General features: G+C 36.9%; 1 protein-coding gene across 2 annotated transcripts; it reads left to right on the forward strand.

Moving 5' to 3' along the window:
• Window positions 1–22,746: 22,746 nt before the first annotated feature.
• Window positions 22,747–52,301, forward strand: LOC131166380 (DNA replication complex GINS protein PSF2). 2 transcript variants are annotated; one of them, XM_058124881.1, is made up of 8 exons: window positions 22,747–23,015; window positions 23,140–23,214; window positions 23,300–23,414; window positions 50,652–50,751; window positions 50,831–50,861; window positions 50,946–51,038; window positions 51,700–51,852; window positions 52,010–52,301. In XM_058124881.1, exons 1-8 carry the CDS (start codon window positions 22,968–22,970, stop codon window positions 52,028–52,030), a joined length of 636 nt encoding a protein of 211 aa, XP_057980864.1. In that variant the 5' UTR covers window positions 22,747–22,967; the 3' UTR covers window positions 52,031–52,301. The 2 variants fall into 2 exon arrangements, with proteins under 2 accessions (XP_057980864.1, XP_057980863.1); XM_058124880.1 differs by having other exon boundaries at window positions 51,700–52,301.
• The last annotated feature ends 6,567 nt before the right edge of the window (window positions 52,302–58,868 follow it).

Consider the following 58,868-nt stretch of genomic DNA (forward strand, 5'->3'; position numbering starts at 1 on the left):
CCTACAAACCCCTCTTCAATCTCTTTTTGATTTTGGCTCCATTAAGCCTCGTTACAACAATCAGAAACCACCACGAGGTTCCTAGGAAGATTTTTTGCAACCTAGGCGGAGCGGAATTTCAGTTTGGGGTTATGGGACATCATCCTAAAACTGAGGTAAGGGTGTTAAATATTAGCTTTTATGGTTTATTTGGAGTATATAGAGCCTATGAAATACTAAATGATAAATATTCTAGTGATTGAGTTGATTAATTGGGGAAAATTTTTTTTTAGGGATTTGAGTTTTGAACGCCACAGGGGCATAGATTTAGCACTTTAGCAGGTTTCTTAGTAAATAGGCAAGGGAATAGATTAAATCAGGTATTTTCATAAATTTATTTATGAATTAATGTAATTTTGGGTTGTTACTGTAACGACCTGCTTATCTTAATATAAAATGAAACATAATAAATAAAATGGTCAACCCGAACCCGTGGGTATTGGGGACACTTGTCATACACAGCGGAAACCTAAGCAGCAGTAAATTTAAATCATTTTTTCAAAATTATAAAATCCAAACACCAGAGTTAACTACATTGCCAAATGTCTGTGTTTATATACAATCTCCCAAAAATACCAAAATAAACCTAGGATCTCACAAAAAAAAATCTCCTTATCCTAGATCAGAACTTACCCTTCTAGCAGGGAAGCTCAACTTACTCAGCGGCGGCCCTAACCTGTCGGTCCCTCCAGGTTTCCTGAAAAATCATTTAATATGCTGGGTGAGACACCTCTCAGTAAGGGTAGATAAATTAAAATCAGTTGTGTGGCAACATGAATATTTAATGTTGTAATACATATACCATACATTTCACATACCATAAACATAAATCATAATATGATTAAATAAACATATAATTTCATACTTTCAAGTAATCATACTAATCGTGTGTTATCTAATATAATCTATAATACTGAAAACTGCCCATGATGTATAGCTAGCTGATGTCATGTATTACCCACCATGACGGGTTGTGCAGCCCGAAGGCGGGACCCGACAATGGCTGGCCGACCACTACCGAGTCAAAAATGTCTATAAGTACGATGGGCCCGCCACACCCTGGTCTGGAATGCCAGGTGGACGTCTACACTCTACATTGAAAGCCACATCGACTATCCATCTCCCACCCCCTCGTGGGGTGGTTAGCACCAATCTGATCATAGATATCTGATCTATAAGTTACGGTACCGTGCTCCTGAAATTAAACTAAACTAACATCTCGGTTCTGATAACATATAGTACATAAACATATATTGTTTATCACAAATCAACTAATAGCATTTTTATGAATCTTACATCAACATAATAATTACGGCCTCGTGCCGAAAACATGAATAAATACGGCCTCGCGCAAAATAACATAAGTAAATACGGCCTCGCGCCAATCATTAATTACGACCTTGCGCCGAACATATCATATATTCCAAAATCATAATTTATTGTGTTTATCATGTTATTCCTAAAAATATCTATCAACATGCTTTATATTGTAAATCTAACTTAACATGGTATAATATATACATAAAATAATATTCATGCCACACGAATTAAATGAAACCATAAATTCCGTTCTAAAAACACATTTCTTGTACAATTGTAGTATTTTTCCAAACTTACATTTTCTCAATTATATTCATATATAGTCGCATGCTTTATGAAAATTATTCTACGATTAAATAATAATAATTTCAACGAAAGATAATTTTTTTAATTTATCCCCTTACCTAGCAACTGAAAAACCCCTTTATAATACTGGTCTTACACCCATAGGAAACCCTAAGCAGTACCCTGAAAATGATAATTCCCATAACTAAACTTCAGTATTTATTCGAGTACATCATTTCCTTCAACTGTGGAAATACCATATTTCAAATAAAAAGTCTTACCTAAACTCAGGGATGAATTCCAACTTACTTCCACCAACGATTCGCTCAGGCAGATTTAGAGAGAACTTCCTTAGGAGCATCGTGGTGGCCTTAGATCGTCGATTAGGCGAACAACGCAACCGAAATTAAAGAGAAAGGAGAGAGAAACCATAGGGAGAGAGAGGGAGTGATTTTTCTAAATTTTTGCTTTAAAAATCCGAGTTTTGTTATTTATATGGCCAAATTTGTCGACAAGACACGTCACTCGTCGACGAGTCCTGTGGAAAGTTCGTCAACGAACTTACACCCTTGTCGATGAATTTCAGACTTCCAAAAGTCCTCTCTCGGTATATTCTCGTTGACGAAACTTGGCTTCGTCGACGAGACCCTCTTATACCCTCGTCAACGAATCCCCTGTGTTCGTCAACGAGGACTTGATGATTTCCCTCGGTTGATACTCCCAAAGTGCAATGTCGTCGACTGCCTCCTTCTGTTACTTTTTTCATTTCCCTCCTTCTTTATTATTTAAATACCATTATTATTCGGGTCGTCACAGTTACATTTTGGTATCAGAGTTTATGTTGTTAGGTTTTGTAGACTTTAGAGCACAGCGGAAATAATACTAGAGTATAGGAATAGATCATAAATTTAGTGAGTCAATGATGGGAAATTAATATGAGTATTTAGGGTTTTGTTTCGTAATCGGGCAGTAGGATTTTCGTAGTGGTTTCTGTGTCTTTCATAGGGTGACGATTTCAGGAAAGTCATGGTAAACTATTGTCGGATTAGGTTAATTTAGGGTATAAGATGTCAATTAGATAAATATGTTAGTTATGTTTTGTAGACAGGGTCCTCAGACTATATATATTTTCTTTTCAGGATGGACCCTGGAGGTAGTAGCGCTCACGCCAATGGTGATGATGGTGCAAGCCCATCTGGTGCAGGCGGTGGTGATTCAGACGCAGTTTTGTATAGTGTAGCTCAACTGGTTATAATTGAGATTGCACGAAGCTCGAGGGAGTAGGGAGGACCAGCAGCAAACTAGGGCTGCACTGTAGAGAAGTTCGCCAAAATGAATCATCCGGCATTTTCAAGAAGAGCTGATCCTGTAGTGGCCGAAAACTGGATGCAAGAGATTGAGAAAATACTGACGGTCCTACACTGCACTGATAAATAAAGGGTCCTATATACTACATATAAGTTGACAGCTAGGACTCGGTTCATCCTTTCCGCCATACCATTTTGTGTCTTGCCTACTATAAAATATCTCCTTATGCCATGCTGCTTAAACAACTCTGTAAAGCTTGTATTTGTGTACTTAGTGCCATTATCTAACTTGAGACACTACTCTTTCTCTCGGTTTAGTTTTCGACCTCAGCTTTCCACAATTTAAACTTGACAAGCGTCTTGGAGTTGTGTCGCATGAAGTATACCCAAACCTTTCATGAGTAGTCATTAATGAAACTCATGAAGTACATATGCCCTCCTCGTGATGCTACTCTCATTGACCCCCAAACATTTGAATGAATGTAATCAAGGATTCCCTCTGTATTGTGCGTTGCTACCATGAACTAAACCCTATTATGTTTCCCAAGCACACAGTATTTGTAGAATTATAGCTTGCATGATTTGACTCCCTTCAAAAGATTTCTCTTATGAAGCTTTTTCATTTCACGCTCACCTATATGCCCTAACCGTATATGCTACAAAACAATCCTGTCTGACTTAAACTCTGCAGTTACAGCTCTACCTACGACTATAGTACCCAGCAGTGTATAGATATTTCCAGGTACTTTCTGCACCTTCATCACAGTAAAAACTCTTTTACTTACCTTCATTACCTCACTTTCAAACTTATAACTAAACCCGTTACAGTCTAAAGTGCCTAATGAAATCAAATTATTTCTCAACTCTGGTATGGGCCTAACATCACATCATGTCCTCACCACACCATCATACATCTTGATTATAATGTTCCCCATTTTGACAACTTTGCATGAAGCGTCGTTTCTCATAATAATAGAACCAGAATTCACCAATTTGTAAGTGGTAAACCGGTCTTTGTTGGGTGTCAAATAATAAAAGCATGCCGAGTATAAGATCCAAGCATTTGAGAGACCATCTGAAAGGGATGAAATTGAGAACATATCACCTTTACTGCTCCAAAGTCTCCTTCTTTCACTACATTCGCCGTGTTTGATGAACCTTCTTTATTTCATCATTCCCATTCTTCCTCTGTGGACACTCTGATTTTACGTGCCATTTTTTTCGGCACTTGAAACACCATACATCTTTCCTATTTATGGAATTGGACCAAGCCTTATCATTTCTTGGTCCACCCCGAAACTTGCTTATCCCACAATCTTGATTACCTTTCACCACAAGCCCTCACCTTGAGAATTCCCATCTCTAACCTTCTTCCTCTGATGAAAATTCAACAGGGCACTTGTGATATCCTCTAACTCCAAATTTTTTTTTCCCTCATAACATAGTCATAACCATATTCTTGTACATAAAAGACGTAGGTAAGGAATTCAACAACATCAAAACATTGTCTTCGTCCTCAAACATCACACCGACCCACTTCAGATCGCTAATGATTTTATTGAATACGTTGATGTGTTGATTCAGATCCAAACCCCTTGCCATCCTAAGCCCATATAATATTTGCTTAAGATACAAATTGGTTGTTAATGACTTTGACTTGTATCGACTCTCCATTTTCAGCCAAAATGCCATCGACGATTACTCATCCATGACGTGATACATCACTTCATCGCCCAGACAAAGCTTGATAGTAGCCACAACTTTCGCTTCCAACTCCTGTCAACTCACGTCGTCCATGCCTTCCGGTTGGTTTTCGCATAGTGCTTCACCATGCCTTGCCGCACCAACAAGTCCTTAACCCTCATTTGCCAATGTCCGAAATTTTCCGTTCCATCAAACTTAATGACATCAAACTTCACTAAAGAAATCCCAGCCATTGCAACCAACAATTGTGACACCAATTTGTTGTGCAAAGAGTATACACCAGTGCGCAGCGGAACCACAAATTGAATCAAAATGTGCAATGTAGTAGTCAACGATGAACAATACGTAAACAAACAATCACAAAGAGAATAAAAGAAAGCAAATAATCAACGACATGAGAATTTATGTGATTTGGCAACGTGCCTATGTTCACGAGAGCGAGCAGTTGATTTTCACTATCATTCGTCAAAACTACAATTAAGGGTTACAAATACTGTTTATATATTAGGCCTATGCGTATAGAAGACTTAGAATGTATATAAAACACTTGTGTAGTAATTCCTAGGGGAAAATCCTCCAAAATCCTCAATTTACTTATCTTTTTGATTCAAATCTTGTAAAACAGCGCCGAACAATATCGTCAACAATTTCAGCAAACCGTCGATGATTTAACATAAAGGTTGAATCTTGCCAATTGAAACCATCGGTGGTTGTCTCCTGAGAGCAAACCGTCGACCCAATTGTCGATAGTTTCTTCCCGCAGCTTAGCTACCTTGTTTTTGATTCACCATGATTTCCCCTTAGCACGTATCTGCTTATTGTAAAAAGATATTTTGCCTTCCATAAAGCTAGCTCTATCTTCATTCTTTATAAAGTGAGAATTCTAATGCTTTTAGATCCACATTTGGCTCCCAAAGGAAGCCCGAAATACGAGGTTGGAAAAGAACCCATTCTATAGTTAGGAACCCTTGCACATACATATGAATTTGCCTCGGAACCAATTGGGTAAATGCAACTTTTTTTTTTTTCCAAGTTCACCGTAAGACTATAAAATGTCTCAAAACACAACTGTAAAACCTTGAACCATTTGAGCTTCAAATTAGAATCTCTACAAAACAAATGTCATTGACAAAGAATAAATGATAAATGAGTTAGGCCTCACTTTTATTCCTAAATTCAATGCCATTAATGAGCTTAAAAGTATAAGCCTTATTGATCATTTAGTTGACTCCGTCCATGAGAATTGTGAAAATAAAAAGAGAGAGTGAATCTCCTGGTCTCAACCTTCTTGAGCTATTGAAAAAAAGTCATAAATTTGCAATTAATAAGAATTGAAAATGATTTAGAAGATGTGCAATGATAAATCCACTGTCTTCATTTCACATAGACACTAAAACCCATGGTTTCAAAAACATTTATAAGATAGCCTAAATTAACATAATCAAAGAAAGTTTGTTTCAATTAAAATTCCATTCATTTTCCTATTTCTCCATGAACTATCTATTTATTTTCCATCAAAGCTGTATCAACAATTTATCTATCTGAGATGAAAACACTTTATTTGAATGCGATATATATATATATATATATATATATATATATATATATATATATATATATATATTTCTTTCTCTTGCGAAGGTGGTAGCAAATTTAATCTTGAGTGATAAAAAATGGCACATGAAGCAGATCTAGCTATTACCTCAATTCCTTTTTTTTAATTCGTGGCGTAAGCATATATAAAACGGGAAAAATAACAATGTTATTAGTAAAGGTTTTGGGTCTTACTCAAAATTTACTAATTTTGAGGGTTTGTTTTTGTGAAAAAAAAAAAAACATTTTACATAAAGTTAAAAAAAAAAAGAGGATATAAATATTTTTTAATAAGTTATTTATTGAACTATATATCTACTGGTTACTAGTAAAAGAAAAAACGGAGGGAACGAGAGCGTTAATTTGTTGTTTTTAATTCTCCAGAAAAATTCGAAGGGTACATAGTTCAAAATTTCAGGACTACAAAAACGTGGAGTTTTTTCCCGTTTTATAATTAGAAATAAATAAAATATAAAATAATACTCTGAACAGAAAATTTTTTCCCAAAATAATGTTCAAGTAATCTCGCAGCATGAAACTGTGAGATTTAAGCAAGCAGCGTGCGTGGAGGCGAAATCTCGCAGCTTCATGCTGCGAGATTTGAGTTAAATTTTATTTTTTAAATTGTAAATATATAAATTTAAACAAAAAAATTACATAAAAGAAATTATTGATTATGAATAAGTATTTTGTAATAAAAATTTGGATAAAATCCAAAAAAATATTTCAAAATATGATTCTAACCCCAGAATTTACAAAAAAGACTACAAAATTTCGTATAATTAAATTTTATTGACGAAATGAATATTTTGTTAGTTAAAGTCGGTCTGCATGTGGAATAATAAAATTTGTCTTTAATAAAATGATATTTTAAAACTCGTGGATTAGAGACCGAAAAAAAATTTCGAATTGAATGCTTTGATGCTTTGTACCAACTAATTCTTTAAGTATGACAAAAAAAAATTTAGAAGAAATAAATTTTCAATAAGTTATAAAAATGCCTACTAATTATAATGCTGCAAAATGTTTATTGGATGTAATATTTAAAATTAACAATTAAACATTTTGCAAGACAAAGTTAAATTTATTATTTAAATTTTAATTTTAATTTGTAAAAAGGGAATTAACAATTTAAATTTTTAAATTTATTATTTAAATTTAAACTTTGCAAGACAAAGTTAAACATTTTGAAAGATAATAGCAGCATCAATACCTCTTCGTACGTCTTAATTTTTTTGTTTTTACTCTTTTTTATTATAGTTTGACTATCCGCATACTAAACCAAATATTTTGACCCATCCTTTTGGTGTTTGAAAGTAGGATTTGGGTCAAATTGGATTATTGTTATAATGTTTTTTTGTCTTAGTCACCCATTCATATTTAATTAGAGAATGTAGAGAAAACCATACTAAAGTTTTTGTAATTATACAAATTTAAATTGAAATGCAAAATTAACGATTCTTACATGTTGTAACTACATGCTGTTTGAACTTTAAATTTGGATAGTTAATTAAAGTATAAGTTTAGAGAAATCATGAAATAAACTTTAATTAAGGATATACATACTCTAAAAATTAATATATCACTCAATTATATTTTTTTATTAAAGTTAATATACGTAATTAATTAATATACTTTAAGACAAATTGACTAGGAGTTTAATGGAGAGAACATATATTAAGTGCTCCCTAAGATTTTTGGTGCATGAAGTATATGGCGGTGAGGGGAAGTTAACGTGTAAATGTTTAGAGTGCTGAAACACGTTTGCATCTGACGACGCACGTAAATGCATGTAGACATACAAATTTTAGCAATACGAATTTTGTAGTAAAAGACAATTGAATTTAAGGAATTAACTTAACTAGATATGCAAATTTAGACGATATGAATTATGTGACGTTTTTTAGATTTGGCAGTATTGAATTCTTTAAAGATACGAATTATTAAATGATATATACAAAAGAAAGAAAAAAATAATCAATTATATACAAATGAAATCAAAACAATCAATGATATACATACAAATAAAATGCAATTAAAGTAATGCTAAACTACTCCGTGCCGCAGCGAGGTCGTCTCCGGGGTCTTGGTGGCTGCCGTCTGCATCTACCGTCTCCCTACTCGTCAACATCATCAGGTGTCCTGGCCCGTCGTGCTGGATGTGAATCCTCTCCCCCAAGAGGTGCTGCATCATCATCATCAGCCATGCGTAGTGTAATGACCTGCTCCTTTTTCACATATATATATATATATATATATTTTTATAAATAAATTATCATCACATTATACATCCCAGCTCAGCAGGTCACAATCCACCTGGGCCCGTGGGCACCAGGGATATAACAAAACATACAGCAGAAGCCTACGCAGCAGAAAGTATAAAATCATATACATCTCATCATATTGTGCATAACACATACCAGAGTCACTACAATTACTATCTCACAGTATATACATCTCAAAAATGAAATCTAGGGACAATCTCCCACAAAACCTAACTGTCCCTATCAAAAACTTACCCTTCCAAAGAGGGCAAACAACTGATCTAGATCAGCGGGGGTTTTCCCGCTCTCCTATTAGGGGCTCCAGAAAAATGTATAAGATTTAGGGGTGAGACACCTCTCAGTAAGGGAAATAGACTAATACCAGTGTGTGGCAACATGAGTATTCTATGTTCTACATATACCATACATAACATATTTAATACTGTTTATCAAATCTGGGAAAACATATGCATATCAAAACATGGCAGAACATACTGCATTTTCATAAACATTTCTCATCTCACATCATAATAATAATAACATAAAAACAATCCTGGTAGGTTAGCTGGCTGTTGTCATGTATTACCCCCACATGACTGGGTTGTGTGGCCCGAAGGCGGGACCTGACAATGGTTGGCCGACCACTGCCAAGTCAAACAGTAGTCTGTAGGTCCGATGGGTCTACCCGGACTGGTCCGTACACCAGGGGCGATAACAGCACACTTCTTGAAAATAACCACATCGACCATCCAATCTCACACCACTCCGTACAGCGGCGTTAACACGGATATCATGATCACGAGGACCATGGACACATAGCAACGGTACCGTGCAAGTGCTAGCCTAGACCAAGCCAACCAGGTTCTGATATCATATACATATACTAAAACCGTGATACATAAATATCTCATATCATTTATTTTCACATCAATCATATCATTTTACATATATACGTGTATCATGAAAATCATCGGCCCGTACGCCGGTATTACACATTTTATCATAGCTCGGCCCGTACGCTGGCAAATCACATAGCACAGCCCGTACGCTGGCAAACCACATAGCACGGCCCGTATGCCGGCAAATCACATAGCACAGCCCATACGCTGGCAAATCACATAGCACGGCCCGTACGCCGGCAAATCTCATCCATATAGCACAGCCCATACGCCGGCAAATCACATATACATATAAAAATATCTCGGCCCGTACGCCGGTTTTCCATCATAGAAATCCATATCGTCCCCATTCCAAAAAAAAACAGTATTTCACAACATTTTTATACTCATGCCACACTAAAGAAATTTTCTACGTATTCAACATATCATCATTTAAACAGTATTTTCCAAATATAAATCATATATATAAATATATTTATTTTTCCTGAAACCACATGCTACATATATATACATACATTTTCTCAAAACAAAACTAGCTTAGTTTATCCCCTTACCTGATTCTTGAAAAGCCCCTAAGAAAATCTTTCCCGTACCCACAAGGTTCTCAACTCAATACCCTGAAAATGAAAACTCGCAGAATTAAAGTTTAGTATTTTCGTACGTACAATATTTTCTATAACTACCACTAAATCAAATTCGACTTAAAAAGTCTTACCTTAACTTAGGGATGATTCCCAACGTTCCCAATCAATACCCTGGAACTGAAAATTTCCAGTATTAAAGTTCAGTATTTGTACGCGTATATTACTTTCTTCAACTGTCAAAAATCCAAATATTGAATATAAAGCCTTACCTTGGATTTGGGATGAAATCCAACTTCGTTTTCCTGACGATCCGTTCCGGCAGACTTGTAGAGAACTTCGCCAGGAGCGTCGTGGTGGCTTCGGTTTGTCGATCCGGCGTAAAACTAGCCCGAAATCGAAGAGCGAGAGAGTCGTAGGAGAGAGGGAGAAGAGAGAGAGAGAGAGAGAGAAAGCACTTCCAAAAAAAATATAAGCAAGCTTCTTGAAGAAGCTTGTGTTATATAATAGTAAACCTTAATTAAAGTATAGCTTCTTGAAGAAGCTTTCATAGTTTATATATATATATATATATATATATATACACACACACACACACACATGCTTTAATATTTATATATATATATATATATTTGTTCCTATTCATTTTACTTGTTAATTTAATTAATTAATTTTATTTTATTATTTTATTATTATTATTTTTTAAATTAAAATTTATTATTATTATTTTTTTTTTCCCGGTTACTACACGTAGCGCACGCGGTGAGAAATGATACGATGTCTCGGGACGAGAACGAGGCGGCCTAGGGGGTGCATCGACCTCGACCCCATCGAAAAGATCGTCCAATAAAAATGACATGGATGGGGTAGCAGCAGAGTCGGATGGGGCATCAGTCGGTCTGCTCGATGGTCCGACAATATAAGCTGCAGTGGAAGGCGCATAAGGCGCTGACGGGCCAAACAAGTACTCGGCCTATACGACTGGTGGGGAGGACATGGGTGTCCTTGGACGACTAGAGGAAGCATGTTGTCCTCCTCGTACTAGAGCTAGTCGACCTCCTCGTGCTGGTACATCAGGTCGACCTCCTCGTTTTGGGATCCGTTGACTGTCCTCGTGGACGAGGTCCAGTGCAGCACGCATCAATCGGTGGATCGCAGGATCTGACGAGATCTGCTCTGCCTCAATGACTATGTCAGCCTACAGGATATGAACATATTTTATTAACGCATTCAAATTGGAACGTATATATAATAAAATGAGTTGTGGCATTAATCTTCTTACGAGACTCAAATATATAGCTGCGGTCCTGTCGACGAAGCGGCGTGTGATATACCTATACCAAGTGAAGTATGGGTCATCTAGACGCATCGGACTGTGCTCCGCCACTCCTCGTACGATGTAGTCTCGCCGATGCTCCCACGCAGTGACGAATATCGCGTGCGTACTCGACCAGTCTGTGACCCCTCGACCACGTCCATCCATGCCATGGAGATCGTCCCCAACAATATCTACCCCCGAAGTCATAAATGGGGCGGGAATGACCTGTCGAAACCCGAACTGTCGCATGACTCGATCGAGGAGATATCACTCAATAATATGAAAGCATATGAGTGGCACTCCGCTACCCACAGGTCCCTCCCTTCTGCATAGGCAGGCGGCATGTCGGCTAAAATCTCATTCGTGTAGGGCATCCATATAAACTGCAGTTAGACAAAATAAAAAGTTATGCAGACTATACACAACTGAAAGAAAGAAAGAAATGCTTTCATGTGCTATACTTTAACTGATTTATACTTCATGCTCCCGGTGCATGTCCAACTCGAACCTGTACCAGGGCAATGTGTGAAGTGCAACCATCGATGCCCTCAAGTCGTCCCTCCATCTGTATAAGATGAAATCTAAGTTCCCAAATGCAAGACTACTACATATTACGAATTAGTATTCGTAATAGTTATTGAGTGAATATATAGGGATAGATAAAATAGGTACTAACCGATATGCGAGCGGGAGAGGATCAACCGGACAACCGTCCTGACCCCTCTCAATCTATAGGAAACCTCGCTGCGTAGGCGCGAATGAAGGAAATCTCTCCCAAGCCCAAACCTGGAGTAAGCGAAGGGGGCCCGCAATCTGTGTCTTCGAGTGGTGCGCGGCGCGACACATCTCCCTGTACAACCACGCCAAAGTGGCGGACCCCCAACTGTACGAGTGACACGCTCTGAAGTCCTCAAGAAGTGGAAGGAACATAAGATGCGCATAACTGCCGGAAACATCCGAGAAGATCACCCCACAAATCAAACGCAACAAGTGGGCTCGTGCGTGGCATGCTATTGTCTGAACATCTGCATGTGCCGGGAGCTCACGAAACGCATCCCCCTCAAGGAACCGCATAGGGATGCGTGCACCAACCAACTCGCTGTCAGGCGGAACAACGCCTAACAAACGCGCGCACATAGTACGCAGGGCGAGTCGACCCTGACGGTCTGTAGGTCCCTCCACTGGTTCGGCAGTGCGACCAATGACAGCTCGCCCATCAATCGGCAACCCGAACAAAATAGCTACATCCTGTAATGTGACGGTGGCCTCACCATAAGGTAGGTGGAACGTGTGCGAATCGGGTCTCCATCGCTCCACCAATGATGTGACAAGATGCCAATCAAGCTGGATATGAGCAATCCGATAAATGCCATAAAACCCCGCATCGCGTATCAGCTGGACAATGCGGGGGTCTGCCTCTAACCAACGCTCGGCATTGGATCGGACGGCCCTGGATCAATCCTGGAAATGCATCGTTGCATCAGAATAGGTATAAATAAAAAACAAATAGTGTCAAATTGTATAAAACTGCATACGAAATCAACGTGACGGTCCCGCTGCATCGCCCGAGTGGGTCCTTCTTCGACACCTTGTGTAACGACCTGCTCCTTTTTCACATATTTTTTTTTTATATATATGAATAAATTATCATCACATCATACATCCCAGCTCAGCAGGTCATAATCCACCTAGGCCCGTGGGCACCAGGGATATAACAAAACATACAGCAGAAGCCTACGCAGCAGAAAGTATAAAATCATATACATCTCATCATATTGTGCATAACACATACCAGAGTCACTACAATTACTATCTTACAGTATATACATCTCAAAAATGAAATATAGGGACAACCTCCCACAAAACCTAACTGTCCCTACCAAAAACTTACCCTTCCAAAGAGGGCAAACAACTGATCTAGATCAGCGGGGGTTTTCCCGCTCTCCTATCAGGGGCTCCTGAAAAATGTATAAGATTTAGGGGTGAGACACCTCTCAGTAAGGGAAATAAACTAATACCAGTGTGTGGCAACATGAGTATTTTGTGTTCTACATATACCATACATAACATATTCAATACTGTTTATCAAATATGGGAAAACATATGCATATCAACACATAGCAGAATATACTGCATTTTCATAAACATATCTCATCTCATACACTAATAATAACATAAAACAATCCTGGTAGGTTAACTGGCTGTTGTCATGTATTACCCCCACATGACTGGGTTGTGTGGCCCGAAGGCGGGACCTGACAATGGTTGGCCGACCACTGCCAAGTCAAACAGTAGTCTGTAGGTCCGATGGGTCTACCCAGACTGGTCCGTACACCAGGGGCGATAACAGCACACTTCTTGAAAATAACCACATCGACCATCCAATCTCAAACCACTCCGTACAACGGCGTTAACACAGATATCATGATCACGAAGACCATGGACACATAGCAACGGTACCGTGCAAGTGCTAGCCTAGACCAAGCCAACCAGGTTCTGATATCATATACATATACTAAAACCGTGATACATAAATATCTCATATCATTTATTTTCACATCAATCATATCATTTCACATATATACGTGTATCATGAAAATCATCGGCCCGTACGCCGGTATTACACATTTTAACATAGCACGGCCCGTACGCCGGCAAATCACATAGCACAGCCCGTACGCTGGCAAACCACATAGCACGGCCCGTACGCCGGCAAATCACATAGCACAGCCCGTACGCTGGCAAATCACATAGCACGGCCCATACGCCGGCAAATCTCATCCACATAGCACGGCCCATACGCCGGCAAATCACATATATATATAAAAATATTTCGGCCCGTATGCCGATTTTCCATCATAGAAATCCATATCGTCCCCATTCAAAAAAAAAAAACAGTATTTCACAATATTTTTATACTCATGCCACACTAAACAATTTTCTACGTATTCAACATATAATCATTTAAACAGTATTTTCCAAATATAAATCACATATATAAATATATTTATTTTTCCTGAAACCAGATGCTATATATATATATACATACATTTTCTCAAAACAAAACTAGCTTAGTTTATCCCCTTACCTGATTCCTGAAAAGCCCCTAAGAAAATCTTCCCCGTACCCACAAGGTTCTCAACTCAACACCCTGAAATGAAAACTCGCAGAATTAAAGTTTAGTATTTTCGTACGTACAATATTTTTTATAACTACCACTAAGTCAAATTCGACTTAAAAAGTCTTACCTCAACTTAGGGATGATTCCCAACGATCCCAATCAATACCCTGGAACTGAAAATTTTCAGTATTAGAGTTCAATATTTTTACGCGTATATCACTTTTTCTTCAACTGTCAAAATTCCAAATATTGAATATAAAACCTTACCTTGGATTTGGGATGAAATCCAACTTTGTTTCCTTGACGATCCACTCCGGCAGTCTTGTAGAGAACTTCGCCAAGAGCGTCGTGGTGGCTTCGGTTTGTCGATCCGGCGTAAAACTAGCCCAGAATCGAAGAGAGAGAGAGTCGTAGGAGAGAGAGAGAGAGAGAGAGAGAGAGAGAGAGAGAGAGCACTTCCAAAAAAATATATCAAAGTAAGCTTCTTGAAGAAGCTTTCCATTTCCTATATATAATAATAAACCTTAAATAAAGTAAAGCTTCTTTAAGAAGCTTTCATACTTTATATATATATATATATATACACACACACACACACACACACATATATATATACATGCTTTAATATTTATATATATATATATATATATTTGTTCCTTATCATACTATTCATTTTACTTGTTAATTTAATTAATTAATTTTATTTTATTATTTTTTTTTTAATTTTTTTTTTTCCTGTTACTACATTCCTCTCCCCTTAAAAGAATTTCGTCCTCGAAATTTACTGTTTCCGTAACTCGCCATCCTTTAATTAGGAAAAAGGGTCTACTCATTTTATTACCTACCCTCACTTATGGCGGAGGAATACCGTGGTTACATTTTGGGTTTTGGAAGATTACATATACAAAAGAAAAACCATTCTCCCAAAACTAAAGTACTACACTATTCAACCATTACATGTACCTACAACAGAAAACTACTTAACTATTTACATTTATTCACTCAGACTTCTTGAAATAAATGTGGATACCTCTGCTTCATCTGCTCCTCAGACTCCCAAGAAGCCTCTTCTACTGCATGATTCCTCCACAAGACTTTTACTTGAGGAATCGTCCTGTTACGTAGCTCTTGCACTTTCCTATCCAGAATCTGTACTGGTACCTCCTCATATCCCAGTGAATCACTAAGCTCCAACTCATCATAATTGATGACATGAGAAGGGTCTGGGACGTATTTCCTCAACATAGCAACATGAAATACGTTGTGAATCCTGGACAATACAGGTGGCAAAGCTAGCCTGTAGGCTACCGGTCCCACTTTATCTAGAATCTCAAATGGACCGATAAACCTAGGACTAAGTCTACCCTTCCTCCCAAATCGCATAACCCCTTTCATCGGAGCTATCTTCAAAAATACGTGATCACCTACATCAAACTCTAAATTCCTGCGGCGATGGTCGGCATAACTCTTCTGTCGGCTCTGAGCTGCACTGATCCTGTCCCTGATAAGACGAACTTTATCACATGCCTGCTGAACCAGCTCTGGCCCCACTACTCGCCGCTCACCCACTTCATCCCAAAACAAAGGAGAACGACATCTCCTACCGTACAGAGCCTCAAATGGTGCCATGCCAATGCTAGATTGATAACTGTTATTATATGCAAATTCTACTAATGACATGAACTGAGTCCAACTACCCCCAAAGTCTAGTACACACGCTCTGAGCATGTCCTCTAATATCTGTATCGTCCTCTCAGTCTGCCCGTCTGACTGAGGATGGAATGCCGTACTAAATGATAACTGAGACCCCAGAGCCTCGTGCAGACTTCTCCAAAATCGTGATGTGAATCGTGGGTCTCGATCCGACACAATAGATACAGGCACCCCATGAGAACGTACTATCTCCTGAATGTAAATTTCCGCTAAATGGCTGAGGGAGTAGCTGATCTTGATGGGAATAAAGTGAGCGGTCTTCGTCAATCGATCAACAATCACCCAAATGGCATTATGACCATGTAACGCCGTCGGCAGTCCTGACACGAAGTCCATCGATATGTGATCCCACTTCCACTCCGGGATGAATAACGGCTGCAACTGCCCTGCCGGTCTCTGGTGCTCAGCCTTTACCTACTGGCACGTCAAACACTGTGCTACATACTCAGCAATCTCTCTCTTCATACCACTCCACCAGTATGACTCTCGCAATCTCTGTACATCTTCGTACTACCGGGATGAACTGTATGCAAAGATCTGTGAGCCTCCTCTAGAATAGTCTTCCTGATCTCAGTATCGGCAGGAACACATAATCTAGAACGGAACTGCAAAGCTCTATCATCTGCGATACTGAACTCCTCCCCCTGCCCACTCTGTACTCTGTCTATCACCTTCACTAGCTCTGGATCTTCCTTCTGGGCAGCTTTAATTCTCTCTTGTAGGGTAGGCTGTACCACTAGGCTAGCAATACATACTGGGAGATCACATAAACCTTAAATAAAGTAAAGCTTCTTTAAGAAGCTTTCATACTTTATATATATATATATATATATATATATACACACACACACACACACATATATATATATACATGCTTTAATATTTATATATATATATATATTTGTTCCTTATCATACTATTCATTTTACTTGTTAATTTAATTAATTAATTTTATTTTATTATTATTATTTTTTTTTTTAAATTTTTTTTTTCGGTTACTACACCTTGTGCGATTATGCCCTTCTTGATGACATATACTGCACGTGCTCCTTTTCCTACCTTCCCTAGCGTCCATCTCATTGTGTATATGGGAGCTCCTTGGATGACCTTTATGTCGAGCATACGCTGGATTTGCCTGTATAGTCGGCAAAGACGATGCTGGCCAGTACGCCTCGTGCATAATCGGCTGAAAATCCGCCGCATATGTCGCATAATGTTCGGCGGTGGTCCAACAAGGCTCAACGTACTGCATGGCATTGAGTCGTGTCTCTGCACATGCAGCGAGAAGGTGGGAGCATGGAAAGTGTAAGGCTTGCCACTTCCCACACGAGCAGCCGTGCAAATCCTGGATGCGCAGCGTTTGCACGTTGTTTCCTTTATGAGGTCCCAACTGCGCAGTCGTGATGCTGAAAGTACCTCTAGACCGGTTGAACGTCGTCACGCGATGTCCGGTCGCCTTCAACTTCCTTCTTTCCATCGCAAGCAATGTATGAGGAGTTAATGCATTTCCTCCTGATATTGCATTACGAGTAGCCTCACGTCGGCTATTGAAATAATGTGCAACATGATAAAATGTCAGTTGCACAAGGGCAGTGATTGGGAGGCTACGAGCGCCCTTAAGGACGGCGTTGAAACATTCGACGAGGTTTGTCGTCATGTTCCCATACCTTCTGCCCCCGTCGTGGCACTGAGTCCATATATGAGGAGCGATTTGATCGAAGAACGTCTTTGCCCACCCTCATCGAAGATCTTCTCCATTCATATGTTAAACTTTCTGACCTGATGCTCCCTTCCCGCGCGCTCAGCCATTCGCTTCAGATTGACATTGTGCACTTTCGTGCTGAAGTTGCTTACAACGTGTCGAAGGCAGAATCGGTGGTGCGCACGCGGTGGCTGCCAATCAGGATTGTGAGACACTGCAGCGATGATCCCTGGATGCCTATCTGATATAAGGCAAATGTCGTCCCTATCGACAATGGAACGAAGACAACACAGAAACCAATTCCATGTGTCCAAACTTTCCTCTTGCACAATAGTGAATGCAAGAGGAAATATTTGCCTATTTGCATCCGGGCACGTCGCAATAAGGAGTTTTCCCTTGTACTTACCGTACAAGTGTGTCCCATCTATACGTATTACAGGAGGACAGTGGGGAAAACCTTGAATAGATGCTGCGAACGCCCAAATGACTGATACAAATGTTACGGTCTGATCGCTGCCTGGTATAGGGTTCCACCTCCACTTTACGACAGTACCAGGATTATAAGTGCACATTGCTTCCATCCACCTAGGCAACGTCTGATAAGACTTCTCCCAATCGCCGAATACTTGGGCAATTGCCTTCTGTTTGCCTAACCAAATTTTCTTATATGAGATGGAATAGCCGAAACGACGATCTATGAATTCTTTCAATGTAGAGATTAAGGTCGACGCATCACCCCTTATCACATTCACAACCTCACTAGCAATAAGGGACGACGTGATTTGGCTATGGTCTTGCGAAAGGAGTTCATTCAAGCATGTGTGCGGACCACCATATTGTGTGATTTCAAAGAATCGATGTTTCTAACGATACATCGCACGCAGTCTCCAACTGCATTCAGAGTTCTTACACCTAACAACCCATAATAGTGGGGTCGACTGCAGGACGTAGAAGTCATGGTGCGTTCGAGCGTGGTATATTCGCACAGCAGCTATCAATTGATCTTTCGACCCGAATAGCATCCCTTGACTTAGTTCTGATGATTCATCCCAATGAGTTACCCGTATAGGAAGCTCGTCACCATGGGACAAATCTGCAGCCTCTACGTCAATTACACCATACATAGGAGGTTTGTCCATGAAATCTGCCGTATCCGTGCCATCGTTCGATTGACGGGGGGGAGGGGTGGGTCGACATCATCGGGGAACTCGTTCATCCCTTCACCAATTTCCTCCTCGTACGTGTCATCTTGTAAATGAACATCGTTCGTGATGTTCATCCCCACGTCCAGCGCGTTGTTCGCTATTGCGAACAACGATCCTGGTTGTTCTGCTGAAACATCTTCGCAAACACCATGATAATTCATATGGATAGTAGTTCCTTCATACGTCTGCGCCTCGAATGACGATCGTGGACATTCATTCATATCCACAACAGGCATCCCACCAACATCTGCATCTTCTTCCTCCGCTTCAACCACTTGCTCAATAGACGTGCCCGGCTGCCCATGTGCGGCGACACCCATCTAAGGAATGAGTTCAACATACACTTGCACAGTCAAATATGTCGTCCCTACGTAGTGTGCATCCAACACCATGCGCAAACCGTAATCACTAGTTACGGGAACAACCTCATAGAAGATTGTATCATGATGCCCCTTAATCGGGTATCTTGCGGTTAGCCGCAATACATTTTGATTTGGATCAATTTGCAAATACTTATATATCTTCGTATGCAATTTAGTTAATTTACACCTATGACCAATTCTAATAGTTTGAACTGGCGGAAAACTATAACTAACACCGGTTTGGCCGGTTATAATGTTACCCCCCATGTAGAACAATACCGGAACCGGAATACTGCTTGAACTTCCTGCCATCTAGATTGACGCCCGGTAAATATAAAAGACCTACGCAAAACAATAATTTTATGTATAAGTCGTATGCTAAGTGAATAGTGAACAAAAATTATTTTCAATACATTAATGTGCACATTATATTCTCTAAACGTTTCACTTGTCACTTTGAAAATATTCTTGCATGCAATTCTGACTTCTTTACAAAAAGTCGTATCGAAATTTGGGCAGCATGCCAAGTGTAATTTGAACATTGATCAATTTTTACAATGACCCTTAAAGGTTTGCAGACAATATAATAATATAGTTGAAGCATGCGAGAACCTATGATATTTACCAGCATGCAATTCACATCACTGCATCAGCCATGCAGGAGGCATTTAAATTCGCGCTTAGAAAACAAATACTTTTAGATATAACATATAATATCTTTGAAATTTTTTTGTAACCAAGCCTTCAATTAATGCGTGTGTCACAAATATTTATTTAATATTTCATAAAAAGTAAAAGACATTTTATATTTTATATTATATAATAAAATTAATTATATATATATATGTATGTATATACATATCTCAAATATAGATTCAAAAGCTTAAGCAACATCATGTGCCATTGAGTGTATACTAAATAATTAACTTATAATTCCTTCAACTTATATGCATGCTTCTTTTCATATTCACATTGCTTCCAAACATTAATAAAAAATTATTTTTAATATATCATTTATCTCTAATGAACTCATTTTGTCACTAATTTAGAAAGTTATTTTTTATACATAAGAAAGAAAATGAGATTCATTATCTCCCAAAGGCAACTAGTTAACCACATACCTTTTGTCATTTATATAGTTTGTATTATCAAATTCCAAACACAAACAAATCATAGTCATGTGTAGTAGATCGGATCGTACTCTAACAAAAAAATTTGTATGATTTTGGCATGGAGCACACTCAATATGAGTATAAAAGACTAATGTTGAACAAGTTAAATTAACTTAAATATAACCCTTTAACTTTATTATTAAGCATTTATAGATCAACAAACTACAACTTATTTGTTACTATAAGATAATTATACAATAGAAAATTTTATAATACTTTTGAAATCCCGAGGAAGATCAATGAAATTTTTATAAATTTTAAAAAAGCTTCACTGAAGTGCAAATGACTTGATTTCAATATATAGTTTTTGGATTCCAAATTTGGAGGGCTTCTCATTGGGATGTAAAAATTATATTTTGGAAGATTGAAATTAAATTAGAGAAGTAGTAAGAAGATAATCAATGATATTTTGACTTGTTTTGACCAAAATTTTAACTTATGTATATTCATAGTGGATCATAAGGCTCCCATTTCTTATTCACATTCCCATTTTCATATACATTTTCATTTGTCATGTTGTTAAAATAAATATAGAAGTGGGTAAAAAATGGTTTAAGTTTTAATCATAACAAGAAAATGGTGTCATTTCAACCTCAATAACATGACATGAGGATGCAAAGCTCTCCATCCCCGACTAGTTAGGGTTTGTTTAGGTTAATGACTCTATTAGAAATACATATATTTTTTCATTATACTTTCTCCATACAGTTAAGAACCAAAAATTATTCAAATATGATTCATTTTTATTTTAAATTATATGTAATAAAAATTAATTTTCTTCCTTTTTTTTTTTTTTTTCTCTTTTTAACTATATGCCATTTATTAAACCCTAACAAACTCTCAACTATAGGTTTTAGGCTCCCAACTCGACCAGTCTTCTTTAAGCATGGTTTCATTCACATGAAATATATCATAATCTAATTTCCTGAGTTAAATACAGATTTGTCACTAAAACTATTTTAAAATAAGTTACTTTAATCATTTGTTACGAATTAGGAAGAACTTGTAATACCCATTAGAAATGGCATTGTGCATTCCAAAATAACCTTATCAAAATGAGTTAAGACCCACAAACAACACAAAAAATACAAACAAACAAATGTCCTAAACACTATTTCTTCTTTGATATTAATGAATATGTAAATTTAAAATATTGAAGATATAATTTGAAGCAAAAATATTTGATCAATATACTTTTTTTTTTATTTCAAATTTTCAGATTATATTGTTAAAAAATTAAATGATTATGCGGAGTATATACAAATACTATTAAAGACATAAACTATAATGACATTATTAATTAAAAAAACTAACCTTCCTCTAAATGTAGCAACGAACCCAAATACTCGGAACGCGGCGTGTGATATCAAACCAACTCAAAACATAAACAATTATCTCATATAAATCTCAGTAAGTTAAATAAAATATTCACGTTATTTTTCTAAATATTAAATAACATACCCTATCTTTGGCTCTTAAATAACCTCGCCTCGCCTTCGCCCGAGCCCGAACGGTCACCTGCACCTCGAACGGTCACCTGCCAACGCAATGGTCGTCTGCAAGCTCGAAGGAAGGTTTGCAACTTTTCTTCTCTTCTCCTTTGCACGATTGTGTTCTGAGAAGGCTCAGGAAGGAATTCAACACGCAAAACAAATCTCGCAGGTTGGACTTGTGAGATTTACCACGTGGCACGATCGTCTGTAATCTCGCAGCCACGCGTCGCCTCTCCGTTCGATTGCTTCTTAAATCTCGCAGGTTGGACCTGCGAGATTCACCACGTGTCACGATCGCTCGTAATCTTGCAGCCACGCGTCGCCTCTCCTTTCGATCGCTTCGTAAATCTCGCAGGTTGGACCTGCGAGATTTACCACGTGTCACGATCGCTCGTAATCTCGCAGCCACGCGTCGCCTCTCTGTTCGATATCTTCTCAAATCTCGCAGGTTGGACCTGCGAGATTTCTTCACCCATCGCCAGACGTCACGTTACCCCTGTTTCTTTCTTTGCCACGCGTCGATGGCAGAGTGGCTACCTGTTTAAATCTCGCAGCATGAAGCTGCGAGATTACGTGAGCATTATTTTGGAAAAAAATTTCCTGTTTAGAGTATTATTTTATATTTTATTTATTTTTAATTATAAAACTGGAAAAAACTCCAAAAACGTAGGTACCTAGTTCAAAATTTCAGGACTGTAAACGCGTTACAGTGCCTTGATGTGTTTTGGTCCCATTCTCCCGCCATTTGAGCCTAGGGATCACGGAGTCGCAGTTCCCCCTCCTTCATCATCTCTTTCACCCCTCTCGCTACTCTTTTCATCTCTCAATTGCAGATTTCCGTAGCTGGCTCATACATAGACAAGCCACAGATCCGTTGAAGTTTACACAGATGGCCGGCCAAACTGATCCCCACCTATCTCTCTTCTCTCCCGAAGAGGTTTCTCCAATTGATTCGCCTTCGATTTTTTTTTTTTGTTTCTTTCTTGAAATTTTTGCATTCTTCCGTCACCTCTTCAGAGAAAACCGGTATACCTTAATTGTTTTGTATTTCGCTTTTTCAGATAGAGTTCATCGGCGAAGACGAGATGGTCGAAATCGTCCCGAATATGAGGATGGAACCTCTCAATTTGATCTGTGTAATCTCTCCACCCCTGTGAAATTTGTTGGCTATGATGTTTTATTGTGCGTATGCGTTGATTTACGGGTCGCTTGGGGTGGCAGGGTGATTTTGGCCCTTTTCTTCCACAAATAGCAACTCAAGTGCCTCTGTGGTTAGCAGTGGCTTTGAAGAAGAGAGGAAAATGCACGATACGACCTCCTCGATGGATGTTAGTCGGTGTGTACTTCTGTTTCGCTTCCTCTTTTCTTTGGCTTATTTAGTTCTTTTGTACAGAACTGTTATCAATACTTTTTGCCTCCATAGTTGTGAAAAATATTTTCATTTTTATTTTTTCAAAGAATTACAAATCTGCTTGGTATTTATTTCCAGATTTCCAAATAATCACACAGCTTGGTTTACTTTTTTCTAAAAATTAGATAAGAAATTAAAAATTTAGAAAAACAATAAAAAGATGTTATGTAATTTTCCTATATAATTTTAGGAAATTAAAAACACAGTGGCATTTTTTTAATTGTTTGAAAAAATAAAATGAAAAATGAAACTAATTTTCACAAGTGAGTATTGACAAAACTTTTTATAGTTTTTCATTTTTTTTCGTACAAATGTTGCAAAACTTGAAAATAAGTTGGATTTTTTGTAATTATTTAATTAAAACTGTTTTCTACAACTAAACATGTTTGTATTTCTCTCGCTTGGCTATATTCATGGTTTTGAGTCCTGATGTCTAAATATTATCCAATTATGTGACCAAGTTTAGTTTATAAAATTTAAACTATTTTTAATTTTTGGTTGAGCTGATAAACAATCAAAGCAGGTGAACCTTCTGAAATTTGACTCCCTCCAAAAGGAAAAGGTCTGGCTGAAAGTCATTGATGAATTCTTACTGTTGATTCACATTACTTGCACAGATTTAAAATTTTTCTATAAATTTATAATCTTAATCAAATCTTGTGTGCCGCACATGTTCACAATAGATAGAAGAATTGAAACACTTCACTTTCAGAAAAGCCATAAAGAAGTGCCATATACATTCAATTCATTTTTATTTGTTTAAAAGAGTTGTGCTATTAGATTACGTATGTGGAATGCCTATTTCTAGGAGTAGAATAGTTATAATAGAAGAATTTGATTGGTTGTACCAAATAATATGCTATAAGCCTATGACCATAAAGCAAATAACAATGTAAAACTTTTAATGGATTCATTGTTAGGAATAGAGAAGGAATCACTATTCCCAAATTTCACCATAGAATCCTTTGTCGTTCCATCTCATCACTATTCCCAAATTTCACCATGGAATCATTTTTTATTCCATGTTGGATGGAATGACAAGGAATAACTATTACTGTGGGAATATCTATTTCCAAATTTATCATTCTATTCAATCTTATTCTTAGGAATAGCTATTTTTGTGAACCAAAGATAACCTTAGGTTGTATCAGTGTGAACCATTTAAATCTACATACTCAAAATTAAAACTCATTTTGAAGTTGTGATGGTATGAATATGATGAAATTACATATATGTATATAAATATATTTCATAGTCTACCTTCCAAAGGTTCTTCAATTTTTGTTGGTCCTCTTTCAATTCGATGCATTTGTTGATCGACGGTATTGATTTGAGCAAAATGATGGAATGGATATTTATGCTTTTGCATCCTTTTTACTATATATTTTGTTGTCATTTTTATCTGCCATCCTTTAAAAAGTTGGAATAGATATTTATACTTTTGCATCCTTTTAACTATATATTATGTTGTCAATATTATCTGCTATCCTTTAAAAATTTTGCTTAACTTGGTGCTGTACAATTGATCCTATACGCTGTATCTCTTCCATGATAAAAGATTTGTGTGAGAATTGGGTGAGGCAGTTTCAAACGTTTCAAGCCTCCAAGCACTTTTTGTGGGTGCACACTGCAATGCTAAAACTTAACTGGGGGGTGCTCCATTTTGTGACCTTGTATGCTTAATTTTTTGCTTGCAAGGCATATCAAGCATTAACCTAACCAGTCCTTCACGCCAACTCATTTTTTTTAATGGGCTAGTTATATCTTTAGTGAAATAACCATATACATTTATGTTTTTGTTGGTAATCAATATATTTAAAAATTATCTATTCATTATTTTCTTTTTTTCTAATCTGAACCTTGTGCTACCTTTTCTTTTGTTTATAAAAAATATTTCATTACCATATATGTTTCATACCTTACACCTTCAGTGTTGCCCAAGGCCTCTTAAGATGCAAAACTCCTCATCTTGTGCTTTCTACTCTAAAAAGTACTCATTCAGCAGACCAACACTTTGCAAAGTCTCAAAGTCTTAGGGGATGGTGCAGGAATATTGGGAAGAGGGTATATTATATTATTGTGCATTAATTGCTATTGTCATTGATAGTATATTTTGTCATGAAAATTGTAGAACCACTCTGGCAGCTTTTACCCAGTGATGAAAGCATTTGGTCTCATTGTCTTTTACATGGCAGAGGATTCATTGATACAGAGTTCAATAAAAATGAGTGTTCTTTTTTAAAGTTCATATAAAATTTATATTCGTATGAGTTAGTTGAAATAGTTTCAGAATTAAAGATGTTTGGCTTTTTCACCTAGAGAGTAAAATATCTGGCGTAGGCAAATGTGATGGCTTGACCTTTGCAATAGGAGTGGTAGTTTGATTTGTTTTTGTCAGATTACCATTTTACCTAAAAGCTTAATGATGCAGGGGCATCATCAAGGTTTTGCAGCCATGGAGAAATTAGAAGAGAAGAAGGAAGGGGAAGGGAGCAGAGAGGAGATACCAGGGGAAACTCACGTTGAATTCAATTCAAACTCATCAACAACTAACTTACAACATGACTTTCACACACTATTTAAAAGAAAGCCTAAACACATAAAATTACACACATATCCCTAAAACTACATGAATTATAAAGAAAACCATACTTTACACCAATATTACAAACAAGCCCCCAAAATACACATAATATTATACTAATTAAACTAAATACATCATAAACTACTAATTAAACCCAATAATATCTTAACCCAATTCTTCTGAATTATTCTCCAGCAAGGATCTTCCCAAGGTCTTACTTCTTGTCCTACATCAAGTCTCCCCCAGCTGGAAAAAATTCGGCCTTGAATTTTGAACTGTTGGAGGATCAAAAGGGAGAAGCAAACTTGGACTTTTCCAAAGCCAACACTTGAATGAGGTAAGAAATCACATTTCATTGGCAGCACCATAGACTGGACTTGAGAATTAGCATCAATGAACTCATCGAGGATGACAAACTTTCAATAGGAATGTTTGAAGGACTTTGGATGTATTCAATAGAATGGTTCGGATTGTCCTCTCTTTTGAGAAGGTCTTTCATTTTATAGGCAAGATTGCCAGCTATACAAGGAAACTTAAATCTGTACCTGCTAATTACACAGTGATTTTAGGAAGCTATATAGGGCAAGCTAAATCTCCTCTCCTATTTACGAAAGTATATACAACCTAGATTAATAGCTATTAACAAGGCATAATTTATGGCCTTCTATTGACATCCCCTCTCAAATTGATGCGGGTTATCGATAAGCATCAATTTGTTTGTAATAAAATTATGTCATTGCCGTGTGAGAGCCTTAGTGAAAATATTTGCTGCTTGAAGATTGCTAGACACATGAGGAAGAGAGATAGTTTGAGCTTCAAACGCCTCACGGATGAAGTGGCAATCAACCTTGATTGTTTAGTGCGTTCATGGAAGATGAGATTGGCTGAAATGTGAATGGCACTAGTATTATCCGCACGAAGAGAAGTAGGACCACCTGGAGAGAAGCCAAGTTCAGCCAATTGCCCTCGGAGCCAATGTATCTCAGTGCAAGCTTGGGACATGGCCCTATATTCGGATTCAGCAGAGGACTTAGAAACACGGTCCTGTTTCTTGCTTTTCCAAGAAATAAGAGCTGGACCAAGAAAACATACACCAACCCATAGTAGAACGTCGAGTGTTTCTACACCTGGCATAATCAGCATCACTACAGGCTGCAAGATCAAGTAAAATGCCAGAAGGATAGAAAAGTCCCTGCAAAGCTGTGCCATGGACATAGCGAATGATTTGTTGAATTGCAGCCATATGAAGGTGCCGAGGAGAAGCCATGAACTGACTAACCTGTTGGACTGCATAAGAAATATCAGGTTTAGTAATTGTAAGACAGACCAAGCTGCCAACCAGCGTACGATAGGCCACAGGGTCTGATAACAAGTCACCTTCTTCTTTGCACAGCTTGAGATTAAGTTGGGAGTATCAAGAGGGGTAGAGTCCTGGAGACCAGCAGCAGCCACCAAATCCTGGGCATACTTGTGCTGTGACAGAAAAATACCATGTGAACCAACAATAACTTCTAGACCAAGAAAATACGTAAGAGATCCCAAATCGTTCATGTGAAAAGAGTCCTGTAAATACTGCTTTAATTGGGAGATCATAACCGAATCAGTATCTGTGATGATTATGTCGTCAACATACACCAAGAGAATGACAACACCGATCTCTGTTTTGTGAAGAAAAAAGATGCATCATACTTGCTTTTGAGAAAAGCAAACTGGAGTAGGGCAGAAATAATTTTCTTATACCATGCACGAGGGGCCTGTTTGAGACCATACAAGGAACGATGCAACTTGCACATTGCTGAAAAAGGGGTGGAAAGTAAACTTGCAGGAGGATAAACATCTTCCTTGAGATCCTCGTGAAGAAAGGCGTTCTTCACATCCATTTGGTGCAAACCCCAATTTTGAGAAGCGGCAATAGCCAATGGTGGTCATTTTTGCCATTCGAGCAAAAGTTTCCTTGTAATTTACTCCATATTCTTGATTATTTCCAAGAGCTACTAAGCGGGCTTTATACCTTTCCAAACCAATGTTTTAAAAGGCGAAGGCGTAAGGCGAAGCGTTTTAACCCTCAAGGGCGAGGCGTGAGCCTTAAGGCATTGGGGTGTAAGCCCTTTGAGAATTTATTTTTTTGGATAAAATTTATTAAATAAATTATATATTTTTAAAATAAAGTAAAAATTAAGAAAATCACAAATTTAATGTAAAAAATGAAAAACTAGATGTGCTTCGCAAAATACTTGTTGGCCATTCAAAAATTGCTAACTTGAATACATGACATAAATCATGACAAGAGATAGCCATAGTGCTATACCATTACAAGAGTTAAAATTTAGAAATAAACTCTTATTATGACAAACATACATATAGTATGAGTTTATTTCAAGAGTTTTAGAAATAAACTCATATTATGACATACATACATATAGTTAAAATTTTCTAACCAATTCTAACTTAAAAATCATACACCCAAAATGCGTAAGCCTCAACTAAAAAGGCGCAAAATGTGTAAGCCTCAGCATGTAACGCGTTAGCCTTTTTGGAATTTGGTATTTTAGATTGAGCCTCAAGGCGTTTTAAGCATGCCTTGCCTTGAGGCGAGCCTTTTAAAACTGTTCCTAACTACCATCAGACTTAACCTTAATAGAATAGACCCACTTATATCCAAGTGGATTCACACCTGCAGGACAATCCACCACTTCCCAAGTCTTATTAGCCTCAAGAGCACATAGTTCCTCCTGCATGGCCTGCTGCCAGCATTATCTTTGACTGCCTGTGAGTAACCAGTAGGAATAGCAATAGGTGATAGAGTGGCAGACGGTGCAGAAGTAGTAGTACCTACCATACGTGACGGGAATCCATAACGGTCAGGAGGAACAAATACTCTAGAGGAGTGGCGCAAAGGAGCAGATGGCAAGATAGGAGCAGAAGGGGGCAGCACTGGAGGTCTTCGTTGGTATACCATGCCTGGCTGGAACCTTTCAACATGAATACTAGGAGCACTAAAAGTGACATCAAAAGAAGGCAAGAAAGCAACGAAAGATTCCGGTGAGGAAGACATAGGAAAGAACCATTGATTTTCAAAAAAGAGCACATTACTTGAAACACGAACCCAATTAGAGTTTGGATTATAGCATAATTAACCCTTTTGTGTGACACTATATCCACAACAGATGGATTGGGCAGAAAGCTTGTTTCTGTCCGGTTGGGGAAGATGCATAAAGCTTAGACACCCAAAAACGTGAAGATATATATAGGTAGGATTGCGATGATAAAGCTTGAAATATGGAGACTTGAAATCCAAAACTTGGGAAGGAAGTCTATTTATAAGAAAGGTTGCTCTGGTAAGTGCTTCTACTCAAAACGTAGGAGGAACTGAAGACTCAATGAGCATGGTCCGGACAACATCTAAAAGATGACGATTCTTTCGTTCAGCGACTCCATTTTGTTGTGGAGTATATGGACAAGAACATTTGGAGATAATACCTTTAGATTGCAAGAAAGATTGGAACTCATGAGACACATATTCCCCACCCGAGTCGGACCGAAGAATTTTAACAGCAGCTGAAAATTGAGTGGCAACAAGAGCTAATAACAGTTTGAACATATGAAATTCTGATTTGTGCCGCAAGAAATACACCCATGTATATCTACTGTAGTCATCTATCAATGTCATAAAATATTTGTATTGGGCATGAGAAATAATAGGACTAATACCCTAGACATCACTATGAATGATCTCAAAACAGTGGGTGGCTCTATTTCCTTCAGAAGGAAAGCGTGAAGTCTTACTTTTGCCAAGTTTACAAGTTGCACAAGCAGGAAACATAGTGGAAGAAGAATGCTCTTTATTATTCAATAGACCATATTTCAACAAATAATATAGAACCCTAGAATTAGGATGACCAAGGCGCTTATGCCAGACTTCATTTGACACTCTAGACTTATTGCAAAGTAAAGACAGTGCAGAGAAAGAAGGTAAGCTTTGTGGAACAGGTAGTTGTAGAGAAAAGAGACGTCCATGCCTAGGCCCCTTCGCTATCAACTGCCCTAACATCTGATCCTGCACAACTCAACCACCATGAGTAAGCATAAAAGTTTTAGTCCACAATCTGGCCAACAGAAAGTAAATTCACAGAGAGATTAGGTGATTCAAGAACATCCTTAAAGGAATAAGGTACATTACCAAGTGCCACAATGGGTAGAGTACTACCATTGGCTGTTTGAATATGTGAAGAGCCACAATATTCTCTGATATTACTTAAACCATGGGGAGAATTAGTCATATGATTAGAAGCACCCGAGTCTAAGATCCAAGAGGGAGATGAAGAACCAGTACCTTGAAGACTCAATGCTGAAAATGCGCTCGCAATCATTTCTTGCACTGTTTCTCAAGTTAGAAAAGGTACTGGTGGCTGTAAAGCAACAGCAGAAGTTGCAGCAGTAGCAGCAGGCATAGCTGGCTGTAAGTCACCAGTAACAACAACATGATAGACCTTGGTGGAGCATGAAGGGTGAATAGTACAGTCCTTAATAATGTGCCCTGGATGCTTGCAGTAATTACTAAATTTCTGAGGACAGTTAGGGGCAATATGGCCATATTTCTTGCAACTATAGCACTGTGTGGTGCTCATGTCATGATCCTCCCCCTTGCCATGCGCAGCATAGGCAACTGACACAGTATTAGAAGCAACACAAGACTGGTCCATAATATTTTGAGTATTGAGGCGTTGTTCCTCACGCAAGAATTCTTCAAAACAGGCCTCCAAAGTTGGAACAGGATCTCTATTTACTAGAAAGGCATGAATAGATTCAAAGTCGGGCCTCAATTTCATTAGAAATTGGTCTCTTTGGCTGATTTTGTGTACGTGTTTTATTGTCGCCAGTCCTGCCTCCAATCCTTCTGCAGAGACCGTGGCTGTAACAAGGTCAGAATAATCATTCCACAGAATCAGAAAACCAGAGTAGTAGTCTTGAACTGATAGATTCTCTTGAGTATAGTTAGCAATGGCCAACTCAAGCTGGAAGCGCCAAGCATTGTTGTCTTGGTTATAGACTTGCTTGAGATAATTCCCCATAGCCTTTGTAGACCTATGAGGACGCAAAGAAAGAATCAGATGTGGCTCCATAGAACCAAGAATCCGGGATATTATTTGATTATCTTTGGCATCCCAAGCTGCCTGGTCGGCCACAGACCTTTCTGCAGTAGATCCCTATTTGCTGCTGCCATCTATATGTTCCCACAGCTCTTTACCCTTGATAGAGGTCTCCAATTGAAACTCCCAAGCAGCATAATTTTTGCCGGTGAATCTGACACAAACTTTATCTGACTTCTCCATAAGTATTGAGGGTATGATTGAGAAAACTAGGATTGAGATTTCTTAGAGAATAGCTCTGATACCATAACAGAATGGTTCGAATTGCATTCTCTTTTGAGAAGGTCTTTCATTATATAGGCAAGGAAAGTTAAATCTGTACATGCTAATTACACAGAGTGATTTTAGGAAGCTATATATGGGACGCTAAATCTCCTCTCCTCTTTATGAAAGTATATACAACCTAGATTAATAGCTATTAACCAGGCATAATTTATGGCCTTCTATTGACAGTTTTCAAACACATTCATTGCCTTGCTTGTGGTGTCTTCAAGTTTAGTAACTTTGAAATGATCTAGAATCTCAGATTATTAGTCCTAATTGGTTGGTAGAGCAGGCTTCAAAATGATTTTCTTTTCATTATAGTGGAGGACAAATGTGTTCTTATGTCCTCAAGTCACACCCAAATCATCCAACCAAGGAGGAGTACATCGCCAATCTTCATAGATATAATATCACACCAAACATTAGTTGTGTAGACACTCCAATTTTAACCGGGCCTATCTTTTCCTTGTTGGGCTTTTGTGGAGCCTAGTTGTGTTTTAATTTGGATGCCGACCCGACCCCTATTTAATTAGAGATTTCTATCCTAAGGCTTAGTCCATGAGCGCTGCGGCTTGGGCCGTAGAAAATTTTGGAGCCCATTCGGAACGGAACCCTAGGCGCAACATATAAAATGGATTGCTTTCAGGTGATTAGGGTTCGTGTGGTTGTACCTGCGAGAGAGCGAGAGGGAGAGCATTGTATCGCCGCACTCTCTGTGTTTTCTTCCTGATAATATTGAAATCCTTGCAACTCCGTGGACGTAGGCAAAATTGCCGAACCACGTAAATATTGTCTTGTGCGTGTGATTGATTTTTCTTTGACGCTATTTTTCTCTATTTTGTTTCTCACAGGTTTTGGGAATTTGTTGTTTATTCCCAACAACTGGTATCAGAGCCTAGGGTTAGATTCGAGTGGGAGCAATGGCAGAGGAAGCAGGAAAGGCGTCTGGAATAGAAAAGTTTGATGGCACAGACTTTGGATTTTGGAGGATGCAGATCGAGGATTATCTCTATGGGAAGAAGTTACATCTACTGCTTCTAGGAGAAAAACCTGCTACTATGAAGGACGAGGAATGGACTCTCCTTGACAGACAGGTACTGGGAGTTATAAGATTAACTCTGTCCAGGTCTGTTGCACACAACGTCGTGAAGGAGAAAACTACAGCAGATCTGATGAAGGCTTTGTCTAGTATGTATGAAAAACCATCAGCAAATAACAAGGTACATCTGATGAAGAAATTATTTAATTTAAAGATGGCAGAAAACGCATCTGTAGTACAACATCTGAATGAGTTCAATACTATCACAAATCAATTATCGTCGGTAGAAATTGATTTTGATGATGAGATTCGTGCACTGATCGTTTTGGCTTCGTTGCCAAACAGTTGGGAGGCAATGAGGATGGCAGTAAGCAACTCTACTGGAAAGGAAAAACTGAAGTATAATGATATACGGGATTTAATTTTGGCTGAGGAGATTCGCAGAAGAGATGCAGGCGAAACCTCGGGATCCGGCTCTGCCCTAAACCTTGATACCAGAGGCAGAGGTAATGACCGAAATTCAGATCGGGGTAGATCAAAATCCAGAAATTATAATCGAAACAGAAGTAAATCCAGACCTGGCCAAAAGGGACAATGCTGGAACTGCGGGAAAACGGGTCACTTTAGGAGACAATGCAAAAGTCTTAAAAAGAAGAGTGAGGATGATTCTGCTAATGCTGTAACAGAAGAGGTACAGGATGCACTACTTCTTGCAGTAGACTGTCCACTTGATGATTGGGTTTTGGACTCAGGAGCTTCCTTTCATACCACTTCACACCATGAAATTATACAGAACTATGTAGCGGGAGATTTTGGTAAGGTGTATTTGGCTGATGGTACAGCTTTGGATGTTGTGGGTATGGGAAACGTCCGGATGTCATTGCCAAATGGGTCTGTTTGGTTACTAGAAAAGGTACGACATATTCCTGACTTGAGAAGGAATTTGATTTCTGTCGGACAGCTTGATGATGAAGGGCATGCGATGCTATTTGCTGGTGGCACTTGGAAGGTTACAAAGGGAGCTAGAGTATTGGCTCGTGGAAAGAAATCTGGTACTCTATACATGACCTCAAGTCCAAGAGATACAATTGCAGTTGCTGAAGCAAGTACCGATACAAGCTTATGGCACCGCAGACTTGGTCACATGAGTGAGAAGGGGATGAAGATGCTGCTGTCAAAAGGGAAACTACCGGAATTGAAGTCCGTTGATTTTGACTTGTGTGAAAGCTGCATCTTAGGAAAGCAGAAAAGGGTGAGTTTCTTGAAAAGTGGCAGAACACCGAAGGCTGAAAAATTGGAGTTAGTGCACACAGATTTATGGGGTCCTTCTCCTGTTGCATCTCTTGGGGGTTCAAGGTACTACGTTACTTTCATTGATGACTCAACCAGAAAGGTATGGGTTTATTTTCTGAGAAATAAATATGATGTATTTGAAACTTTTAAGAAGTGGAAGGCTATGGTTGAGACAGAGACAGGTTTGAAAGTAAAGTGTTTGAGGTTGGACAACGGAGGAGAGTACATAGATGGAGGGTTCAGAGAGTATTGTGCTACACATGGAATCAAAATGGAAAAGACCATTCCTGGGACACCACAGCAGAATGGTGTGGCTGAGCGCATGAACAGAACTCTCAACGAGCGTGCTAGGAGTATGAGGCTACATGCTAGACTACCAAAAACTTTCTGGGCTGATGCTGTCAGTACTGCAGCTTATCTGATAAATCGAGGACCTTCAGTTCCCATGGAGTTTAGACTTCCTGAAGAGGTTTGGAGCGATAAAGAGGTAAATTTTTCTTACTTAAAAGTTTTTGGTTGTGTTTCTTATGTTTATGTTGATTCTGATGCTCGTAGTAAACTTGATGCGAAGTCCAAAATATGCTATTTCATTGGCTATGGTGATGAGAAATTTGGCTATAGGTTTTGGGATGAACAAAATCATCAGAAGTAGAAATGTGATATTTAACGAACAGGTTATGTACAAGGACAGGTCAACCGTAGTGTCAGATGTCACAGCGATAGACCAGAAAAATTCTGAGTTTATTAACTTAGATGAGTTGACTGAAAATACTATCCAGGAAAGGGGTGAAGATGATAGGGAGAGTGTAGAATCGCAGGAAATTCAAATTACACATGTAGCTGCGGTCCGTAGATCTTCCAGGGCCACTAGACCTCCACAGCGTTATTCACCTGCTTTAAATTATCTTCTTCTAACTGATGGTGGTGAGCCAGAGTGTTATGATGAAGCCTTGCAGGACAAAAGTTCAAGCAAGTGGGAGTTAGCCATGAAAGATGAGATGGACTCCTTGTTGGGGAATCAGACATGGGAACTAACTGAATTGCCAGTAGGGAAGAAGGCTCTGCACAACAAGTGGGTATACAGAATAAAGAACGAACATGATGGTAGCAAGCGCTACAAAGCCAGATTAGTTGTCAAAAGATTTCAGCAAAAGGAAGGCATTGACTTTACAGAAATATTTTCTCCAGTTGTGAAGATGTCAACAATTAGACTGGTATTGGGAATGGTGGCTACAGAAAATCTACATCTTGAGCAGTTAGATGTGAAAACGGCATTCCTTCATGGTGACTTGGAGGAAGACATCTACATGATTCAGCCATAAGGGTTCATTGTCCAGGGACAAGAGAATTTAGTCTGCAAACTGAGAAAGAGCTTGTATGGTCTAAAACAAGCTCTAAGACAGTGGTATAAGAAGTTTGATAGTTTTATGCGTAAAATTGAGTTCAAGAGATGTGAAGCTGATCACTGTTGTTATGTTAAGTTCTTTGACAATTCTTATATCATTTTACTGCTATATGTAGATGATATGCTTATTGCACGGTCTAGCATTGAGGAGATTAATAATCTGAAGAAGCAATTGTCAGAACAGTTTGCAAAGAAGGATTTGGAGTTGCAAAACAAATCCTTGGAATGAGAATTATTAGAGACAAGGTTAATGGTACATTGAAGCTTTCACAGTCAGAGTATGTGAAGAAAATTCTCAGCAGATTCAACATGAATGAATCTAAACCAGTGAGCACACCCTTGGGTAGTCATTTCAAACTAAGCAAGGAACAGTTACCGAAGACAGAAGAAGAAAGGGACCATATGAGCAAGGTGCCCTATGCTTCAGCTATTGGCAGCTTGATGTATGCTATGGTGTGTACAAGGCCAGACATTGCACATGCAGTGGGAGTTGTGAGTAGATTCATGAGCAGGCCAGGAAAGCAGCATTGGGAGGCAGTAAAGTGGATTCTGAGATATCTGAGGGGTTCATCAGATACATGTGTTTGCTTCACTGGTGCAAGTTTGAAACTGCAGGGTTATGTAGACGCTGATTTTGCCGGTGATAATGATAGTAGAAAGAGTACTACTGGATTTGTATTTACTCTGGGTGGTACAGCTATATCTTGGGCTTCAAATTTGCAAAAGATTGTTACTTTGTCTACTACAGAAGCTGAGTATGTTGCAGCAACTGAAGCTGAAAAGGAGATGATTTGGCTACATGGTTTCTTAGAAGAATTGGGTAAGAAGCAAAAGATGGGTATTCTAAACAGTGACAGTCAGAGTGCAATCTTTCTTGCCAAAAATTCGGCTTTTCATTCAAAGTCGAAACACATACAAACAAAATACGACTTTATCCGTTACCTTGTTGAAGATAAGCTGGTAATACTTGAAAAGATATGTGGATCTAAGAACCCAGCAGACATGTTGACTAAGGGTGTTACTATTGAGAAACTGAAGTTGTGTGCAGCTTCAGTTGGTCTTCTAGCTTGAGGAGAGGAGGTTGAGTTGCAAGGATGAGGGATTGTTTGTTTAGGAGGATTGCGGTTGATACTGGTGATTGAACTAGTCTACCAGTGGGAGATTTGTTGGGCTTTTGTGGAGCCTAGTTGTGTTTTAATTTGGATGCTGACCCGACCCCTATTTAATTAGAGATTTCTATCCTAAGGCTTAGTCCATGGAGCAAAGGCTTGGGCTGTAAGGGGTCGTTGTCCTTGGGAAAATTTTGGAGCCCATTCGGAACGGAACCCTAGGCGCAACATATAAAAAGGATTGCTTTCGGGTGATTAGGGTTCGTGTGGTTGTACCTGCGAGAGAGCGAGAGGGAGAGCATTGTATCTCCGCACTCTCTGTGTTTTCTTCTTGATAATATTGAAATCCCTGCAACTCTGTGGACGTAGGCAAAATTGCCAAACCATGTAAATATTGTCTTGTGCGTGTGATTGATTTTTCTTTGGTGTTATTTTTCTCTATTTTGTTTCTCACAGGTTTCGGGAATTTGTTGTTTATTCCCAACATTCCTCTCCGTGTGATGATTTACATGAGGGGTTAGTTTTGTATTCTGAAAATTTGAAGGCTCTCTTTGAAGTATCTAATGAGTCCTTTAAAATTAAGTTGCTGAATCCACGAAATTAAGTCCCTGATAATTGAGTCCTCATTTTAAAAAAAGTCAAGTCCTTATTAATTGAATCCTTTTAAGTCCTCATGTGCTTAAAATTGAGTCACAGTTAGTGATTTCGGTTGTTGAGTCCTTAATTTTTTTTTTTTTTAAGACAAGTCCTTATCCATTGAGTCCCTTTAATTAAGTCCTTATGTGGTTAAAATCAAGTTCCTGTAAAATTGAGTCCCTGTTATTATTGAGCCCGGTTTAAGATTAAGTTTTTTTTTTTTTGAGTTCCATCCTGTTGAAGTTTTTTGTATGAAGTCCTTTTTTGATATCTAAGATAACCCCTTTTTGATAGTTGTGGGTCCCACAAGGCCATGCATAAGAAAAAAAATTCAATTTTTTTTTATTATGTCAGCAAGTGATACATATAGGGTACAAATTGGATACATACAGGATACGCTGGGGTATAGGTACAAATTCAGTACATATGGGGTACACCCCGGGGGGGGGGGGAGGGGGGGAGGGGTACAAAGGTAAAATACAACAAAAATTAAAACCCTAAGGGTTGAGCAGCTCCCCTCTGCGCAAGAATATCCCACGGCCCCTCCGAAGATGCTTGCACAAAAAAGGAAAGTGGATCAATCCTGTGCATGAAACCAAATTTGAAAGGAAATCATATAATTAATTGAGGGATTTTGAAAATTGGGGTGTATCCCCCCATATATTCAGCCAGACTCTCCATTGGAAGGAGAATCAACTAGATCACAAGGATGGGGGGATCAATTTGTTATAGGAAGGAAAGCACAATTAGGGTTTTACCCGAAAGGAAACAATGAAAAATGGTAGGGCTAGACACTGCCTAAATTGACTGAGACCTAGCCCTATAAATTAAGGGGTCTTGCACAGACAAAAGAGAGAATTGAATACTCAGAGAGTTCAACACACGAGAGAAGGATGAAGAGCAATAGTGAGAGAGAAAAAGAGAGAGTTCTGAAAGAAAAGCAGTGCAAAAGGGGCAAAACCCTAGACACCCCCGAAGGGAGAAGTCTTCACCCTATTCCTATGGCTCATACTAGTGCCCCCTGGCATTCAAAGGCGTACTGCCCTAGCACTTCCTGCAGCCTCGAAGGCTACCCAGACAGACACAGACAAAGGAAAAAGAAGACCAGAGGAGTAGAAGACCTTAGGTAATTTGGCTTGTCCTTCCTCACCCTATTCTATGACACATGACACCCTTTGTGTATGCTTACAGGTTCCCCTCCCAGAAGACCTGAACCTGCAATGAGACAGGAAGACCTGAACCCACACTGAAGCCTGAACCCTAAATCCACAACCCAAACAAGACCCGAATCTTGAAACCAGACCAGACTCGAATCCTGAAACCAAACCAGACCCGAATCCACCCTGAGACTAGACCCGAACCCACACTGAAACAAGCCCAGAACAGTGAACCACCGCAGCCCAATAGCCCAAGCAATAAACAAACCCCCACTGAAACAAGCCCAGAACAGTGAACCACTGCAGCCTAAATAGTCCAAGCAATAAATAAACCCCCATTGAAACAAGCCCAGAAAAGTGAACCACCGCAGCCCAAATAGCCCAAGCAATAAACAAACCAAAGCCCCTTGCTTTCAAATAAAACAGGACCGGCTCAATCCAAACAAACCAAAGCCCCGTCATTTTAAAATAAAACATAGGTCGGCCCAATCTTTTGTTTTTTTTTTCTACAAAACCAAAGTCCATCGTTTTAAAATAAATCATGGATCGGCCCAATCCATTTCAAACAACCCACAGCCTAGGGCCGGCCCAATCCTTTTTTTTTTTTCACAAAACCAAAACCCATTGTTTTAAATAAACCAGGGCTGACCCAATCCTTTTTTTAACAAAACCACGGCCCACTGTTTTAAATAAAACAGGGCCGACCCAATCTTTTTAAATAAAACCACGACCCATTGATTTAAAATAAAATAGGGCTGACCCACTTTTTAAAACACATCAAGGCTCAAATCCACGATTTTTTAAAATAAAACAGGGCTGCCAACTATTTCACATCAAGGCCCAAGCCCACAATCTTAAAATAAGACAGGGCTGACCCATTTTGTGAAACACATCAAATCCCACACACTGAACGAGCCCCAAACCTAACTCACCGGGTTTCGGGCGAGTCAACTCGCCCTGAAACCCCTTCAACTCATCCAAATCACAGCATCAAGCACACACACCACAAATCTGAACACACACCAAACACACATCACAATCTGAGCACAACCCACTCAAATCTGAACACAGAAACTAGCATTTGTCGCAATCTGAACACACGCATCATGAATATGAACACAAACCATACACAAAACACAGATTTGAACATTCACCCACACATAAAAACACCATTAAAACCCAAATTTGGAAGAAAAGAGAGATCACTTATTTGTAAAGGGTTTGGAATCCCTTCTAGCCCCAAACGAGCACCAATAGACGAATAGGGGAGGGGAGCGTATGAAACCGAACACAAAACCCTCATACTAGGGTTTCAATTCTTTGCATAGTTTAGAATGGAAACAGAGAGAGGGAGAAAGAAGAAAAAGGTCGGAAACTATCATCAATAGAGGAAACAGAGAGAGGGTGCGATGGGAGGATTGAATAAGAAAACCCAGAACTAGGGTTTCGATTCATCACAGAAGGGTAGAGAGAGAAAGAGAGAAAGAGAGAGAGGAGAGGGCTTGGGAGAAGAGAGAGAAGGAGAGAAACAAAAATGGCAAAAAGGAAAGAAAACGGGTCTATATTTAGGGTTTAGAGGACACGTGTCACCACTGATGGGTGACACGTGGCTTGATATCATCTGCATGCTTAGTGCATGACGTGGTCCATTCAGAGCCATCCGATCTGTGTTTTCTTCGGACGGCCCAGATCTTGCCACGTCTTCGATCCTCGTTTGTAAGACCCAACCACTTGGTGAGTGACACGTGGTAGGGTGACGTCAACATGACATCACTCCACCCTTATGAAAAATAAAAAATATATATATAAAAAGATATGTACTTATATATAAGTGGCCACGTGTCTCCACTTGGAGCTGACACGTGGTCCGGTTGGTTGACCAGACTCCTTTCCCCTTTGAACCGGTTGACCCGGTTCAGAACGGTCAAACCGATTTATTAATTTTCTTTATTATATTATTTATTTAATTTTAAAATTGAGAAAAATAGTATAAAAATCACAAAAAATCAGAAAAATTTGGGAAAAATATTTTTGAAGTTAGGAAAAATATTTCGGGTCATTTTGACTTGGAAAAATAAGGAAAAGTTCTTTGAAAATCCCACAAATTTTGAAAAAATGTCAAAAATACTTAGAAAACTATAAAATTTTGAAAAAATCTTGGAATATTTTTTGTAAGAATATTTTCTTGATTTTTAATGGGCGTGTCCTTATGATTATAAAAAGGGCAATGAGGTATTTTACACTTCACCTATACTAGTTTTGAGGGAGGTTTTTCTAACAAGATTCTCTCTTTTGGAAATCTTATTAGATATTCCTACTTATTAGACATTCCTAAGTCACACCTAGTTTTTTTTTTTTATATTATTAATTTTGTATTTTTATTTATTTATTTATTCGTTTAATTTAGGAGTAAATTAAAAGGTTAGTAAATTCAATTTGGGGATATTCGTAGAATGGATGTGTAGGGGTGCAAATACCTTCCCCTCACATAACCGAACTCCCGATCCCAATCTTGGTATACGCAGACCGAGACTACTTTTTGAGTAGTGATTAGGTGTTCTAACTGCACTAAGGAAAAATAGGTTAGTGGCGACTCCAAATTCAAAATTTTCCAAAAATCTCAACCATTTTGTTTCCATCGCCCCCCGGGGCTCTGCTCCCGAGACGTCGCGACAAGTTGAATATTCACCCATTTGGATAGGAACCAAATATCTTTCATAAGCATGTAAGGTGGTGTTATCAATCCAAGATATTTCATAAGGCTTTGGATGGGGTTCTGGATAAAGTTGCATACGAATGGCTCCATTTCCAGAAATCACATTCATAGGACATCTTCCTTCAAAAATGATTTTGCATACTTTTTTGTCACACTTAAGAAAGGTATGGAATGACTTGCTATTATGCTCAGAGTATGACAAAAGCCATTCATTTTCCAGTCAGCTGTCACCATATTGCTGGATTTATTCATATGTATTGCAACTATATATCACCAAAAGCCATTTAACACAATTTCGCACTAGCCTTACTCCCAATTTCTTAAATACTATCTTCAATTCACCTTTGATATTGATTGTTCCGCTGAAATGAAACAAATTCACAAAGAAAACTCACAATTACAGCAACAAAGCCTGATTTTTAATGCTGGCAGTGACAATTTGATGGTTTTGGAATTTTGTGCCAAAATATCATCCTTGCTTGCAATATGTTGTGTCTACAAGCAAAATATCTCCTCGCAGATCAAAATATCATGGAGAAAACCCAAATCGTGGCTGGAGCAAATTCTTGCGAAAGTGGAACCAGAAGACTCAGGCAGAGTCCCACTTGCAGGTCTCTGGCATGTGGGGAGTGTGAGCAACTTGTGGTGACTTTCCGGTGATGAGTTTTGGGGTGAAGGGAGATCAAGGGATTGGGAGTATAGTGGCGTTGGTGGTGTGATAAAAAAAGCACAGAAGATTAAGATTTTCGAAGTGCTGACGACTAGATATGTTTTGGCCAGCGCATGGGGTGTCTGGTGGTCGGACCACGATAAAAATTGGAGGGGAAGGTTTCAGGGGGTTCCGTTTTTGGTGATGTGGGCACTTTTGTGAAGGGAAATTACGGTTTCGAAAAATGGGGCATGACTGGATTTTGCTGAAAAGTTCAGAAACTGAAGAACTACTATTCATCTTTTTTTTTTTTAAAACTTTTGTTTGTTTTGTTTTTTGTTTTTTTTGAAATTTCATATAGAAAGGGGGAGTGATTAGTGGAGAGAATGGAAGATGAAAAGATTAACCCTATGTTTGGATAGCCTTTGGATTTGGATTTGTATTGGATTTGGATAAGATGTAATACAAAATTGTATTGAAATTTGTCCAAAACCACCGAAATCCAAATCCAAGGTCCAAAATCTATGCTCCCAAACACAGCATAAGAGAATTTCAGAATGCCGAGTGTCAGAGAAAGGGGGAGACAAGAAGAAGAAGGAGAAGAAAGAAGAAGGGAGAGGGAAAGAGAGGAGGATATAACTGCTGCCGGCAGAGCAGTGGGTTAAGGATAGAGCAGAAAATAGAAGGATGGGGCTGCTGGACAGCAGAGAAAACAGAGAAAGAGAAGGAATGGAGAAGGCAGAATGGACATGGGGGAGGAATAGGAGGGAAGAAGAAGACTGGAGGAGGAAGATGAAGAAAAGAGAAGAAGAGTGAGGGAAGAATGGGGGACTAAAATGGAATGAGATTGTGGTTGGGCTTTGATACCAAATGATGCAGGGGCAGCATCAAGGTTCTGCGGCCACGGAGAAATTAGAAGAGAAGAAGGAAGGGGAACAGAGGAGAGAGGTTAGAGGAGATACTAGGGGGGAACTCACATTCAATTCAATTCAAATTCATCAACAATTAACTTATAACATGGCTTTCACACACTATTTATAAGAAAGCCTAAACACATAAAATTACACACATACCCCTAAAACTACGTGAATTATAAACAAACCCATATTTTACACCAATGTTTTAAAAGGCGAAGGCATAAGGCGAGGCGTTTTAATCCTTAAGAGGTTAAGCATAAGCCTTTTGAGAATTTGTTTTTAAGATAAATTATATATATTTTTTGAAAATAAGGAAAATTCAGAAAACCATAAATATAATGCAAAGAAGAAAAGTTTTATGTACTTTGCAAACTACTTGTTTGCCATTTAAAAATTGCTAACTTGAATACATGACATAAATCGTGACAAAAGATAGCTATACTATAACAAAGTTTAAACTATTTTCACGATCTAAGATACAACATACAACTCTTAGTTCTTTTGGAAAGGTTGAGGTTCAAGAGTTTAAGAAATCAAGTCATAGTATGAAATTCCTTTTATAAAAACATGTAGTTAAAATTTTTTACCAATTCCAACTTGAGAATCACACACCCAAAATGCATAAGCCTCAACCAAAAAGGTGCAAAACCGCCTTTTGTAAAAATGCGTAAGCCTCAGCATGTAATGCGTTAGGATTTTTGGAATTTGGTATTTTAGATTGAGCCTCAAGGTGTTTTAGGCATGCCTTGCTAGAGGTGAGCCTCTATTGAGCCTTTTAAAACGATGCTTTGCACAAATATTACAAAAATACACATAATATTATACTAATTAAACTAAATACATAATAAACTACTAATTAAACCCAACAATCCGTTAACCCAATTCTTCTTAATTATTCTCCAGCAAGGATCTTCTCAAGGCCTTGCTTCTTGTCCTACATCACTTAAGCTTTTAAGTTATGGGCCAACAATATATATCAAGCTTTGACACTCCATTACATGTGCACCCGATTGCATGTGGATAGATAAACAATGGAAAAATGAGACCCATTAGTGGGAATAAGATATTTTTTGATCACCACAGAATAAACACTGGCAACAAGACTAGAACCTAGGATCTCTCGGCAACCATAGCTCTTATACCATGTTAGGTTACCACTTCACCTAAAAGCTTAAGCTGCCAGGTTGTGGGCCAACAATGTGTATCCAGCTTTAATAGTTTCTTATGGGCTTTATTTTGATAGAACAGTTTCTTAAGGCCTTTTGGCATTGACATTCAAGGTCTTTATAGAAAAATATATCTGTAATTGATATATCCCATATTTGTAGGCGGGAACATGGATGAGGGTCAGCCATATTGTGATAGGAGAAAGAGTAACTGTACAGTTTATAATGCTGCACTAGCAAGTGTAATAAGCAAAATCATACAAAAGAAAAAAGTAGATATGAAATAGTCAGACTGTTGATTTGTCTGAGGATTTATGGTTTATGTTGGGGATTAAAAGTGGATAGTTTTCATTTGAATGGCAGACTGTTTGTTACCTGTATATTTGGGAAATTAGTGAAATTTCTCTACAGGTGACAAATAAAATCAAGTACCCCTTCCGGCAGAACATTGTAGTTGTGTTTGTGTTTATCAGCTGAATATTAAAGTTACTGTGATGTAATGAAGGAGGCAGTTCTGTAGCAGTTACCGCCTTTCGTTGTTGAAAACAAGGAGAATATTTTGGGTCCGTTCAGTTGTTGAAAATAGTTTTATTTTACATTTTCAGTTTTCCAAAAAATTATTTTTAAGAGTATGTACACTTGTCTTAACTTGCTTCAGAATAGAGCGGTGTTTCTTGCATTGTTGTGGGTTTTAGAGACTTCTGGCATTTTTCTATGGCAGATTTACAGCGGGATTGGGTTGCTTTGCTCCAATGTATTGTACTTATTTGTTTTTTTTGAGGTTTTTGTTTTGCTCTTTTTCTTTCGATTTGGGAGGATATCTTATCCTCCCTATTTTATTCCTTTCCTCTCTCTCTCTCTCTCTCTATAATAAGTTTCTTTGTTTATCAAGAAATAAAAAAGCTTTTTGCATGTGCTTGCTTTATAAACAATGAAAGGACAAAGCAATCTCAGCCTTCAGTACGAAATTCTCCACCAAAAAGGGGTCTTAGAAACAGCTTCGATTTAATGGTTGGAAGAATGACCATGTTTGCTATTTTTCACTTTGAAATTGGTTGGTAGGTGTAAGGAGAAAACAAAGGAAGACCTTGTTACTCTCACAAGGGCATATGATGGGTTTGTAGATAAAGATTTGTTTTAGATTAAAAAATGGGATAGTGTGATCAAAGGCACTTGAGATGGAGCAATCTTTGGCATTAGAACAATGGGATAAGATGCAATAATGTTTTTATTCACAAGATGCTTACATTAAGCATTGCAAGTTTTGTTCCTCATGTTGACTAAAGATGAACTTACAAAGGGTATTTTGGATAAGGTCTTATAGCGTATAGTTTTGCCTCTTCTAGGGCTTTCCATGATAAAACTTGCTAACAGTTAATTTTAAGCAAGAATTTTCTTTTGAAATGATACTATGATAGTCATAAAAAAATGTTAAGGTTGAAGGAGATTAAAACAAAATATATGGAATGTAATTTTAGTGAAAAATAGGAGTAAAAATGAGTGAGTAGCAGTCTAAGAGAGAGAAGGTTCGAGTATAGGCTATTTGGTATTTAAAATCATTTGCTTCATGGGGGAAATGGTGTTGGTGATTTCCTTGAGAACTTGATTCCTTTTTGTAGGGTTGAATGCTTGTTCCTGAACCAAAGGCTATGGTTGATAGTGATGGTGATACCCAAATTCTTTAAACCATAATATACGATTTATGACATTTCACCTATGACTTGACCCACACATTGGTCTTCACAATGCAGGTTGGCTGTTATCACACTTTAGCCAATAATTTTTCCCCTAAAAATTGCTTGTTGGCAATGGGAATAAAATTCAAGACTTGGTTCTGATATTACTTGTATGATCAAGCACTTATAGCACTAAAAGTTATGTTTAATAGTAAGATTGCCATCAAAATCCCTTGTACCTATGCATTTTGTCGCAATGTTCCGGAGAAAGGTTTGAAATGGCAAGGGATAATAGATATTGAATTTTGAAATGAAGTCACCACTAACCAGTTCTTTATCTTGGTGCGGTTAGAACACTTGGTCTTAGTCTGCTTTACCAGAATCGGGAGCGGAAGTTCGGGGAAGGTACTAGAACCCCTTATACACCCTTTTTATGAACGATACCTAATTAATTATGAATTATCCTTAAATTGGATTTTGATGGTCCTTTAATTTATTCCTTTAAAATAAACAAATAAATAAATAAATAAATAAAATAAATAAATAAAAAAATAACATAAATTTAAAAAGGAAAATGAAAATCAAAGTGCGATTTAGGGATATCTAATAAGACCTCCAAATAAGGGGGTCTTGTTAGATAAACCCCCCTCGGAGCTAATACAGGTGAGGTTTGAAATAACTCTTTACCCTTTTTGAAATTATTGGGACGCACCCACACTAAAATCAAGAAAATCATAAAAAATCATCTTTGTAAACATTTCCAGATTTTTTTAAATCCTTGTAAAAATTTTCTAGAAATTTTCAAATATTTTTTCTAAAATTTTTTGGGATTTTAAAGATTTTTCTTTATTTTTTATATTTTATATTTTATTTTACTTTTCATTCATTTCAAGTCAAAATGACTAAAAATAATTTTCTTGACTTCAAAAATATTTTTCCAAATTTTCCTCTATTTTTCCTGATTTTTTTTGTAATTTTCTGCTATTTTTGTGAGTTTTTTTTTAAAATTTAAGCCAATTATAAACATTAAATAAAGTAAGATATAAAATAAAAAAAATAAAAAAATAAGTAAATAAATAAAATGGTGAACCGGGTCAATCAGATCATTTAAAATGAACCAGGTTAAACCATTGGGTGCCACGTGTCTACTCACAAAGGTGACTTTATTTTTTTAAAAGTACTGCAGCAGGGTGACGTTAGCACAACGTCACCTTGATACGTATCACCATGACATGTGTCACTCTCCGGGGCCTTCCCTTTATTTTTAAAATCTATTCTAAAAAATTATAGGACTTTTAAAAACTTTTTCTTATTTGAAGCTGTTGCTGCAATAGGACTGCTGTCCGAGTCAGAAAAATCGAAGTTGCAAAACTCCAAATAACAAGCTGTCCGATTAGAATTAGGAAGGATGAGTCATAAACAACCTATAAGAATTTCCGTTCAATTGGATGAGAAATCACCATCCGATCGTTCAGAGCAAGCTGACTGCGCAAGCCTCCAATCTTGAAGCTGCTGCTGCAATGGGACTGCTGTCTGAGTCACAAAATAAAATTTTCAAAGCTCGAAATAACAATCTAACCGATTAAAATTTAAAAAATTATTAGTTATGCACAACCTGTAAAAATTGCAGCTCAATTGGACGAGAAATCACTATCTGATTGTCTAAATCAAGCTGACTGTGCAAACGCCTCCAATCCTAAAGTTGCTCCTGCCATGAGGCTGATATCCAAGGCACAAAACCACAGTTTAAAAACTCCAAATAACAATCTAGCCAATCAGAATTAAGAAAGGCGAGTCATATACAACTTGTAAATATTTCAGCACAATAGGATTAGAAATTACCACCCGATTGTCTAGCTCAAGCTGACTGTACATGCAACCCGAATACTGAAGCTGCTGCTGCAATGAGGCTGCTGTCCAAGCCCCAAAACCAACGTTTCTGAGCTTCAAATGACAATTGGGCGGTCCAAAGTGAAGAAGGATGAGTTAGGCACCACCTATAAAAATATCAGCTCAATCGGACAAGAAATCACCATCCAATAGAGGCACCTCAAATCCTGAATTTTCAGGAAAAAACACTTTTTTATCTCCCTCTCTTTCTTAACACGAAATTCCTTCTTTTTTTTTTTTTTTTTCTCCTCTCTTCTTGTATTCTTTTTCATCCCTCTTGCTTCCATACTTCTCTATTTATAGGCTTGAGGAGTGATTTGATTAATCAATCAAATTCAAATCAAACAATCAAAAATAAAACTAATTTGCTAAATCAAGTTGATTAACCAAATTTATTTTTCAATCAAGCTTTATTGGCAAATCAATTTTGAATTTTGATTTTTACACGTTTTGATTTTATTTTTATTTTATTTTTGCAAGTCCAAATTAAAGACTCAAGATTGCTGGCCCACTTTCATTTTTTTATTTTTATTTTTTTTTAATAAAAAATTTCCAATGTAAAATGTGTTTTTCCTTTTTCTATATTTCTCTCTTTTTTTGTTTGTATTTTTGTATGAAAAAAAAAAAAATTAGTTTTTGTAATATAAGACTCCCGGATCAAATTGGGGTGTCTGCACATCCCAGGCATGATGTTCTGATTGTGATTTGACCCATATCTTTGGTCTCTGCTGCATGGGCTGATTGTTGATGCACGTTGGCCAACAATCTCCTGGAGCAAATTTTTGCTGGTGAGGGAATTGAACTCATGACTTTGGCTTTGATACAACTTGTAGGATCTAGAGCATCATTGTGTGCCAAAAGTTGTGATTGATTTTGACTGCTACCTAAAACTCCAAATCTTTTATACCAAAACAGTTTAAGCTTGTCATTTTGACAATGGCTTAGACACACATATTGGGTCTGCCACACAGACAATTGCTGTCATACCTGGGCCAACATGTTCAACACAATTTGTAGTATATATGGGCTTCAATAGTCTAGAAAGAATGCTAAAGTCGAAGGAAACATTATTCATACAAGCCCTTAGAAGTGTGTTTGGCAAGTATCTTGTTTCTTTCTCTCTCTCTCTCTCCTCTTTTAGTATGTATGATGTAGAATTGATACAACAACAACAAACGAAACCTTAAGTCCGACTAGGTGGGGTCGACTACATAAATCATTTTCCGCTAGTTTACACGATCATGTGATGATATAGAATTGATGAGGGAGAAAATTCTCTTCTGGGGAGATCATTGGCTTGGGGATGCTCCTTCAGTGTGAGCTTTTTGTCTAATCTTCATATTACTTTGATGTTTACTTTTGTTTTAACACAAGGGGGTGTGGAGTTGTGGATTCTTCATTTTGTGAGGAATTTGAATGAGAATGAGGCAAATGATGAATCCTTTTTATTAATGTGTTGGGTTTTTTTTGTTGTTCTTTGGAAAGGGATAAAAGGAGTTGAGTTTTGGATGCTTTTAGGAACTTCTCTTATGAGTCTTTTTTTTTTTTTTTTTTTAATTTTTATAAATACTTGTTTGACTTATGTTCTTAATGCTTTTTACTTTTTCTTATGCGTTTTTTATTTTGAAAATTGAGGGTCTTTTTGGTATCATTTATGTTTTCTAATTCTTGTTTTTGTACAATGAAGAAAAGAATTATGATAACGCATTTGCTTACGTTGTCTATTTTTTTTTTTTTCTGTTGTTCGTTTTTAGTTGTTTTTGAAAAATTTGAAAACTAGATTTTAGCATACATGTTGCTAGAATACTTTAGTATGCTGAATTAACTTTTGTCAATTAAATCAATTATATACATATTTTTTAATTAAAATAAAATAAAATGGTATGTAAAATTAAAATTTAAACAAAATATCTAATTTTTTTTGAAAAATAATAAGTCATTTAAAAATGTTTAATTTTTTTCAATTTTTATGCACAATAAGATTGCTTCAGCACTAAAATTTTATTTGAAATATAATAATTAAGTAAAATAGTTATGATAATTTCTATTTTTGTTATAATATTTTTGATTTTTAGTTTTTATTTAATATATATAAATCATATTTTTTTAATCGTTATTTGATTCAAGGGAAAAAAAAAAGCATTTGTGCAATCAAGTTTTTAATTTGTATTATTTTTATAAATATTAACCAAACAAATTGCTTGCTTTTGATTTTTGGTTTTGTTCTGATTTTTAATTTTTGTTTCTTATTTTCATTTTTCATTAATTTTTGACAATGATACCAAATGGTCCCTAAGGTTCTCTCTAAAATAAATGCTGTCACTTAGACTGCAATCCTTAATGAAATCAATACTAATGATTTGCTTTAGAGGACTGGACCAAATAAAGCATTTTGTCCTGATGTGAATGTGATTTGCTATCGAAGTGGAAGATTTTTTATTTTATTTTATTTTTATTTTTTATGCTGTCCCTTTTCTTGATTTGGGATACGATGGGAGTTTGCGTGCCTCGGTATTTTTTGTCCCATACACCTCTATTACTATACATACTATGACACGAAGCCATACTGGGCGCCTTCTTAGCGCTCCGCCCCCCTTGTATAGTAAGGGGAACTCTGGTTGTGCGGCTTTCTCTCCGCGTCACTTATAGTGATTTATTGTTCAATGAATGACTGAAAAATGATCCACTGATATTTTCTCTGGCTAGGCTATGATCTTTCTTCTCTACGGAATTCCATCAGACTGATGAGCAACCTGGCACTGTGAAAGAGGGAATGGCTCTTCCTCTTACCTTCTGTTGAGACTGAGATAGAGGACTGGGCTTTCTCCCTCTTCTACCGAGAGGCCATGGGAGTCAACTCTGAAGTATTTGTAATAATTTGTTCGGAAAAATCTGGATCTTTATACATGAAAAGTAGATCAAGGAGGCCATTTCCTGTAAATTTAGGGCAGGATGGATGAACCGAATAAGTGTTTCTACTTTCTAGTTTGCTAAATGGGATGGATTGATGCTGGGACTTTAGAAAATAACTTGGGCAAAATGAGGATTTAAAAAATGTATGAACTGAAATGTTTGAAGGCATCTCAAGGACAATGGGAAGTGAAAAATGAAAATAATCAAGGAGGTGAGCAAAACCTTGATTAAATTGAAGTTGCGTCCCTAGAAATAGCAGAATAAAGAATAATTGTTAAGAATTTTAGCCTGCCCCAAGTAATTGGTATTTGAGGGTTTGTTGAATTGATTTGAGGTGATGATTATAACTGGGTGGTGCTCAAAATTTTTGTTAATATCATCTTAACTTTCTAAGATATTTTAAATATTGATATTTCTATAATGCTATGTTCATTGGAAACTTTATTTAGTTAATCTATGATCTGCATTGTTGTCTTTGTGAGTAATTTTAAGATTGCCCTGTTTTGCTTATCACTGACAATTAGAGGGAAAGGAAAAAGAGAAATAAAAGGATGGCAAGTTTTCAAATTTATTTATTGTTTCCTGCCCTGTGGACTAGAGAAGTTAACACAAGTTTTGGAAGCGGAGAGGGATTCTCCTGGATCATTTCAGCCATTACCATTCCATTATGTGGAAATTTCAAGGCTTCTTTTCGACCAGTGAGTAATGAACATAGTTTGATTATTATTTTTATTTTATATAAAAAGTTGATTTCAATTTTAATTTTGTTGTTTGTAGTGCTCGTGATGACATTCCTGACATATATATGGTGAGTTAAAAAATCTTTCAGCCCTTTTTCTATTTTTACTTCAGCTTTTGCAGAGGGTTTAATACATGTGTATATAACAAATAGGTGAGGTCTCTTATTGAGGACATCCGGAATGTTAGGTTTCATAAAGTTGAAGTTGGTTTGGAAGCCATTAATTCTCGTACGCACGCAGTAAAGGTATGCAATCTGAACTTCTCCTGTGGGGTTATTGTCTTGTTTAGGCGTCATGTATAGCTCTGATGGATATCATGGGGGTTAATCTTTCTTTTCCCCCCAGCTTTGAATCTTCTCATTTCAGAATCAATATGAACAGATGAGTCTAACCGTATAAAGACACTTGCACTTCTTTTTTTGAATGACATTGCAATTAATTATGTTGCCATAGCACCAACATTTGAGAAGATACTCTGGGAAAGATGCTGAGGTTTGGTTTGGTTTGTGGAATACTGGAATGTTTTTTCCTACAAATAGAATGGAATAAGTAAAATGTAATAAAAATTGCATAGGGATCAATAATTTAGTAAGTTATTCATGCAAAACTTATGTTACTCTATCCAACGATAGGAACAGGCATTTCTATGTTGGAATTTGGGAATAGCGCTTACTTGTCTATTCCATGTTATGAATTAATAAAAATTTTTACAGTCATTTGCTTTCTAATGACAACACATCTTCTTCTGTAAGCAATCAGGTCTTTATATTATGATTGTTTTGTTTGCAGGAATAGACATTTTGTGTGCCAAATATAACCAAAGATGTTATATATCTTATTATTTTTCTGCTGCATTCAATTATTATCTCCCATAATAGTTAATAAGCCTTAAATTTGATTATGCAGCTTAGAAATCTTTCTGCTATGGAAGTGAATATAGTGCGCCCATTTGTTGTGAGAGCACTGCAGGCATTTTATAAGCATGATACCCCGGAGATGATACCAGACCCAGATGCAATGGACAATAGACGGTTGCAAGTAGCTGATCGTGGGCCAAAAGTGCGTTTTTTCTTCCCACTTTTTGTGTTTGTGTGTTTATGTGTGCATTCTATCCATCTTGGATGCACGTTTGTTTGCCTATCTATTATTGTAGAGGATGCTTGTATACATTAGAGGTTTAAGTAATTTTGTGTTGATTAATTTTTCTGTTTTCCAGCGGCATGTCAAAGGACGATAGGCAACAAAGCTCTCACACTTACAGTAGGCATTCTAACTACTTTACCGTCTTAGTGGGAGGTATTTCCAAATTTCTAGCAGCGAAGGTACTTCTCCTTTGCCCAGGAATAATTTGCAGTGGAAATCGCCACTTGGTTTGCTTGTAGTATCTGTCAATTAACTATTGACTTTTGTGTTCAACTTTTAAAAAAGTTGAATTTTTTCTGCTTTTAATACTTTTAAAATACTTGTGAAGATTCTAATACAAAGATGCGCAGTTTATTTGATTGTTAGCACAGGCATGTGGTCATTTGAATATTTGATGGAATCTACAATTGTGTTAGCTGTAACTGCCATTGTTTTGAATAAATGGTTGCACAGTAATATTGCTGTTTAGTATGACCATTGATTTGTATTATTTGATGCCTAGCGCAGTTCACTCCCACATGTTCATGCATTCTAAATTTATAGTAAATTTATTTATTTATTTATTTATTTATTTTTTTTGCATTAATGGTGCAATGACTTGCATCATGATAAATCACTAGCCAATTTATGCATGAACAGTTCTCTGTAACACTCTATGCTTCAACAGCTACATAATAGGCATTTGGGAGGTTGACATTTTCGTAGTTAAATTAGCACTAAATCTTTCACATCATTTAGATAATCTTCCAAAAGGAAGTGGTCCTAGGCATCTTCTCAACATTTTTTATGTAATCAGTGTGCCAATTGTATCCTATGTACCTGATAGGGTCTTGGATATTCCTCAAGTTTTGGCTATTATGGCAGTATCCACATGTGATGTTTTGAATGTGTAAATGGTAATATCTCTGGCTCTCTGCTAGTTTTAGCAATACGACTTCGTATTACATGGTGCACTCACAAACGTACATGCATCCACATTTTTTGTAAATTATTTTTTCTGGCTTTTATTTATATTTTATTTTATTTTTTGGTGCGTGTTAAAAGTGTAATGACTATGATAAGTCACTTGCCAATTTATGCACAAACAGCATTCCATAGAACCCAAGCTTCAACCGCTACATAATAGGCAATTTTTGGGAGGTTGACATTTTTCTAATTCAATTAGCACCGAATCTTTTTCATCATTCATATTATCCTCCATAAAGAGGGAAGTGGTCCTTGGCATCTTCTTAACATTCAGTGTGCCAATTGTCTATCCTGCTTTCCTGATAGGTGTTCTTGGATATTCCCCATGTTTGTAGTACCCACATGTTGTGGATCCTGTTGCTTGTTTGAGCTCAATACAAAGATGCACAACTGGGGGAAAAGCTATTAGGGAAAAAAATGCAGAAACCACCAGAAGAGCTTTCCTGTCAATATTGCCACCTCAACCCTGTACACTGAACCTAAACTATGGTAGCTGACACTGTCCATTTTCTGATGTGGGGCTGGCGGCATCCTTTATTTGCTCTGCTTTTTTTTGTTGTGTTTTTTTTTCTCTCTCGGGTATAATGTATCAGTAGCCAAGAGTGGTACCGGTGAAACTCATTTGAGCACATGCACTTTTTTTACCAATACATGAATATTTTCTGTCGAGAGTGCAATAGCCAATATCTGGTGTTAGAAATTCTAATAATATAAAATGATATATTTATAAATAAAAAAAAAATCACGATTCATAAAAAGGCCGAAACATGGATATCTCGCTCTCTTTAATGAGATTCAAGCCCTCTGCGATTTTTTGGCTTAACTTATGAACTGGTGCAACAAACTTCCTCAAGATTTGTCTCCCTCGGGATAGAACAGTTCGATTTGAATCGTATGACTCCAATTTTGCACAAACAGAAGAGTCCAAAGCTCCACAAAAAAACACATTTTTTTGCTTGTCAAACTTTCTAGACTCAAGAATAATGATAAGATGAGAATGAAGATAATCGGTTTTTTTTGTTGTGCTAATGCTTGAAGGGTCTATTTATAGGCACAAAATAACTTTTTATTTTTCATGTACTTAATAAATAAGTTATGTATATATTAAGTTAATACATACTTAGATCCAAGGTAAATTCATATAATTAATTATGCATTTATCAAATATATGAATGAATTATTATAATTAAATGTGAATGCATCACCCAATCTAAGGTACATGCTTCTTCTCTAAGATAAAAATAAAATAATAAAATAATATTAAAATACACCAACAATTCTCCCCTCATTTTAATATTATGTATGTACCATGACCTTCAATTAGCGAACAATAATCTTTACTCCGGAGTTAGTAGTGGTCTCAGACTTGAACTATGATTGCTTAAGGGAAATAAAGAATTATTGCTCACACATAACCACTTAGGTGTTGACATGAACTTTAATAGCTAGCACGTTTCAGGCTTGTGCTAATCCTAGTTTCGTGAGCATATTTGAGAATAAGCCCAATTCTCATAGAGAGCAACTCCATTCCCATGCTCACATAGGTGAAATCTGTCAAGGGTGTTCCTGTAACTCTGATACCCCCCACTCATAAAAGATATAGATTATCATTAAGAGTTTTAAAAAACTCAACCTCCTCCGTTACAGGATAAATGCACTTATAGGAATGAGTTTTAAAAATAATAGTGCACTTCTTACGACCACCATATGATTCATTCTTCCCTTTGGGCATCCTCATATGTGGTTCACGATTATACGAGCTTTAATCCCATCTCCTTCGATGTATTCTAGATCATTTCTCTTGCTAAGGCCTTAGTTACTGAATCCGCAAGATTTTCAGAAGATTTTATAACTCACATTAATGATGTCACTACTCAAACATGATCTCATAGTACTGTGTTTTTTTCTTATGGGTCTAGATTTACCGTTATAATAATAGTTGTTTGGCCTCATGTTTGGGAATTGAGAATTTGGAGTTCGGATCAAATGTAAATTTATATATATATAATATAAAATTATGTGAATTTATTTAATTTTTTAGAATTCATATTAATTTCCAACTTTTTTTTTTCTTGTTGTTCCTAGAATTGCAGGTGGATCTTCTTTTGAATGTCATCTTCCATAGACTTTTGGGCAAAACATTATGTTCAGAAGTAATAAAATTTACCTTTGTGGTATTATCGTTATTGGTATTACCATTTTCTTGCAAAATTACATCTTACCTTTTTCCTTCTTGGTGTCATACTTATTATGTAAAACTTTTTTGTCTTTCCATCTTTTGAAGTGGGCTCCTCTAAACTGAAAAGGCTTGTCATATTTCCAACATTTTAACTCGGTTTCTCAAGGATTGTAGAATCCATACTTTGAATCTCCTTAAAATTGTTAGAAATACTAATAATATAAAATGATAAATTTACAAATAAAAAATTTTAAAAAAATCACGATTCACAAATAAGTTGAGGCACATATATCTTACTTTCTTTAAGGAGATTTAAGCCTTCTGCGGTTTATTGGCTTAGCCCACGAACCGGTGTAGCAGACTTCCTCAAGATTTGTCTCCTCTAGGATACAACAGTCCGATCTAAATCGTATGACTCCAATTCTACACAAACAGAGGAGTCCAAAGCTCCACAAAAAAAATACCTTTCTTTGCTTGTCAAAGTCTCTAAACTCAAAATAAGAATGATAAGATGAGAATGAAGATAATCGGTTTTTTTTTTTTGTGCTAATGCCTCAAGGGTTTATTTATAGGCACAAAATGACCTTTTATTTTTCATGTACTTAATAAATAAGTTATGTATATATTAAGTAAATACATACTTAGATCCAAGGTAAATTCATATAATTAATTATGCATTTATCAAATACATGAATGAATGATCATAATTAGATGTGGATGCATCACCCAATCCAAGGTACACGCTTCTTCTTCAAGATAATAATAAAATAATATAATACTATTAAAATACACCAACACCTGTAGTGGGTAGGTGGTGACATATGGCTATTCTATTTCTTCTTCAAGATAATAATAAAATAATATAATACTATTAAAATACACCAACACCTGGTAGTTGGGTCTAAGGTCTTGGTGACCTGGTATGGATGTATTCTATTTCAGTTGAGTCAGCACAATGAGATTTTCAAACTTGTCTCGAACTTGATTGATCTTGACTGTTATATTCAAACTTTGGGTCAAACTCAATAGATCTTGAACTCAAGTTCAATTTGATTGATCTTGACTGTTATATTATGTTAAAATTGGGATTAATTTTTCTCTATTAATTCACACTTATTATAAGGATTATAAGGGTATATATATACATGAGAGAATTTAAAAATGAAAAGTATATATTTCTCTTAAATGAAAAGTGTATATTTCTCTAATATATTCGAACTTGGGTCAAGCTCAATTGATCCTGAATTCAAGTTGGACTTTGTCACAAGTTCTTAAAAACTTACTCTTGGCTTGATTTGGTTATAAAATATTATCTCTTAGAACTGCTTTGTAGATTCCTACAAAGAGATGAAATATCCAGAGTTCCTTGTAGCATCATCTGAAATGTTGTTTATTAGCTCTTGTAATGCAGAACATAATTTGTGTTATTAGGCTAGTTTAATTTGGCCATACTTTTGATTATTTTCTAATTGCCATATATATATATCGTGATCCTCCAGAGTCGGCACTTAAATATTCCTTAGCCAATGTACTTAGCCAACTATTTGTTTTGATTGTTTAATGATCTATGTTCTTGAGGATGGCTTTGTCTCCAACATCTAAGTTTATTTTATTAATAAATTGTAGTCAAGTCTGCAATTATCTTTATTTTATTTTACTTTATTTTTAGCAATTATTAGATTCCTTTCTTTATGTGTACTTTTTTTTTCTCCTCTGCAATTATTAGACTTTGGGGGTGAAGTAATGAAGAACTTTTACTTATTGATTTGGTGGAAGGGGATGCTTTATGCTTTTGGTTTCAGTGGCAAATACCCACATTTTTTTTTTTATACTAAATTAATGAATAAAACTCTATGTATTGTTACTTTGTTTTTTTTTTTTTTTTTGGAATTGGTCTCCATATTTGGAGAACATTTTCCTTTCTAATATTATTTGATATGGAAAAAGAGTTCAATGAATTTATTAATAGTTTTACTTTCCCAGTCTACAAAACCCTTGGTTCAAGCAGAATCTTTACATATATTATGAGTGCGAATTTGGGCCTTGAACTGAGACTTCTATGAATTTGATTAATTTGATTATAAAATTATATAAACTTAAAATTTGACAAATAAAATTTTTGTATTTAAAAATTTGGAATTTGAACTTTGAATTTAGTATTATATTGAAAAATGTTGAAATATACGTGAATTCAATTTAAAACCCTGCTTTCAAAATCATCTTTCCCAGCCTCCCCGACAATCTTTTTACAGAACAAGTTGATAGAAATGTTAAAAAAAGAAAAAAAAGTTCGTTAAATTTGAGGTTGTCATGAATTGGGCATGTTTGAATATGATGTTCCGCTTTGATGGCATATAGTATGTGTTTTAGCTTAATTGGTTAAGTTGGGTTTGCGGCATGTGTTTTTTACGTATGGATTCCAAAAAACCACAAGCCTGACAGCTAGAGACCAACCGACCATGCCCAAATGATTTGGGATTTTGGATTAAACAATTGTTTTCCTTCCTGAACGTTTGTGGTTTTAGAAATCATTGAAGTTGCAAACTATCAGTTAGGGATAGAGAAAAGTATTTTTAAGCTTTTCAAGGTCCCAATAATTTGATAAAAAATATCTTCATTTTTTAAAATACGGATATTCGAAAAAATTCAAAAAATAAATAAGAAATAAATTACAGTCAGAAATTTGTATTTTGTTTTCATGAAAGTCTATTCAAAATTAAAAATTTGATCTCATTTTTTAGTCTATTGAAAAGGAGAGAGAATTCATTTTATATTTCATCTGCTTCCTGTCCTGTCTCAAAATTTTAAAATAAACTTAAAAAATCTAAATATTATTCTGTCTTTATTGCAGTTCGTCTTTACCAGTAGGGCTCATGATGGGTTAAACTTTTTAAAAAAAAAAATAAAATTGAAAAATGGATTTAAAAAAGCTTCACGAGTTATTTTGAAAAAAAAAAAAAAGTTTCACCTTTCACGAGGATCTTGTTCGGTTTAAAGTTTTAACAGGCCGGGGAGACCATCAGCCCAGTTTGGGTTGGCCTTGACCACGTGAACTGAAAAGGAGAGAGTGGGGCCCAGAGGAAGGTTCTGTGACTACCGTGAGCCCTGTAGTCATCCAATTCTACTTGTGGTCCGGCTTGGCAACGCTGTATTCAATGCCTGTCCGTCCCGTCCCCAACGTCTTCTTCCACGAAGGCCGATCATTCAAATTTCATATCATCTATGCCTCAGAGTAACCGCCCAAAGTTTATTTATTTATTTACTTCAGAACTCAGACTCACTAAAAATGGATAAATTATACATTTTAATGTTTTTTTTTTTCTTTTTTGCGGTGCATAAATTAATGTAATATAATATTATATTTAGTTTTGTTTGAATTTACATAATTTTAAATTTAAACATTGAAATTTATGATTAGTTAATGGGCTTGTATGAGAATTAAGGATGATTTCTTTTATCTGTAAAACTCCATTTGGAGTATGGAAATATTAAGATGAGAAGACAAATATTAAAAAATTTATATTTTCATGTTTGATTATTAAAGAAAGTAAAAAATAGAAAAAGTTTATGAACAAAATTTTAATTCTATACATTATTAATGTTTGGTTTTTTTTTTTTTCATATTTTTAATCATATTAAAATAAATTTTTAGTTTTAATAGTATTTAACATAAAATAAAAATACAAGAGAAAATAAGTTTCATCCTTTTTCTTTCCTTTTTTTTTGAGTAAAATCCTTGATCCAACTGGATCTTAAAGAGAATATGACTTGGGATGGAAGTAGTGGC

The sequence above is a fragment of the Malania oleifera genome, chromosome 10 (assembly GCF_029873635.1).
Source record: "Malania oleifera isolate guangnan ecotype guangnan chromosome 10, ASM2987363v1, whole genome shotgun sequence".
Taxonomy (NCBI): Eukaryota; Viridiplantae; Streptophyta; class Magnoliopsida; order Santalales; family Ximeniaceae; genus Malania; species Malania oleifera.

Coding starts and splice junctions, on each gene's coding strand:
- LOC131166380 (XM_058124880.1), top strand. CDS start 22,968: ATGGCCGGCCAAACTGATCCCCACCTATCTCTCTTCTCTCCCGAAGAG. Junction 23,016..23,139: donor CTCTCTTCTCTCCCGAAGAG/GTTTCTCCAATT, acceptor TCGCTTTTTCAG/ATAGAGTTCATCGGCGAAGA. Junction 51,039..51,699: donor CTCGTACGCACGCAGTAAAG/GTATGCAATCTG, acceptor TTGATTATGCAG/CTTAGAAATCTTTCTGCTAT.